Source organism: Cornus florida, unplaced genomic scaffold (assembly GCF_030987335.1).
Source record: "Cornus florida cultivar Cherokee Brave unplaced genomic scaffold, ASM3098733v1 CherokeeBrave_3.0.0_Hap2_Chr09, whole genome shotgun sequence".
NCBI lineage: Eukaryota > Viridiplantae > Streptophyta > Magnoliopsida > Cornales > Cornaceae > Cornus > Cornus florida.
In genome coordinates, this window is record NW_026775579.1 from 339,966 (window position 1) to 412,054 (window position 72,089).

Below are 72,089 nucleotides of genomic sequence, written 5' to 3' on the forward strand. Positions count from 1 at the left end.
TCAACCTCCTGTGAATCCAATTGATGAGATAGTGGCTGCAAACAAGCAAATGATGGAATCATTAAATGTGCAAATGATGGAATCATTAAACAAGCAAATCATGGAGTCCAACAAGCATCTCTTGACATCCTTGCAATCTACTCTCCAAATGGTTCACTCCCATACTCAATCCATAGCTAGGCTCGAAAATCAAATGGGACAAATAGCTAACCAAGTGAACCAACTTCTTCAAAAAGCCAAGGGTAAGCTTCCCGCTCAACCATTTGAAAATCCTAGAGGGATACATGCAATTGATGAAACCCCTCTTCCGAGTGGGCCGAGTCTTGAGCATGTTCAAGCTATCACCACCCTTCGGAGTGGTAAAGTGGTTGACAACAAGGTCGATGGAGACAAAAGTGAACAAAATCCTCCTTTGAAAAATCCAAATTCAAGCTCTTCCAATCCAAATCCAAGTTCTTCTTGTCCAAATACCATTCACGGAAATCCCATGCATGTCACCCCAAATGTGGAAACTACTTATGAGCCAAAAGCTCCATTCCCTCAACGTCTTCAAGAGTCGACACATTTTGGGAATAAGAATTGCAAAATTTTCCATGCATTGGAGATGAAATGCAAAGTTTGACAATTTTTCATCCAGGCCTTAGAAATGTTGAGCAATTTGACATTTTTTTTTTTTTCCAAAAATATTCCATCCATGCATTACATTGGAATGAATTTACAAAGTTTTAAAATTTTTCTCCAGAAATTTCATTCATCCATGCTATGTGTGATGTTGTGCAAGTTGGAAATTTTTCCATGCAATTGAAATTCATGCATGCATCATTAAAGAAAAAAAAATTTCCATGAAAAATTTCAATTTTTCCATCCATGCAACATTTCAACTTTCAAGCCAATGCATCCAGGCAAATTGCAAATTGCATCATGTATACACAGTCTATCTATGCATAGGAATTTTGCATGCATTCACAATGCATAAGAATAAAAAAATTCATGTATGCATCCATGATGAAAAATTTTGCATTCAATGGATAAGAATGGATTCATGCATGCATAAGAATGAAATTTTTTTGGATGCATCCATGCATCCATGTCGGATGAAGAATTCAACTTCCATGATGCTCAAAACCCCTCACCTTTCTGTGCTCATTTCGAGCAATCCAAAGGCCCTTTGGAGTGCTCGCAGCTGCACACCAATGTCAGCACATCATCCTAAGGCTACTGTCTCCATTTCGCACACTCGAAGTCCATTTTCGAGTGCTCGAACACTTCATGCATCACAACCCGAGACACTGCCTTCAATTCGAGTGCTCGCAGGCTCAGTTCGAGCACTCGAATCTGCAACCCTCTCCTCTCGGCAAGCTCTCCATCTAACCCCTCCCTCACAAACCCAAATCATCCTCAACCATGCACCATGCCGAGTGCATCTCAGCATCTCTCATACCAACCAAACCAACTTTTCACCCCAAACTAACTCACCCCTAAACTCCCTCTCTCTCGGCAACATACACCACCACCCATCAAACTATCCTGCATGCCATCCCTCACATTCTCTCCCTTTCGGCTCCAACACCCCAACCCTCCTTACCACCATCTCTCTCTCTTCAACCGAGCTCATCTCTCACCTCAAAACCAACCATCTCTCATCAACCCATAAACCACACCCAACCTAAACCACCACACCTCCTCCTCACCCTTCCCTGCAAACCCATTTCCATGCAATCCAACTCACCAATCCCTTCACCCTCACCTCACCACCACCCCCCCACACTCTCGGCCACCACTCAACTTCAGCATCACCAACCCAACACAAACCTAACGCCGAGCCCTCTGCCAAAGCTTCGCGCACTCGCCGAGCCCATTCGAGTGCTCGATGCTAACCCATCTCCTTCACCTTCCTCTAGAACCCAAAACCATCTCTGCAATACCCCATGCATGACCAACCTCTCTCTCTCATCAACCCACAACCTTCCAACCATTTCTCCCTCTCGGCACCAGCCAACTACCTTGCATGCCAACCATGCAACCATTCACCACAACCCAAACCAACCAACCCAACTCTCGGCTTCTCCTTCTCCTTCAACCAACATCCCACCCCAAACCAACCTCTCATGCATACTATTTGCAAAAAAAAAAAAAAAAAAAAAAAAAAAAAAAAAAAAAAAAAAAAAACATAATACTATCTATATATATATACATATATAAATAATAATAATAATAATATTCCTATATATATATAGATATAATACTAATAATAATAATACTACATCAATAAATAAATACATAAATTTTTGGGTTTTGTTTGGATTTTTATCTTGCCATATAATTCATGTGACTGTTTTTATTTCTGTTTTGATTTTTCTTAAAAGCCTATGCTTTTACTTGTGTATAGTAGTTATGTTCTGACAGGTCTTCCTGTCCAAGTTTGGGGGACACCTTTGCGCATTCACATCGATGGATATTTTTGCATTCGTCACTCCACTTGGTAATATTGTTCTTTTACCTTCTTTGCTCTTATTTTGTTTCACTTGTCTTCACACATTGAGGACAATGTGACATTCAAGTTTGGGGGTGCAATAGGACATTTTTGGTTTCACATTTTTGCTAAGCAATGATAGTATAACTTGACACGACGAAGCATATGTTTAATACCTTGTGTATAGAAGCAATTGACATTTTTGAAAATAAAAAAAAAAAAAAAAATTTGAGTTGAAATGATCATGTGGATTCAAAGTAATCTGTATAAATGTCTCAATTAGATTCTTGCTGGACTTTACACTCTTTTAAGCTTCACAATGCACAGATGCACATTGGAAACTTAACTGTGAGGCATGCAACTTAATCGACCTTGACCTTGGCCTAGTTAATCTAATTTGATGAACCTAATAGATGAATATCTTTGGCATGATTTAATTTGTCTAAAAAAAAATGAGAAGGAAAGAAAATAATGACCAGTTGACGTCCGTAGCCTTTCCAACTTGAGCTATTAAGCCTTTGGAGTGTCTTTACACTTAACACCCTAAAGCCATCTGGTTTGGGAGCTGTTGGCCTAACGCTTGCTACAGGGGTTGATTAGAAAGCTTAAAGGACTTAAACATTGCACGGTCATTCAAAAAAATTTGTAATAAACATGGTTCGTTAGAGTTCGTAGCCTTTCCAACTTGAGCTATTAAGCCCTATGGAGTGTCTCTACACTTAACACCCTAAAGCCATCTGGTTTGGGAGTTGTTGGCCCAACGCTTGCTACATAGGTTGGTTAGAAAGCTTAATGGATTTCAGCACTACACAACCATTCTATGTTTCATTTTTGAGCTTTAATAAATTGTCAGCAGGCAACAAAAGTTGTCTTGTAAATAAAATCATGCCTTAGGGACTTCATTTAAAGGGGAATTCAATGATTTGAAAACTTGTGCCTTGAAATTGGAAAAGAAAGTAAAAGCCGCATGTTGAGAATCCAATTCACTTTCACTGAAGTAGAGTTGATTTCCATTTAAGAGATGACAATTGAGTTATTTATATGGACGATGATGTTGATGCATGCATGTTGAAATGGTTTTTGTCAATTTTTGTATCAATGTTTCATATATGCATGGTAGTTTTCCCAATGACCCCGTCTCCAGCTCTTTGTCTGTTTCAAGTTGTATTTGAGCTATGTATATATTTATTTTTGCCATGGTTGATATTTTTATTTTAGCATTCCCATTTTTTTCATTCCATCAAGTTTTTCATTTTGGTTTTGCTAAGGGACTAGCAAAATGTAAGTTTGGGGGTGTGATAAACGCCGAATATTATATATTCAAGTGCCCTAAATTGCATTAGTTAAATCCATTATTTGATTTTGCTATGTAGATTATCTTCATTTGTGCATTTTTGTTTATTTTCAGGTTCATTGGCTTAAAAGAAGCAAGAATGATGTTTTGTTGAAATTTTGGATAAGAGAGGCACAATGCTGAAGCTTGGCAGCAGTGGAACCTGACTTTTGTCGCCATTTTTGACCTAGCAAACTCAAGAACTGGACTTCCCTCATAACATAAAAGATTTAGAGCTCTGAATCATCTTTCCGAATCTTCAAGCGGTTCATCATTCGGAGTTCGGAGCAGAGAGTTATGATCTTCTTATTAGAGGTGCTCAGAACTGCCTTGCAGCAATGAATTTCTGCCTTGCTCTTCAATTTTGACCAACCAGACTTGAGAATTGGATCTCCACCAAAACATAAAGTTTTTAGAGCTCTAAATCAGCTTTCCAAATCTTCAAACATTTTGTCATTCGGAGTTTGGACCGCAAAGTTATGGCTATTTTACCAAAGTAGGTCCGGGCAAATCAAAGCAAGCATGGAGTAATCTGCTCCATTTTCGAGTGCTCGAGGCCTTGCTTAGAGTGCTCGAATTTGGGGCAAAATTGCCTTCGGGAATTCTCATTTTGGCAGCCACTTGTGCATTGGTTTCCTCATTTTCTACTTACTTCTTTATGAGGTGGTTGGGGATGTTTTTGGAGGAGAGAGAGAGCTTTGTTGAAGGAGATAAGGCAAGGAAGGCCACACATATCAAGGAGACACATTTTGCAAGATAGAGGAGAGAGAAGAGAGCAAGAAAAGAAGGGGTTCTTCAAGCTCCAAGAAGGTTGCACGAAAATGGCCATGAAGATGGAGCTTCTTCCTTCTTCTAGCTTGGCAATGGGTAACTAACTCCCTATCTAGGGAGGTGATGAAGCCCTACTTTGTAAGCATGTCTTAGTTTTGGTTGAATCTTGGGAAATATGTATATATATGGCACTTTCATGGTCTAGAGCTTGTATTTGATGTAATGAACATAAACTCTTATAAATGATCATGTTGAATATATTATCTTCTCTTAGAGTGTATGTTCTCATGGTTGTATTGCTTTCATTTCCATAGTGACAATGGAAACAAGATTGTGAAAGTGTTTTTATTGGCATGTATTTGAGAATCTTGTTAAACCATAACTTAGGGCCCCCCTTTGATGGATTTATTCTTGATTCTTAGCTCCATGTGCTATCACCATAGTTATTGAGGGGTTTGATAGTCCCTAGCTTAGTGAATATGTGAAGCTACAATTTCATTTAGGTAGTCAAGCATGTATAACTTTGAGGGATTATGCTTAAATCTTGATTCTATGAAATTCTTGGAGATAGTGTAGTAATTTTGTATTGCTACATATCATTGCCATATATCTAATTTGTTTCCCAAGTTAACCACATACTAGCATGTTAATAGAGTAGGTAGTGGATTCATCTTCCTAGTCTTTTCTACTTGTATCTCACTTCTTTACATTCCTTGTAATCTACTAGTTTATGCATCTTTACATTTCTAATTTAGTGACAAACAAACAAACCCTTATTACCCCTTATCATTCTAAGAATGATTCTAGACATTTAGGTTGCCTTAGACTAGCGCAGTCCTAGTGGTTCGACTTACCCGACCAATAACCCTATTTTACAATGATTCGTGCTATTGCGAAGGTTGATGTATAATTGACCAACCGATCAGTGGTTGAGAAAACCTCTAGGATGAGTGATGGATTGCCCCTGACAAGGTCATGAGTTGGTGACAATTTAAAGAGTAGTTCATAATTAAGTAACTTTAACAAGTCGAGTTAATCAGGAGAACTAAGAATTTACTTGGAAAATATGATTCTGATCAGTTTATGTATCATGTATTGGATTTTTTTGTGTTACTTTTCCACATCAAGTTCCAAATTTTAATTTTATTCTGTCTGTTAGGTCATTCCACCAGTAGCTTGGGGGCCTCATTGTTTCTAGTATGTCAATAAAGCTCCTTATTAGATTCAATCACAGAATATCAGTGTACTTGGTTTCTCAAGTAACCTAAATCTCTTTGAAACTTGTTGTAAATTAAGACCAATCTCTCTCCTATGTTAGAATTATGTGACATAGCCTACAACCAAGTATTCTCCTTGCTTACATGTCAAGACCACAGTTGTTCCAAGCGTCATACTTTATGCAGTTAAGTTTACATGTGCATTGCATAAACTTACTTAAGTAATGTGGAGATCTCCATGTTAAAGTCATAAAACCAGAAATCGCTAAAAACTAACATATAACTCAAGTAATTACTATTTATGTGTAAAATAACTAAACTATTTATAAGTTCTACACTACATCACTTTGTGAACTAAAATAATCCAATATGGACTGCAAAAGGTAAAATTATATATATGTTTGTAAAGTCTGTATGCTTTTTGTAATAATTGCAATAATTTCTTATTTACGAATACATTGAAATTCTATTTTTTTTTATTTACATTGCACAAAATAAAAATTGATGAATACGAAATTTTGTGAAGTCTGCCAAGAGAGTAGCTTGCAAACTTTCATTATTTAGTCATCAGGCATCTAATCCCTTCAATATGCTTCTTCTTCTTCTTCTTCTTTTATTGTACTAAATAAAAATTGATGAATGCGAAATTTTGTGAAGTCTGTCAATTCATTATTTAGTCTATAACCACACAATATTCATTCTCCAATTTTGGAGTAGGTTCGTGATTGTGTTAAAAATTCAATTACATAAAAGTAAAAATTGTTGACAACTAAATACCTCATAATCCCTTTCAAAATCCTCTTTAAATTAACATGTGACTGTGTTTTTTTGGATGCTTTTTTTATATGATAAAATTTAACTTTTAACTTTAAATAAAATATAAATAATATGATCTTTTAAGCTTGTAACTTTTAACTTTTATGCTTCTAAATTTACTTAAAGTCTTATTATGATCTCTGTTTTTATAAGTGCAACATCTCATTATGAACTCATAATCTAGGAACATCAAATGGGAAGGATTAAGCATGTGGCCAAGCGCATTGAAAAAAAGGGAAAAATTGCAACAAAAGCCAAAGAAGATGAACCAAAAAAAAAAAGATGTGGCATCTAAACGCGATAGAAAAAGAATTGATATAGATAGTGAAAGTAATTGTAATGATGCTTCATACTCTCTTTCTGCCAGTTCTCCATCTCAATCATCAAGTAGTAGCAATGAGATTGAAGGTGGAGGTCATTTAAAGCGTAGAAAGGTTAATTGTCAATCGAGACAGAGTGAGAGTGTGAAAAACACTGTAGGAAGTTCAAAACTGAAGCAGAAGGGACGAACTGTAAGCCATCATGGACCTTGCTTCTGCAAATTTAGGTATATTTTCAAAACCCTGAATGACAATGAGATCAAATTATTATAAATTTCATGTATTCTGTTATTATTTTAAAAAATTTCTTTTTGTAATGATAAATTATGTTGTTTTCATATATTTTTTATTGAAGTTATTGATTTGATTAATACAAAAATTTGATTAGAAAGAAATAAAATAAGAAAATATTGAGACTAAGGTACTGAATATATATTGATTAGAAAGAAATATAATAACTCAATATATATATATATATATATATGTATATATACAAGAATGCTTTGAGACTAAGGTACTGAATATATATTAGCATATAAGTATGTATATATAACATCACTATCTTGAATTGACTTAGATTTATGAGTGACTATTAGTTTTTCAGCACTATGTGAATACCTTAATTAGATGGTGAAGGTGTTGAGTGTGGCGATTAATAAAAAATTTTGCCAAATTTTTTCTTTTGACGGTGACGATGAAAGTGGTGAGTGTGACAATTAACAGTAAACTTTGCCCAAAAATTTTCAAAGATATGTTAAATAATCTATAACTAAGTGTATGTTTTTTTTAATATTTGGAAGAAAAAAAACGATGTCGCTCTTTTCATTATTTCACTTTAGAGGATTCGCACCAATTTAAAAAGGCACATGAAAAATTGTTTGTGCTGGACTTATTTTATGGACTGTGATGTTATCAAGTAATGTTATGAAGATCCTTGGTACTGATTTTAACTTTTCTGTTTTTTTACTAAACTTGATTTAATTATATTTTTTGTTTAAAGTGATGTATTGCACCAATGTTCTTACCTTAGTGATATATATGTTGATGTATGGAAAACAAAGTCGCAATGTAATTAATCAATAAAGTTTAGAAAATTTTAAATGGTATTAAAATTTTTAATTATTCATTGTGTTTATAATTTCAGGAAATATTATCAGGAGAAGTGCAAAGCAGAAAACCCTTCCAAGAATTGGAGAAAAGTTGATTATGCACAAATCAGTAAAGATGCCGGAGAAGTTTGGAATAAAATGAGTGAAACTGAAAAACAACCTTTCAAGGATGAGTGGGAAAAGGAAGAAGCGGAAAGGGAAAAAAATGCACCAAAACAAGCCCCCAAACAAAAGGTATTATGTCATTTTGCTTTCCCTTCCGTCCTATTATTGTTTCATTATTTGAGGCACGATCCCTTGTTTATAGTATTTTTGTTTTGTAATTGATCATTTAATTGAACTTTTATCCATAGAAAAATCAGAATCATTGGCACAGATGCTCGATCGATCAATTTGTCAAATGTGTATCCCAACTTGGTGCTAAGAAGATCAAAGCGATTGAAGAAATTGGCTTTGGGAAGTTGCTAAACTTGAAATGCACACGTCTGGATCGTAACCTCTTTCGTTATATATTCAGTAACTTCGACTACCACACCGGTCTTCTTAGAGTCGGCCATAATGAATATATCTCTATATCAGCACATGATGTCAATTTCATATTTGGCTTGCCTTGTGGGGAGACGGACGTGCCAGAAGGTTCTGATGTTGAAGTAGAATGGATAAATAACTGTGGATTTCGTAGTCCGGGAGGGATGCACATAAATGCTTTGCAAGACAAGGTTACACAACTTGATGTTGGTGACGATTTTAAGTGAGCATTTGTTTTATTTGCATGTGCAACAGTCCTAAGGCCAAATGGTCGGAGTAATGCCCACCTAAGGGGGTTTGAATCTGTGAACAAAGTCAATTCAATTAGGACTTACAACTGGTGTGGTTATACTTATAAACATTTGGTTGAACCCCTTAAAAAGCCGGGAAAAGAAAGACAGAGTTGGACAGGGTGTTTAATTTTTCTGCAGGTATAATATTTTTTTTTAACTGAATGTTACCTTTTAAAATACTTAGTATATTGGATAAAGAAAAGCCTTTCCTCAAACCTCTATATCTCAGGGCAAGTGTATATATGTTAATTATTTGATGTCATTAAATTCAGTTACTATATCTCATCCGAGTTGATGTGAAATGGCCCGGCAAAGGGGATGTCCAATCTGTGAGTTTTTGGACAAATGAGAATGTAAAGAAACGCCTTCAATGGGAGGAAAATATGGGAGGCTTTGGACATGGTCAGGTAATTTAAATTTTTTTCGTACTTGTAGTTTTTAATTTTTAATTAATTAAAGCATCATAGTTGTATTCATTTTTATAACCGAGTGTAAAACACTTGTGATAGACTCGTCCCATAACCAATTCTACAAGTGGTCATAAAGTCCCTATCAGTGATTATTATTTGTCACCCTCACATTCTACATCTCGTATGACCAATCCAACTGCCGATACAAGTTCGGACTCAGAATACGAGGTAAATATACATTCCATTAATAAATGGATATTTTTATGAAGTTTACATTACATTATGTTATTTTTGTATATTTGTTCTTATTGTCATAAGATCGCAACTTCTTAACCTATTATCTGATGTGTGCAGCACTTCTTTCAAGAATTGAAGATGCAACTTCAAAATACTAACCAAAATTTCAGGAGACTTCAATCCATTAGGGAAAGGCGACGGGAGAAACGAAAGAAAGGTACTGTGAAGGGTAACACCAGTTCAGGTCGCACGAGTATTGGAGAAGAAAGTGGTGAGCATTTGAATATGCAGCCGCAAAGCAACTCATCCGATCCCCATTTGGTGGTTCATGAAATAAGTGGTGAAGGAGTAAATATTGATGAAAATGACATTATTGAATTTGACGATGAATGTGGAGTTGATGACAATTCTAACCAAGTTGAAAAGTGCTTTAATCATGTAGAAGAATCAAATGTCGAAGCCAATATCTCAAATACTGACCAATCCATGGCTTATACTGGGACGGGTAATCTGGAGGCTGCAGGGGAGGGTGTTGAAGATGGCTTAAATGTTGTGCAAGAGGCACAAAAGGATATCAATTTCTCAAACATCCCTATAGGTATAATTCTTTAAATGCTCAACCATCTTTTCATTTCTCCTATTATGATTTCCTTAAATTAGTAATTGATATTGATTATACATGACAGGAGTTGATGATTATGTCCCCAAAGAAATTGTTAGTGGTCGTCGACGAGGTAGGTCACGATATGCACACTCTCCCTGGGACCAAACAGAGTCTAAGAAAAAAATTAGACTTAGTACTGATGACAAAATGTTGTTGAAATATGTCAGAGCCCCTGACCGTGACAAAACGTAAGTAATGGATATGACAGATTCTAGGCATGCCCTTTTTTATGCTTAATCTTATGTTCAATGTTTTTTAAATACTTATTTTATTCTGTTATGTTAGTGAAACTTTGGTAAGTATTAATGCTGCACAACTAAATCGGGCTGATGTTCTTACGATGTTCGGTGATGAGTGGGTGGCAAATGTTGTGAGTGGATTACATGAATATTAACCCCATTCATATTTTTAGTCCATGTTAAATTTGGTTGTTTTTTTTTTTTTTTTTTTTTTTTTTTTTTTTTTTTTTTTTTTTTTTTTTTTTGTCCTTAACATATGATTTTCCTTTCTTATAGGTAATTGATTGTTATTCGACGCTTCTAAACAAAAAACAGGATGAGAAGAAAATGAAGTACTATTTTTCCAGTTTTGCGGTAAGTTGCATCAGGGATGAGAATGTGGAGTTTGTAAGTAATAAGGAGGAGCGCAGGAAACGCTTGGTGAGCGCCTGGGACAAATACTGCAGAAAATTAAAAACAAAGACCAGCGACTTTCATAAATCTGAGTTGGTATGTTATTTTCTTTAACAATCCATGTCTTCTGCCTATGGTTTCTGGTTGTGACAATATTCCACTACTAATATATGTCATGTGTTTAACAGTTCTATTTCCCTGCATGCGTCAGTAATCATTGGTTCTTGTTTGTCATTCACCGTCCAGATAAGCTTATTCATTACATATGTAGCAGAAGACTTGGTTTTAGGCACACAAATTATGGTTTATTGGTGGTATACAACTCTTTTATTCTAATTCATTTCATTTTTTAATTTGATATGTCATATTGTTAGTAATTTTGTTTTTGTATTGCAGAAAGATTTTCTTGACATTGCACTAGGAGAAAAATTGGATTTTTATGATATCATAAAGCATCAAGTTTTACCTGTGCAGCCTGACCCGTATGTTTGACTTTATACTTTTGAAATCTTTTTGTTATTTAACTTATTACTTGTATGTTTGACATGAACTTCCTCAGTAGCTCTCTTATACAATTTTTAATTATTGTTCAGACATTCATGTGGACTTTTTCTTATGAGGTTCATGGAGTTATGGGATGGCAGAAGAATGTTGGGAAGCTTCAATGTTAGTATAATGTCATTGTGAAATATTTTTCTATTTTACAGTGGTTTAAACATAATATATATTTTTTCCTAACAGTATGTTACTTCTATGTAACGGTACAGACGGACTCTACTGTGATCCGTATAGAAATGGCACTGCAACTTTTGACCGATCCTTTAGACGAATGTAGGCAAGAGATTTTGAACAACAGTGCCAAGCATGGGAGAAAAGTTAAATTTGCACCAGGTTGCAAGCTTTAATTTTAGGTGGTGATGAAACTGGTGCTATGTTAAGGTTTAATTTTTGTCAATGGAATGCCTTTTGTAATAAAAGTTACTCCGTTTTATTTTTGTCATACCTTGTAACGATTCAGGCTTGTATGGGGCTGTTATGTGAATGTTTTGTACATGTTAGTTTTGTATAAATTTGGGTACAAGGTAGTTTTGTAAAAAGTTGGGCTCTGTATTCATATACTGAATCTGGTTAATCTTTAAACTACTTTTCATATCTCAACATGTTTATTTGGTTGATTCATTTAGGAAATCTAAACTTATCAGAGCATATATTTTATTATTTTTATATGCTTTGCAAGTAAATGGTTGCACCCACTATGGTGTTTTTGAGTAGTTCACAGTTAATATTGGCGTATCAAATTAAATAAATAAATACCTACTAGTGAGGTCTGAAACACACTCTACCCTCTGCCATGCTTGAAACCAAGGCCAAGACACATTCTCACTGCCTCCAATCTTGCGTCAATGGGGCTAAAAAGGGATTACAATAATGTGTGGTTTTATCCTAGGTAACGAAGGTTGGAAGAGGCTCGAGCTAGAGAAGAAGAGATTGAGGATGTTGATGATAGGGATGAAGACGACCATGAAAGTGATGACGATGATGAAAATGAGGAAGTTCCAGTTGAAAATCGTACCAATCGTGCTCTCTTGTTGGAAATTCTCAAAGGGACTCGTCAAAACCAAGCCACTCTTGAGAAACAACAAACTCAACTTGACAAAATGCACATGGCAATCGCTCATCTTAATGACGATTTTACAGAATTTCGAAACCAATATGGACCTTCTTCTCCTTTAGACAATTTTTCTCCATTTCAAACCCTCTTTTGTGTGCACTTATTAGCTTTATTTGCTTTAGAGAAGCATTTTTCTGTGTTTTATAAACTATGCCTTTATCTGTCATATGGTACTCGTGTTCACAGTCTCTTTCTGTTATCTATAAATTGTCATATTTGCTTATCTTTTGCCCTTTAATTCATTCTTCTCTGATATTTCCTGAAATGGCAAGTTATTTTTCTTTATCTATTAATTTAGTCTCCCATTTTTTTTGAGATGACAAAGGGGGAGAAAGATGTGTTATCATGCTAATGTGCTATTCTATTGCTTTTTTAAGTATCTTGATAGATGCATATTGATTCATACATATCATTCTCATCTCATCTCTCAAAGAACATAAAATTAGCTCATTAGGTTTTTAAACACATTCATATGAGCCTTACATCATACTGGAATTCATTTTAAGCCTCCTACTGAAAGTAGAGAAGGCTTTACAAAAATTAGAGAAGGCTCAAGGGAAAGTAGAGAAGGCTCTACGAAAGTAGAGAAGGCTCTAGATTTCTAGAGAAGGCTCAGAAAATTAGAGCAGGCTCCATTTCAATTAGAGACGGCTCTAAAAGCTTTTTTCAACGAAATGAAGTTTCCATCCAAAGAGCAGGCTCCCAAAAAGGAGAGCCGGCTCTCAAGGCTAGGGAGCCGCCTCCTCTTGTTTACAAGAGCCGGCTCCTTCTAGGGTTTGGCTAATTTATATAGTTTTGTATGTGATATTACTTATATAGCAGGGTGTGAATACTTAATTATGAAGGTGAAAATTGTATTTTTTTAAAAAAAAAAATTTAATTTTTTTTATGCTTTCTTATTAATACACACACACGCGCCCACACACACACATATTATTTTCTCTATATTCACTTCAAATCAGAAAAACAGTATGGTGAATTCAGATAATTTCATATGTGCTATTACTTAAATAACAGGATGTGAATACTTAGTTGAGATGGTGAATGTACTTAGAGGAGATTTGCCGGTTCAACCAAATATCTATATATAATAGAGGAGTTGTAGATATACTTAGTCATATCAAACAAGCAGTGCATTTAATTATACATTTACAGCTAATGTTGTGAGTTATTACACAATTTCGTGTTCAACTAATCCTAACCTACCACATTAATTGGCTATGCATATTGACTATATATCCACCATAAGTTCTTCCCTTTCTGGTAAACCAATGGTTAACCTTCCCCCAAAAGGTAACCAGCATACACAAAACAAGTAGTCTAAAAATGAAAATAGAAGAACTCCCACCGCCGTTGCTCAGTGAGGTGGTTAGTAGAGTGGCAACAAATAATTTTCAAGACCTACTACAACTTCAACAATGGTAAGGATTTAATTGTACATTATTGTTTTATGTTTATAATATTTTTTTCATTCACGAAATTTTTTGTTAAAAGTGTTTAAATATGTGCAGTTCTCATAAGCTAGCTATGGTGTGTTTGGAGCCACATATGTTACGACTTCTCAGTTTTAAATCCTTGTACGAAATACAAACGGGGGGTACCAGTGATACTTACTATTTGCGATGCGTGTTCATGCAAAAGTGTTGATGATGGCAATTTGGAGGCTATGTTTGTCTCCGGAGTGGTACGTTGCTTGCACTCACTTTACTAAATTGTGAAAGTAATTTAATCGGGTTTATTTTTAAGAACTTTATGTTGGATGTAGGAGCTATTTTTCTTCCATCAAAATCGGGCAGATGGGCTAAGTATTCTAACCAAAGGTGCATATCTTCAGCATACTGGTTGTAAGTTTGCTTTAGCCATTACATTAATATATGGCAATGATGCTGATAAAGTAAATGGTATTCTACAACTTTTGAATATGAACACAGACATAACAAATAAACTGATCATAAAACATCGGAGGGAATAAATGATTTCAATAGTGAAAAGAGGGTGGTCAAATGGGTTATTTCATAACATTCCTGCTTGTTGTGAGGAAGATTATGGACCACCGAACTATGAAGGTGACATGGTTCACGTCAAATGGTGGATGGTCGAGCGAATAAATGAGGAAAAAATAAAATGTAATCTTTGCCATTGCGATCTCCACATATTGATGGTGTCTGGCATCATTGGAGAAAAAGTCATAGTCAACTGATGACAACCGTTGATGTCGTTTTCTGTATGTAATGTGATATATGTGTATGTATGTAATGTGATGTATGTAGTGTGATATTGTATTTAACTTTTGAAGTAACAAAATGGAACTTTTGGGATGGATAATCTAATTAGCACTGTCTAACATAAAATTGCCATATGCAAGAGGCAATTAAGTATCGCAATCATTGGAGAAAATAGCCAGATGCCATTCACGGAACCATGTCACCTTGAAATTAATGGTTTCAACCTGTCCCAAATCACAAACAAAATGGACTAAACAATATATGTACACATACATATTTCAATTGACATAAGTAGGCCTGAATAAAAATTCATTTCATTTTCCATATATACAAAACCCAAAAAACAAAAGTGAATAAGTTATCCATACATTTACAAATCTTTACTCAAAAATGAATATATTTTTTATGCCACCATATTCTGTTATCATCCATCAACCATAATATACCTATACACCATCAATTTGTCAAGAATTTCTTAACTCAAAACAAATTTTGCTGAGCTGGAGGATTGATCTCGAATGTTGTCTCCTCCGACATTGGCATCAAATTACGATCACCACTGGTGTGATCAACATCCTTAAAATGGATCATACAAAAACAATATTTGTACATACGTTAATTAATGCAAAGTTAAAATATACATGTTTAGAATATATTGCAGAAGCATAAATTTTATAAGAGATAAACTTACAAGATAATCTGAGAATCGGCATTCATGATACGAAACAAATGGAGTCCCCTGCCATTATATTCTCAATGTTCATTAACTAATGGATTTCAAAAATATGAAATAATGTTCATTAATTTTTATATACCTAGTTCAGAATAAAAGTTTGTTTATACCTGTTTAGTTGGTGGAGTCCTGGGATGACTGAAGTTAGTGGTAGGGCAATATGTCATTTGGTCGATATTTGTTTTCGAATGTAAACGTGCACATGGGTGATGATCTTCGTAAATCCAAGTGGCGTCGCTAGGAATGTCACAACCCTTATTTCAATATAAACATTCTTAATTAAGAGATTATCATACTGAAAATTATAATAATATATAAAAAATAAAAAATCAATGTTTTCATTTAAGAAAAGGAGAAAACTCACATTCGGACGTACATATGTAATAGGTGGCACGGTACTACTGCCACCTACACCTGCACTAACACTGTTGTTGCCATTTGATTTCTACAAAATAATAGATTTATTCATTGTAAAAACAAAATTATGACGTTGCTAATATCAAAATATTAATGACATATACTGGAAAATTAAATTATCAAATAATAAAAAATAAATTAAATTAACATTTCGTTTCGCATAGTTTTTTTTTCTCTGCATGTATTGTTCAAACTTATTCTTCCTCCTGCGCCTTGGTCCCTTACCACCTGTTTCTTTATTCTTTATACCCTTGGCATTACTTCCGGTCACGGCTTGCCCAATGATACTTTCATTATGTTCATAATTATTACTTCTTTCAGTTGAAAAGGCTGAATTGGTTGCCTCTTGTTCAACATCGAAACATTGCCTTTCAACATTAATGTGTTTCCTTTTCCATTTCATCCTCTTTAGCATCAAATTATTGAATACCTCTTCTTTCTGGGATGCAAATGAGCTGATTTCTGTAAAAAAACGACATAACATCCTATACCTTCTGCGTACTTCAAGTTTAGGATCAGCAATAACTTCACATCCACGGATGTCTTGTACGCTGTTATCCCTAGCTTTTCTCGTCCACCTTTTTAGTATATACATAGAAGGTAATTCTTTGAAATACTGAGTGTCGTCTTTCAGTACTTTAAGTACATGGCTACACAAAATACCTTCCATTACATATTTCCCGCACGAACAACTTAGAAAGCCATCATCCCACCTTGTCACAGTCCGATCCACACTGCCATCATGAACAGATACTCTAGAAACACGTAATCCATTTTCATCAAAACTTGTTCCTTCCACGGTAGCAACCACACAAGCTTCTATGAATTGGTCCTGGAAAAGTTCAAAAATCTTCAATGTGTACATATTGCCCACTTGTTTTAGAATGGGACAATTTTGTTTAAGTCTAGGTAGTTTACTGAGTAAACCATACTCAGCTTGATATTCCTTGTACCGTTTGTCTGACAATAGCCTATCAAGGTGCATGAAGAAATCTGGAATACTCATTTTCCTGGTTAAGTACTCTTTCAAGCAGCTATTTAAACTTTCACTCAGCTGCGTTGTCCGCATTCCAGCGGTAAACCAATGTTTAACAAATGGATAACCCCATTTTTCTCTTAAACCAAACAAATTGTTCAACCATGTGTTACCAACAACATTGTAGTCCCTTAACATTACATCCCATTGTATACAAAAATCATCCCCATCATCATAATAGTACATGAATTGACTCAGCACACTTTTAATCCCTTCATCATTCCTAAAAATGGTGCCTACATGCTTCTGTGCACTTGCCATGATGTGCCACGTGCAAAGTAAATGTCTTGTCCTCGGCATAACTTGTGCCAACGCCTTTGCCATTGCACCATATTGGTCAGTAAGAATCGTTTATGGTGCTTTACCTAACATCACATTCAAGAATATATCAAAAAGACATGTAAATGAATAGGCAATCTTATCATACATCATCACTAAAATTTTTAACAGTATTGACAACTTCTGCTACTAAGTTTTGAGAAATATTGATTTCGGCAACGATTGGAATGCTTGTTCTCACATCATTAATACTTAAGTCATTATCCATTGGGATAACTTCAGTATGAATGCTACAATAAGCAAAAGGTCCATCAAAACGTTAAAGTCAGTTTCTATAACTTATGACAAAAAAAATATATACTAAATATTTACCGAACTAATGAAAAGGCCTAAAAAATCGTACAATTATTCAAGATTTCAGATACACTAGAATGCTTAACCAAAGTCAATTTCAAGTAAAAAAAATATCATAATTTAAACAAACTGATGACAAATGAAAGAATTAAAAAAATTTAACTTTAGGTATGAAATTAGTTTTGCAAAGGTGTGAAATTAGTTTGCAGAACTGTGTTAATTGCTTATTTTGATGGTGAAGGTGATCAGTGTCCCTACTTATTAAACTTTACAATGTTCTTTTCCTCATAAATATCACATAATAACCTGTGAAATGCGTAATTGCCTCATACATGAGAACACAAAATATTTGGATAACACATTGGTACCTAATGAAGCCGACTCAGTTAAAAAAAAAAACAATTATGGAAGATTTTACATTCACTAGAATAGTTATTGAATATTATAGAAGAAAATCCTACAATTATCCAGGATTTCAAATGTCCTAGAATGCTTAACCAATGCCAATTTCAAGTAAAAAAAATCATAATTTACACTAACGGATGACAAATGAAAGAATAAAAAAATGTTAAATTTAGGTGTGAAATTAGTTTTGCAGAACTGTGTAAATAGTTTATTTTGATGGTGAACGTGATCAGTGTCCCTACTTATCAAACTTCACAATGTATTTTTTCTCAGAAATGTAACATAATAACCTGTGAAATGTGTAATTGCTGCATACATGAGAAGACAAAATATTTGGATAACACATTGGTACCTAATGAAGCCAACTCAGTTAAAAAAACAATTATGTAAGATTTTACATTCACTAGAATGGTTATTGAAGATTATAGAAGAAAATCCTATAATTATCCAAGATTTCAAATACGCTAGAATGCTTAACCAATGCCAATTTCAAATAAAAAAAATCATAATTTACACTAACGGATGACAAATGAAAGAATTCAAAATTGTTAAATTTAGGTGTGAAATTAGTTTTACAGATGTGTGAAATTAGTTTTACAGATGTGTGAAATTAGTTTTTTAGAACTGTGTGAATAGCTTAATTTTATGGTGAAGGTGATCAGTGTCCCTACTTATTAAACTTCACAATGTATTTTTTCTCATAAATGTGACATAATAACCTGTGAAATGTGTAATTGCCGCATACATGAGAAGACAAAATATTTGGATAACACATTGGTATCTAATGAAGCCAACTCAGTTAAAAAAAAACAATTAGGGAAGATTTTACATTCACTAGAATGGTTATTGAAGATTATAGAAGAAAATTCGACAATTAACCAAGATTTCAAATACTCTAGAATGCTTAACTAATGTCAATTTCAAGTAAAAAAAAAATCATAATTTACACTAACGGATGACAAATGAAAGAATTTAAAAATGTTAAATTTAGGTGTGAAATTAGTTTGGCAAAGGTGTGAAATTAGTTTTTTAGAACTATGTGAATAGCTTATTTTGATGGTGAAGGTGATCAGTGTCCTTACTTATTAAACTTCACAATGTATTTTTTCTCATAAATGTGACATAATAACCTGTGAAATGTGTAATTGCTACATACATGAGAAGACAAAATATTTGGATAACACATTGGTATCTAATGAAGCCAACTCAGTTAAAAAAAAATAATTATGGAAGATTTTACATTCACTAGAATGGTTATTGAAGATTATAGAAGAAAATCCTATAATTATCCAAGATTTCAAGTACGCTATAATGCTTAACCAATGTCAATTTCAAGTAAAAAAAATATCATAATTTACACTAACGGATGACAAATGAAAGAATTAAAAAATGTTAAATTTAGGTGTGAAATTAGTTTTGCAGAGGTGTGAAATTAGTTTAGTAGAACTATGTGAATAGCTTATGTTGATGGTGAAGGTGATCAGTGTACCTACTTATTAAACTTCACAATGTTTTTTCCCTCATAAATATCACATAATAACCTGTGAAATGCGTAATTACCGCAAACATGAGAAGACAATATTTGGATAACACATTGGTACCTAATGAAGCCAACTCAGTTAAAAAAACAATTATGAAAGATTTTACATTCACTAAAATGGTTATCGAAGATTATAGAAGAAAATCCTACAATTATCCAAGATTTCAAATATGCTAGAATGCTTAACCAATGTTAATTTCAAGTAAAAAAATATCATAATTTACACTAACAGATGACAAATGAAAGAATTAAAAAATGTTAAATTTAGGTGTGAAATTAGTTTTGCATAGGTGTGAAATTAGTTTTTCAGAACTGTGTAAATAGCTTATTTTGATGGTGAAGGTGATCAGTGTCCCTACTTATTAAACTTCACAATGTATTTTTTCACATAAATGTGACATAATAACATGTGAAATGTGTAATTGCCGCATACATGAGATGACAAAATATTTGGATAACACATTGGTATCTAATGAAGCCAACTCAGTTAAAAAAAAAAACAATTATGGAAGATTTTACATTCACTAGAATGGTTATTGAAGATTATAGAAGAAAATCCTACAATTAACCAAGATTTCAAATACGCTAGAATGCTTAACTAATGTCAATTTCAAGTAAAAAAAATCATAATTTACACTAACGGATGACAAATGAAAGAATTAAAAAATGTTTAATTTAGGTGTGAAATTAGTTTTGCAGAGCTGTGTAAATAGTTTATTTTGATGGTGAAGGTGATCAGTGTCCCTACTTATTAAACTTCACAATGTATTTTTTCTCAGAAATGTAATATAATAACCTGTGAAATGTGTCATTGCCGCATACATGAGAAGACAAAATATTTGGATAACACATTGGTACCTAATGAAGCTAACTCAGTTAAAAAAAAAAACAATTATGCAAGATTTTACATTCACTAGAATGGTTATTGAAGATTATAGAAGAAAATCCTACAATTATCGAAGATTTTAAATAAGCTAGAATGCTTAACTAATGTCAATTTCAAGTAAAAAAATATCAAAATTTACACTAACAGATGACAAATGAAAGAATTAAAAAATGTTAAATTTAGGTGTGAAATTAGTTTTGCAGAGGTGTGAAATTAGTTTTGCAAAACTGTGTGAATAGCTTATTTTGATGGTAAAGGTGATCAGTGTCCTTACTTATTAGACTTTACAATGTTTTTTTCCTCATAAATATCACATAATAACCTGTGAAATACGTAATTGTCGCATACATGAGAAGACAAAATATTTGGATAATACATTGGTACGTAATAAATCCAACTCAGTTAAAAAAAAAAAAAAAACAATTACGGAAGATTTTACATTCACTAGAATGGTTATTAAAGATTATTGAAGAAAATCTTACAATTATCCAAGATTTCAAATACGCTAGAATGCTTAACCAATGTCAATTTCAAGTAAAAAAAAAATCATAATTTACACTAACGGATGACAAATGAAAGAATTAAAAAATGTTAAATTTAGGTGTGATATTAGTTTTGCAGAAGTGTGAAATTAGTTTAGTAGAACTGTGTAAATAGCTTATTTTGATGGTGAAGGTAATCAGTGTCCCTACTTATTAAATTTTACAATGTATTTTTTCTCATAAATATCACATAATAACCTGTGAAATGTGTAATTGCCGCATACATGAGAAGAAAAAATATTTGGATAACAAATTGGTACCTAATGAAGCCAACTCAGTTAAAAAAAATAATTATGTAAGATTTTACATTCACTAGAATGGTTATTGAAGATTATAGAAAAAAATTCTACAATTATCCAACATTTCAAATATGCTAGAATGTTTAACCAATGTCAATTTCAAGTAGAAAAATATCAGAATTTACACTAACAGATGACAAATGAAAGAATTAAAAAATGTTAAATTTAGGTGTCAAATTAGTTTTATAGAGGTGTGAAATTAGTTTTACAGAACTGTGTCAATAGCTTATTTTGATGGTGAAGGTGATCAGTGTTTTCACAATGTTTTTTTCCTCATAAATATCACATAATAACTTGTGAAATGCGTAATTGCCGCATACATGAGAAGACAAAATATTTGGATAACACATTGGTACCTAATGAAGCCAACTCAGTTAAAAAAAAAATAATTATGGAAGATTTTACATTCACTAGAATGGTTATTGAAGATTATAGAAGAAAATCCTACAATTATCCAAGATTTCAAGTACACTATAATGCTTAACCAATGCCAATTTCAAGTAAAAAAATATCATAATTTACACTAACGGATGACAAATGAAAGAATTAAAAAATGTTAAATTTAGGTGTGAAATTAGTTTTGTAGAGGTGTGAAATTAGTTTAGTAGAACTGTGTGAATAGCTTATTTTGATAGTGAAGGTGATCAATGTTCCTACTTATTAAACTTCACAATGTTTTTTTCCTCATAAATATCACATAATAACCTGTGAAATGCGTAATTGCCGCATACATGAGAAGACAATATTTGGATAATACATTGGTACCTAATGAAGCCAACTCAGTTAAAAAAAAAAACAATTATGTAAGATTTTACATTCACTAGAATGGTTATCGAAGATTATAGAAGAAAATTCTACAATTATCAAAGATTTCAAATACGCTAGAATGCTTAACCAATGTTTATTTCAAGTAGAAAAATATCATAATTTACACTAACAGATAACAAATGAAAGAATTAAAAAATGTTAAATTTAGGTGTGAAATTAGTTTTGCATAGGTGTGAAATTAGTTTTTCAGAACTGTGTAAATAGCTTATTTTGATGGTGAAGGTGATCAGTGTCCCTACTTATTAAACTTCATAATGTTTTTTTCCTCATAAATATCACATAATAACCTGTGAAATATGTAATTGCCGCATACATGAGAAGACAAAATATTTGGATAACACATTGGTACCAAATGAAGCCAACTCAGTTAAAAAAAACAATTATGGAAGATTTTACATTCACTAGAATGGTTATTGAAGATTATAGAAGTAAATCCTACAATTATCCAAGATTTCAAATATACTGGAATGCTTAACCAATGTCAATTTCAATTAAAAAAATATCATAATTTACACTAATGGATGACTAATGAAAGTATTAAAAAATGTTAAAATTAGGTGTGAAATTAGTTTTACAGAGGTGTGAAATTAGTTTTGCAGAACTGTGTGAATAACTTAATTTGAAGGTGAAGGTGATCAGTGTCCCTATTTATTAAAATTATGGAAGATTTTACATTCACTAGAATGCTTATTTATGATTATAGAAGAAAACCCTACAATTATCTAAGATTTCAGATTCACTATAATGCTTAACCAATGTCAATTTCAACTAAAAAATATCATAGTTTACACTAACAGATGACAAATAAAATAATCATAAATTCTTAAGTTTATGTGTGACATAAGTTAGTTCGTACTGTGTGAATAGCTTATTTTGATGGTGAAGGTGATCAGAATTCCTATTTGTTAAACTTCGCAATTTTTTTCTCTCATAAATATCAAATATTAACCTCTGAAATGTCTAATTGCTGCATGCATTTAATACCAATTTTTTTTGATAACACATTCATACCTACTGAAGCCAATTCAGTTCTAAAAATCAATTATGGAAGATTTTACATTCATTACAATGACAGATCGATGACAAATGAAAGAATCATAAATTTTCTAAATCTACATTATTGCGTTCAAAACAAAAATTTCACTGTAAATGAACAATATATTAAATGCACAATATTAATAAGACTTACCAACAATCAAGCATTAATTAAGTCAATTGTAAATACCACATCAGGTCCATTGTAGATTTCCTTTCTGTAGATGAATAGTTGACATTGCATTGAGAAATCAGCACACTGCAATCTGGGTTTTGATTCAAAAAAGATTATAAAAAAGTAAGAATAGAGGAGAGAGGAATTAGGGTTTCCAATAAAAAAGAAATTCAAAAGCAATATGTTTTTTTGATGGAACAAAGAGAGAGGAATAAGGGTTTGGATTAAAATGAAAAAGGAAGGAGGGAAATAACAAAAGCAAAAGGGAAGAAGGGGAAAGTGAGCGGGGGCGGCAGCTTATTTCAACTTTCTTTTTTTTCTTTTTTTTTTTTGAGCCCGAAATGGCACTTCTTCTTAGACCCGTTCCTCACGAGCCGCACGTGACAGTCTTGAGCATAAGCCATTTGCCTTCTTCTTTCCTGTTTGTTAGTCTCTCTCCTCAGTTCTCTCTCTCTAGTCCCTTACATATTACGGTAACACGTATATTTTATATTTATATGTCTTTCTCTCTCTTTCATTTGACAATATATAATATACAGCTCACTCAACCGTGAGAGACAGCCCAGGGCCAGAAACGTCACAATCATCGACACTGTATTTACGAAACTACCCTTCTTTCAACACCACACCAGCAGCTCCGGTGGGCCCACCACCACCACCACAGATTTGGGCCCACTCCAAAAACCCACCCGTTTTCTGATCCATCAAACCATCTCGGTATGTCCCTTCTGCATTACGCGTAGAAATTCAACGCCCTCCATCATCATAGACTCTCTCTCTCTAAAAAACTCGTTCTTGTCTTTGTTGATCTCCCCTCTACCCCAGTCACATTGATTCTCTGAAAACCCATTGATCCACACCACACCAGTTTAACAGAGACCCAACCCTCTTTCCAAGCTGAGTTTCTCTCAAGGAGGGAATCAAATTACCAGAAAAAGGACTCTACTGATATAACTACTATACATTTTCTCATATTATATTACGTTACATATATATCGCTTTTGGTCATTCTTTTATGTGGGGTTGGTTCTTCTTGTGATGGGCTTTTAAGAGTGTTTGCTAAAGAAGAGAAAAGGCTGTGCTTTTCTTCTTCTTGATGGGTTTCGAGTGATTCGTGTGATACTGAGACGTGGGTCTCTCTCTCTTAATTATTTTGGAGGGTTTGTTTGTGTCTGTGAGAGTGAGTGATTAATTGTATTGGGGTTTGATGGATACCAAAGGACGACTCGTTGCGGGTTCACACAACAGAAATGAGTTTGTTCTAATCAATGCTGATGAGATTGGACGAGTAAGTGCCCTCAAAATCTCAATTTGTACATATATATTTTTTGTAGCTATCATCTCTTTAACTCTGAACTACTTTTTAACTCCATTTTTTAGGTTTTGGAGCTATTGGAGGAATGAATGACCTCAAAATGTGATTTTTAAGTTTTTCTTGTCTTCATTTGTGGATTTTGAACAGACCCATCCGCTCATTTTCAGTTTCTCTGATGCTTGTTTGATTTTAATATAGAAAGTCCTTATTTTGGGATATTTTTGGTGGGTTTATTTGTTTGATTTTATCACCTTATTGAGCAGTGATAAATCTAAACTTAATCATGGGTTTAAGTTAATGATGCATATTTCCTTTTAATTTAGGATGCTCTTTTATGAAATTTCTCACTCGTTCGTGCTCCTTCTTCTCAGTCAGTTATCTATCTACCCAAACAGAACAGAGCAAACCGATTTCTCTTAATTATTTGTTTGCTTAATGTGCCCTAGATTCACTATGGACGGCTTTCGCAAAAATGGTGCCTTTTGTGTTCTTAGTTTCTGTATTTCAGATCCAGTCAAAATCACCATTGCTTCAGTCTTGAGTTGGGTTTTTTTATTTTATTTTTTATTTATTTTTTTTTATAATCTTAAAACTTTTTGTGATTTAATGCTGATTTATATATGGCCAATTGTTTGTGTATGACAGGTTACATCTGTAAAGGAATTGAGTGGGCAGATTTGCCAGATTTGTGGAGATGAGATCGAAATTACAGCGGATGGGGAGCCTTTTGTTGCCTGCAACGAATGCGCATTCCCTGTTTGCAGACCTTGCTATGAGTATGAAAGAAGAGAGGGCAATCAGGCTTGCCCTCAATGCAAAACTAGATACAAGCGCATCAAAGGTAATGCTCTTGCCAACGTCATGTTGACTTGGTTACTCACCAGTACACTATTCAATTTTGGTAAGATTATAAAAGAATATCCACCCAAATATTTAGGGAGTCCCAGAGTTGAAGGTGATGAAGAAGAGGATGAATTTGATGATTTGGACAATGAATTTGACCAGAGGGAACCTCAACATATCATGGAGGCGGTGCTCACTTCTCGCCTTAATACTGGCCGTGGCGCCCAAGTCAGTGCTTCCAGGGTTACTACGCCATCGGAGATGGATTCCTCTTCCATCAGTCCAGATATCCCTCTTCTGACCTATGGCGAAGAGGTGAATGTAAATCGATTAAGATTCCCTTAGTTTTTGCTCTTTCTTTGTTGAGGTTTGGGATCAATATATGACAAATTTTGATGGTTGTATATTCTCTGATGAAGGATGCTGGCATTTCTTCCGACAAGCATGCTCTTATAATTCCTCCGTTCATGGGTTGCGGGAAGCGAGTGCATCCTGTGCCATATCCTGATTCCTCAATGTCATGTAAGTTTACTGATTCTGCAGAGTAAATATTTTGTGAACATTTTACATGTTTTTTCACATAGTGAACTTGATGGTGTTGATTTTGCAGTGCCACCTAGGCCAATGGATCCTAAGAAAGACTTAGCAGTATATGGGTATGGTAGTGTTGCATGGAAGGACCGAATGGAGGAGTGGAAAAAAAGGCAGGGTGATAAACTTCAAATGGTTAAGCACCAAGGAGAAAATGGTGGTGGGAACAATGATGGAGATGTTTTGGATGATCCCGATTTACCTACGTAGGTCATTTCTTTCTTTCTATATATATATGTTCTTTTACTAGTACCATATCGTTGGTGTTTTAACTTCTTGTAACTTGTGGTTATTAACTTACCTACATTAGTGGGGTTGGCACATGCCAAGTATGCGAACTACGTTGGTACAAGTTATTGTGGAAGGTGGTGGTACAAGTTAATGCCAAGTTAGCCTATTATATATATGCTCTGTATAAGTTGCTGTGGGTTGGGCCCGTTGAGGTTGGGGTGGGGAGTCATGGAAATGTCTTAGTGGTCGAGTGAAATAGATACCGGGCATGATGTTAAAAAGTACTAGTAGTACGTGACGTTGGCATGAATGCATGACGAGTTACCAAAAGTGAAATGTATATTGGTACTCACAATAAAAATATGCTACACAATCATGTTGATTGTGTAGCAACTATTGCTCTTGCGATTACCAATACAAATTTCATTCTTGTCATGCACTTATGCCCATTACACGTACTGTTTTATTAGCATCATATTTGCATGACTCCCCACCCCACCCCCCACAACTTACACAAAGCATGTGTATATGTGTGCAGAACCTTATATACATCGTAACAAACTTGAAGGAGCTGTCTTGTGTAATCCTGAAATTCGAATTGCAGTATACCCTGTTTGCATGCCTACAAGCCATAGATTAATGGACCAACAAAGCGTTGAGTTGAGTGGTTTGTCCTCTTTCTTTCCAAAAGGGGGTTGAGAGTCCAAGTCTACTAAGAGACACAGCTGGGCATGTGTTATTTTGCTCATGCTTATCTATTAAAAACAAAACCAGTTGCAGTTGTCTAGTCTAGAAGCCATCTAACAAACAAATTATTTATGAAAAGAAATGGATATCCTCTTCCATTATTTATGCACTGCCTTTTCTTTGACTGATGAACCTTCTCATTCTTTTTTATAGGATGGATGAAGGCAGGCAGCCGCTTTCGAGGAAGTTACCAATTCCTTCAAGCAAAATAAACCCGTACAGATTGATCATTCTTCTCCGACTTGTGATTCTTGGATTCTTTTTTCACTATAGGATTCTCCATCCAGTCCATGATGCTTATGGATTGTGGCTTACATCAATTGTTTGTGAAATATGGTTTGCTGTATCATGGATCTTCGATCAGTTTCCTAAATGGTTCCCAATTGAGCGAGAAACATACCTAGATAGACTATCACTGAGGTACATGGGCTCCTCCCCCCCTCCCTCTCCCTCTATGTGTATGTCTGTCATTCTGTTGTCTCTCTCTCACGCACATACAAACAGTGAAACAGATAATATGTTCTAAAGCTAGTGCACATAATATTCTATCAGGTATGAGAAAGAAGGGAAGTCATCTGAGTTGGCTAGCATTGACATATTTGTAAGTACAGTTGATCCTTTGAAAGAGCCTCCACTTATCACTGCAAACACGGTCCTCTCGATCCTCGCCGTGGATTATCCAGTCGACAAGGTTTCATGCTATGTCTCAGATGATGGTGCTGCCATGCTGACTTTTGAAGCCCTCTCTGAGACATCTGAGTTTGCAAGGAAGTGGGTCCCATTCTGCAAGAAGTTTAACATTGAGCCCCGGGCACCAGAATGGTATTTTGCTCAGAAGGTTGACTATCTGAAAGACAAAGTACATCCGACGTTTGTGAGGGATCGTCGTTCAATGAAGGTTTGCAACTTGGTCTTTTCTTTTTTTGACCATATCTGTTTGAGCCCTACAGTTTTGCATGTTGTTTGAACTGCCATGAAATTAACGATGTTGTAAAAATTGCACAGTTAACAATAAAAATAAATTATGGACTTGACATGTGGAGAAATCATATTTTTTTTAGTATTACACAAAGTAGATGATATATTGGTTTTTTTTTTTTTAACTTTTTTTTTTTTATAAATCTTCAATTAATTATAAAACCTCATATTCTTTAGAATAATTTTAAATTAGTATGTATATCTCTCTACTATAATGAGTGGTATTCATTTGCTGTCATGGTGTTGCTACAGAGGGAATATGAAGAGTTTAAAGTGCGGATAAATGGATTAGTTGCTATGGCACAAAAGGTTCCTGAGGAAGGTTGGACAATGCAGGATGGGACTCCATGGCCAGGGAACAATGTCAGGGATCATCCTGGAATGATCCAGGTGTGGAGCGTACTCTGAGTGCTTCAATATATATTTGGGCTGATTGACATATTTTAGGACTCACCCATATTAATGTTCAGATATTGAAAATTTTGACGAATAGAACTTTGCATCTGCCTTTAACAGGTATTTCTAGGTCATAATGGTGTCCGTGACATTGAAGGAAATGAATTACCTCGTCTCATATATGTTTCTCGTGAGAAGAGACTTGGGTTTGATCACCACAAAAAGGCTGGAGCCATGAATGCTCTGGTAGCTTTCGCTCTCTCTCCAAACTTTTGATAAATCATTCTTTCTCCTCCTCCCCGCCCCCGCAAATTATTATTATTATTATTTTAATTTTCCTAGTTGGTACTCTCACGCCCCAATTATATGTGTGTGTGTGTGTGTGTGTGTATGTATATGTATGTCAAGTCAATTTTGCTATTTTTTGATAATTTTGACTGATGTTTCTAGGTGCGGTTCTCGGCAGTCATCTCAAATGCTCCTTACCTACTCAATGTTGCAAATTATTATTATTATTATTATTATTTTAATTTTCCTAGTTGGTACTCTCACGCCCCAATCATATGTGTGTGTGTGTGTGTGTGTGTGTATGTATATGTATGTCAAGTCAATTTTGCTATTTTTTGATAATTTTGACTGATGTTTCTAGGTGCGGGTCTCGGCAGTCATCTCAAATGCTCCTTACCTACTCAATGTTGATTGTGATCACTATATAAACAATAGTAAGGCACTTCGGGAAGCTATGTGCTTCATGATGGATCTCACCTCGGGGAAAAAAATATGCTATGTGCAGTTTCCCCAAAGGTTTGATGGGATTGACCGTCATGATAGATACTCAAATCGCAATGTTGTATTCTTTGATGTATGTATATAACTTCTTGGCAGTTTGATATTATCCATGCATACATAATATACAAGAATGGGCACACATATTTTTTTATATTGATTTTTATATTATACTATTAATATTCTTTCAGCAAAACTAAATTCTTTTCCGAACTGAAAACAGATCAATATGAAAGGACTGGATGGGATCCAAGGACCGATTTATGTTGGAACTGGATGTGTCTTCAGGAGGCAAGCACTCTATGGATTTGATGCCCCCATAAAAAAGAAACCCCCAGGGAAGACATGCAATTGTTGGCCTAAGTGGTGCTGCTGCTTTTGTGGGTCTAGAAATAAAAATAGGAAAGGGAAGTCAAAGGAGAAAAAGAAGACGACAAAGAGGAGGGAGGCTTCAACACAGATACATGCACTTGAAAATATTGAGGAAGGTATCGAAGGTGAGGAGCAAATTTAAAGCGGCTATCAATATTACATTTTTCAACATGTTATGAAGTTTGCAAATATACCAAGTAATTCATGAATGAGATATTCCCCCGAATTCCTGAATAAATCCTCCAACAAATCATGCTTATTTCTTACCCCTAAAATGCAATATCCTTATGATAACCCAGGAAAAAAAAAAAAAAAAAAATTTATTTATGATTCTTAATATATGATAATTATTTCTTGATTTATTTATGATAGTCATCCTACTATTAGTTTCACCAAAAAATCCCAAATTTGTCACTTTCGGGGTTTGTAGTTTTTATTGTTCATGCTTAAATGCTAGGAAGCACGGATACTCCAAAATGGGCGAAGAATCCGTGTCCGACACGGACACGCGTCGGACACGCCAAAAAACGTGTCTGAACTTTTTTAATTTTTTTGAATTTTCGGACACGGCAAAGATACTCCGCGGACACGGCATGGACACTCCGCGGACATGGACACGGACAGGGACACGGCATGGACACTTATGGAAATTTTTTTTTTTTTTTTTTGAATGCTGATATGTTCTTTTTTTTTTTGTTTTGTACTACCCTTTTGGTATTGTAAATGGTAAAAGTCCTAGGTCAAATGATGGATGGGAAGAGATGATAGTACACTGACTTGTTTTTGTATCTTTTTTGGGGACTAGCCTTTAGGATTTTGTGAATGTTAATAGTCCTTGCTGTCTATGCTTTTGTATTTGGAGTAAAGTTGCAATGATGATCAAATGATACTAGTTATTATTTTAATGTCTTATTTTTTATTTAGTTTTATAATTCTGCAATATTGTTCTTTTATAGTTTATTAGTTATGAGTTATGATTTGTGTTTTTTTTTCATTGTGAGGTTGATGAAAAATAGTAACACTCAGTAATTTTTAAAGTACTACATCATATATATATATATACTATTCACCGTGTCTGTGTCCTAATTTTTTTGGATTTGCCGTGTCGGTGTCGTGTCGTATCCGTGTCCCGTATCCGTGTCCGTGCTTCTTAGCTTAAATGTTTTTATTTTGGTAAAGCATTCTTAAATTTTGTTATGTTACCATATATTTTGCTAAAGAGTAATCTGCATTGCAGGAATAGATAATGAAAGGTCATCTCTCATGCCCCAGATAAAGTTTGAGAAAAAATATGGGCAGTCGCCAGTTTTCATTGCTTCAACACTTCTCGAAGAAGGTGGAGTTCCACCGGGAGCAACTTCTGCATCGCTATTGAAAGAAGCCATTCATGTTATCAGTTGTGGTTACGAAGATAAAACGGAATGGGGGAAAGAGGTATGCTGCTAAATGCTTCAAGTTCTAGAGTCTTTGAGCTTTCTTTCAAGTGGGATATACAATTTTATCTCCTCTTCATTTCTATTATGTTCCAGGTCGGATGGATATATGGTTCTGTTACTGAGGATATATTAACTGGGTTCAAGATGCACTGCCATGGCTGGCGATCAGTGTACTGTATGCCCAAAAGGCCTGCATTTAAGGGATCGGCCCCCATAAATCTTTCGGATCGTCTGCACCAAGTTCTCCGGTGGGCCTTGGGATCTGTTGAGATTTTCTTGAGCAGGCACTGTCCAATATGGTATGGATATGGGTGTGGTTTGAAACCGCTGGAGCGATTTTCGTATATAAACTCAGTTGTTTATCCATTGACATCCCTTCCTTTGGTTGTTTATTGTACCCTGCCAGCTGTATGTCTCCTTACTGGGGAGTTCATTGTCCCCGAGGTAAGCCCCAGCTGTATCAGATTTTGAATAGTATCCTTTTTACTCATGATGACCATTTTAAGAATGAAAACAGTGCATTTTGAATAGTATCCTTTTTACTCATGAGTTGAAATAATTAACAAAGCATCAATTATCTGATGTTTTATTAACATTTCGAATTTTCATTATTATTATTATTTTTGAGTGATACGAGTAACTTTTATATATTTATTTATTTTGTTTTATGGATCTTAAATATCAAACTTGTTTCCATTTTGACTTCAACTGCTGTGTAATAAAATGGAAATTTAAAAAAATTATGCATCCTAATTCCTATTGGTTCAAACTCTTCTTTACTGGGTAAAGGATGCCTAGGCGCAGATGGCTCCCATCCGTTATGAAATTGAGTATCAAACGTCAAGAGACTTTGTTGATTTAAAAACTTGGAAACATGATTGTTGCTGTAGCTGTGGTGTAAATAGATCTCTGCCAGTGGCCTGGCTTTGGGCCCATCTCTACAGAGGTGCTCGGAGATAGACTGTACCCATAGATTAGTAGACACATAAACGGCTCTCGGAAAGATAAAAATGTGTTCAAAAATCTAATCTTGCATTGGCTTGTAAGGTTTTCAGGTAATAAGTTTCTTAAATTTTTTGCAGATTAGCAACTATGCCAGTATAGTCTTCATGGCCCTCTTCATATCAATTGCTGCAACAAGTGTCTTGGAGATGCAGTGGGGAGGTGTTGGCATAGACGACTGGTGGAGAAATGAACAGTTCTGGGTGATTGGTGGTGTCTCATCGCACCTTTTTGCCCTCTTCCAAGGCCTTCTTAAAGTTTTGGCAGGAGTCAACACAGCTTTCACTGTAACGTCCAAAGGAGGAGATGATGGGGAGTTTTCCGAGCTGTACCTCTTTAAGTGGACGTCTTTGCTAATCCCTCCCATGACTCTGTTGATTATAAACATAATTGGGGTCATGGTTGGTGTATCAGATGCCATCAATAACGGATACGAAACATGGGGCCCACTATTTGGCAAGCTATTCTTCGCTTTCTGGGTCATCGTCCATCTTTATCCCTTCCTGAAAGGACTAATGGGGAAACAGGATAGTGTTCCTACCATAATTGTGGTATGGTCAATTCTTCTGGCTTCAATTTTCTCACTTTTATGGGTTCGAATCAACCCATTCTTGTCAAGAGGTGGTATTGTATTAGAAGTTTGTGGTCTAGATTGTGATTAAGATACATATTAGAAATTTTTGATGGTTTGAGTTATATGTAGAAAGATTGTTTGGGAGTTACAGAGGAGGGCTGCATCTTGAGGTGAAGCTGAAGACTACTTGAAAATGCTACGATCATTGATAAAAGTCAATTAGTATAAATGAGTTGGAAGGGAATTCTTGATTGGTTGTGTAAATAAAAAAAAGGAGTGGGACTTGACATATTGATATTTGTTTTGCAAATTCTCGTTGATTTTTTTGGTACATTTGGTTTTTGGGTTTTGTTTGGAAGGGATGGAATTTAGAGAATCTGTCTGTAATCCCCACAAGACCAAAAAGTTAGTTTTCTTCAGAATTTATATAATACCACCCTTCTCAATAAGGGATATCAAGCAAGGAAGTCTTCGTTTCTTTTTTTCCAATCCTTCTTTCATTAATTTTTTTCCCTCAATAACTTGGATTGAATTCCTTAGTGGTCAGATTTCGTCCAGTAGTCTAATGTTGATGAGATAGATCAATGTGCCTAACAACCCCAAACAATGCAAAAGTGGGATTTCAAAAGCATTGGATCTCTAGACTTGTTGACAAGAGATGCTTGTATACCAATTACAAGGATCACTTGGTCTTACATAACACATAGGCTTTCACATAGTGGTTATTGCATTCTCCTGCATTTAAAGTCTCTTGATGAGCTTCCTGAGTTTACCCTACAAGTTGAGTAAGTATCCGCAACTGCTGGTCCAATCTCCACCCGTGATGGAGTACATAACCCTCTCCAGCTCGCTTGGAGGATCCAAGTCGGAATAAATTGCCTTTTAGCATTATTCTCACTGCTTTTCCATAATTAAGTTCATGGTAAGTTTGTGTTAGATAATACTTCTTCAGTCCCACCACTTTAGATGTTCACTTTTGAAATTCTAACTTTTAAAGGGATTTGACCTTTAATACTTTTTTATGGGTAAATTGCATTGACACCCCCTGAGGTTACTGTCAATGTCACTCAGATGCGGATCAACCATTTTTTTAGCAATGACACTCGTATGGTTTCAAATGTCATATTTGCCCCTAATTATTTAATTCAATTAATTTACAAAATATCAGCCCTGTTAATTGACAAAATTACCCTCATCATTAAGTCTTTTTCTCTATCATAATCTCTAACTTTTTTTTTTTGTTTTTTTGGTTCATTTTAGTATCTAGCCGCCGACATTTCCTCTCTCTCATTCTCCTCATTCTTACTATGTTTATTTTATTCTCCTCATTCTTACTGGTGGTCGATGGAGGGAAACATAACTAGCGGTGAAGGAGATGGCGGCTAGGGCAAGTTAATTTGTAGAATTTTGGGGAAAAATGTTGCGGTTTAGTGGTTGTGGCGGTGTTGGATTTGTGATTGAGATGAGAAAGGGAATGAAAGTGGATGTGCCAGTAGAAAAGAGAATTGGTGGGAATGGTGAGATAAAAACAGCCATCGTTGTTTTTAATTTTTTTTCCGTTCTCTTGTGGCTGTGCCTGGTGGTGGTGGGGTTGTCTGGGTTGGACATGTCTACTTTTTTTTTTTTTTTTTGGTCCTATTGTGGTGGGTCTAGGATTGCCGTGGCTGTTTTTACTTTTTTTTTCTACTTTGGTGGTGGTGGTGGTTGTTGTTGTGTTGTTTGGGTGTGTTTGTGGTGGTACGTGTGTAGGTTATCAGGGTGTTTCAAAAGTTAAATTTTTACTTTTTCTATTGTGGTGGTGGTAGTAGACCTGTCAATTGAGCAGATCCTGATCCGGATCCGATCCAAATCCTATCCGATTAGTTGGATATGGATTGAACAAAAAATTCGCTAACCCAATTACGATCCGAATCCGATAATCCGTTAGCCTAACAAATCAGATATGGATTATGCTGATCCGATCCGAACATAATTATATATATATATATCTCAAGGTAACGCAAAAAACCAAATATATATATATATATATATATATATATATATATATATGTATATATATAATATTATATGTACAATAGTGTGATGTTCTCATCCACATACTAATAAATATTCTAATATATATACGAATAATATCACTCTTTATTCATTAACAAAGAGTAAATAATTTTTTCTTTTCTTTCCTTTCATATTTTACTTATCTTTTATTTTATATCTTTTTCTTATAATCATTATTTTTTTAAATTTCTTTTGACATTAATTTATATTTCTTTTTCTTTTTTCTTTTTTATTTTTTTATTTATAAAAAAAAAATTTACATTTTTATCGGATCGGGTCGGATTATCGGATCGAATATCCGTTTATTAACAAATTGGATTTGGATCGACTTACAAAATATCTGTCGGATTATCAGATCGGATCGACTAAAATTCTTATTGGATTCGGATCGGATCAGGCTTGATCCGATCTAAATATGATCCGTTTACAGGTCTAGGTGGTGGTGGTTCTGGTAGCGTCTAGGTGTGTTGGTGGTGTTGCCTTAGTGTGGTGGTGTTTGGGTATGTTGTGGTGGTTATGGTGATGTTTGGATGTGATTATGGTGGTGTACAGTTATCTGGCTATTTCAAAAAAAAAAAAATTTAAAAAATTCTTTTTTCTTTTTATGTTGTGGTGGTGGTTATGGTGGTATAAGTATTGTTATATATAAACTATATCTATATGTATAGAAGAGATGAAGAGGTTAGCTTGGACAATAAAAATTAGTTAGGATGTTAAATTTGTAATTTCATGATTTAAATAGAGTTGTTGACAAGTTAAAGAGTTAAAAGGTAATTTTATATGGTCTTAGAGGTCTGGAGGAGGTGTTAATGCATATTTTTGAAACCTCAGGGGGTGTCAATGTAAGAAAAGCCATTGATTCTCTACTGAGTGGCGTTGACCAAAACCTTAGGGACGTCAGTGCAATTTACCATTTTTTATTGCATTGGAATGAATAAATTTTTAAATTTACCTTTTGTTTTGAATTAGTGGGGTCCATAATGATGTTTATCCTTTCGATAAATTGGGATGCTGAAAGACTTTTTTATCCCTATTTGGCCAAAATTACTAACTTTGTTAAAAAAATTGGGAATGTTACAAAACATAGTATATTGATTTTTGAAATAGGACAACTATTGCAAGACAACTAAAAAAAGAAAGATAGACTACTTATATTGGACGGAGGAAGTAAGTTTTTTGTTCACGATAATAGTAAGTTCATTCTAATTAAACAGAATCAAGATGACGAATTGTAAATCCATAGGCATCACTGAATTGGTATTTCGATGATAAAAAAACAAGAAAAAAGAAGAAGTACAACTTAAGTTATTTCTTTTCCTTTAGCAAGCCAAACACTATTGGATATATGGTAATGAAAGGAGTGAGAGAGGCTGTATAATAATAGAAGGTGATAGGGAAATTTGAATCTGATAGGAAGTTGGAAAGACATGGAAGTTCAGAGGTTTGGATAAACTATAAGTGGTAGGGATAATGACAACTACTCTTCCCGAAAACAGTCAAGAGAACCTTTTCTTTATGTGAACACTGTTAGGGAAATGGATATTTTCATAAATTAGAAGAGGGCTTTTCATCAAATGATCTTGATCCATCTCTAGAAGCTACTTTAATGCAAAAAGAAAATGATGATATATTCATTTGATTTAGTAAACTTAATTAGAGATTTATGAAAACATCAAATCCATCCACAAAAGGAATGTTCTCCCTTATGAAGATCCCTTCAGCTCCTTCTTCCTTATTAGGTCACCATAATCACCATGGTAGTCTTGCTAGGAATAACTTATATAACGTCCATGAAGACCTTGGAAGCATAGCTTGTGGGAACCTCCATTAGATGAGAACTGTGATACCCCCCAATTTTAGAATAAGGGTTGATTAGGTCCGGGCACAAAACCGGAGAATATCAAAACAATTAGGTATTTAAAATGAACACATAATACAAAAGCATAAATAAAGAATAAATAAAAAAGCTGAAAAGAAAACTAAAATTATAATCTAATAATTAAATCCTCATAATAAACTTCAATAAATAATAAATCTCTCTGATACCAATAATCCTCCAAAATACAACTCAGGAATCTATACCATGTGGACCCCTAATAAAATCCTAACTGAAATAACAATAATAATTGTCTAAGTCTGAATGCTGAAAATAAAAGATAGAATCCTATGTAAATGACTGGAAGAGTGATGATAACTGGTTTCTGCTCTGCACGAATAAGATTTACACCTGGTATTGATGATGACCTGAAAAATAAATAGTGGGTTAGGCCCATGAAAAGTCATTTCTACTAGATCCCAAATAGAGACCCGATAAACGAATATATCCTAGTCAAACTCATGCAATAGCAACGTAGTCGGTATATATATACACGCATGAAATACTCTCACTAGATTATAGGGTAGACTTAACTGGATAGTAGGCATCATGCAAACCGCACACAAGGTAGTCATGAGTACCATCATCTACCAGGGCACACACATCCTCTATATCTAGCTATCCCAGAGCGATATACGCCTCCTAACCATCGATCCCGAGATCTTAAGCTCGTATCATGGTACATAAATATATATAAAGTCATATCCTAACAATGCCATATAAAATACCGAAACCATATCTATACAATAGCACGGTTACATATAATAAATAAAAGTCATATTCTGACAATGGCACATCATCCATATCCTAACAATGGAATGCTAGCTCACCCTTAATATACAACCATATCTTGACAATGGTGTATAATGGAACCATATGTTGACAATGGTCCTTAAACAATCAAACAGGTAATAGATTAAATATATATATATATATATATATATATATCATATAATACAGCCACAACATGATTATAATCATAAATAGATCAATTGTAATTGTTAATACAATATAAGCAATAATAAACATCATGTAAACAACTTATAAGTCATTTAAAATTTGTTATGTCTTAAATCATAATATATTAGTGTATATTATGCATTCTGTGATTTTACCAAGTTCATATAAATAATTTAAATTCATTAAAATAGGCCAAAACCTCATCTGAAAACCCAAAACACAAATCCCAGTCCTAGGCTAAACTGAGTCGGCTCATTCTTGAATGAGTCGACTCCTTTAGCAACTGAGCCGACTCCTTTTCACTTGAGTCAACTCATCCCTACCACGAGTCTTCTGCTTCATTTTCCAGCCTCTATAACTAAGCTGGACTCTATTGTTAAAGGTCTTAAGCTTCAGTTCTAAGTCCCAAACGTCTCCAATAATTTATTTAAAGTAATTAGACATGTTTAGATCAAGGTGAAACAACAATTCATGCATTAAATCACAGGAATATATGTTGGTCGTATGCTGTACCAAGTATGTTTGCCTATTTAATGTTAAAAACAGGTATAATAGAGCTTACAAGGGCTTATTCTATTAGCATTATGGTGTACAATGGCTTAAATCATCACATAGGGGTAGTATTATCTTTTACTATTTTGTGATACAATTACACAAGGGTTTGAGATAGTATATTGCAGCTATCTAGCCTGTTCAGGCTTATTTTTTATGCAAATTGAGGTTCAACACTTGAAAATTAGCCACAAGGTTTTGTAGGGGCATTATAGTTTTTTACAATGATATTATATGTTTATATATATGTTCAGATACATGCATTGTATTGAACAACTGTGGTTTAGCCTTCATTGTGACTTATACAGTCTCAGGATCTGTTTTAAGCTATAATTGACAAGTGGCTGTTATAAGGACAATTTGGTCTTTCTACATTGATCTCAGATGAATGACATGTTGCTGTGGTCCTAGTGTGAGAGTGTATACACTACTATTGTATTTCTTAGAGGCTAAGTTTAGATAAGAATGCTATTACAGCTTTATCTTAGTGAGGTGTAATTTTTGGTACACTAGAGGACAAAACAGTTGAGGTGGCAAGGGTGTATTGGTCCATTCACATGAAGAATGTTAGAACATTCTTTATGCAATCATTGGCTAAAGGTGATAGGTGGATATCCTTATTGAAGAAGGACTAGTGTAGTGAGCTTCACTATATATATGTTGTGATAGAAGTTTTAGGCTTTAAGCCTTGTTAAAAATCCATAAAAGCAACCTGCATTATACTATACTCGAGAGCCTCCTTTGAGCAAACATTTCTAAGACTTTTGGTGATGATCTGAGCTTGCAATCTTCAAAGAAATGTCATTGGATTGATCCTTGTTACTGTACTCACTATGGAGGTTGATTTGTTGTCAAAGATTGCTGGTGCAAGGATGGTTTGAAGGTTGAGTTTAAGCCTAAGGTTACTGTGGTGCCAATTGAAGGTTGTTGTTTAGTGGTCGTTTTAGGAGATGATTCTTTTTCTTGCAGTAAGAGATTGGACTCATCCATGGTTTGGGATACGCTTTCTGTGAGATTGTCCTTTTGAGAGACATTTCATTTTATTTTTGATTTTATGGCATTGCTATTTATATAGTCACCCTTGCATGTGTATATGCCTTATTGTTTTTGCGCATGCCTTAGAGACATGTTTAGGATGTGTGACTACGTGTTGGTTTATGTGATGATAGAAATGATGCATTTCTCACATGTTATATTTGCTTATTATGCTAGTATTATTAGTGATGTATAGCATGCTGTTGTTTATTTGGATCCCTATGAGATATGTGATCTATTTGGTTGTCGTATGTGGCCTATATGATATACTTGTAGAGTATTATTTGGGTCATGTGTTATGCTTTATGAGTATGTGCAACGTGAGTTTCGAGTACATACATTGGTGCATTGTAGTTGCATACATGGTGTGCATTTATTTTAGGATTTGTGACATGGTCACTATATTTGTGGTTTGTTTTATGAGGAGGCACATGGGACCATTGTTTTTTTTTTTTTTTTTTTTTTTCGGTGTTTCATTGATAGGTTTCATCATGACATGAGTTCATGGCATTATAGCATGGGTTGTTACCTACGGGCGTGTGACTCAAAAATAACTATATTGCATTGGGTTGTTACCTGCGGGCATGTGACTCAAAAATAACTATTCATTCACGATGTTCATACCATTTTGTCATTCATGCATTGATGCATGGGGTTTTGTGACCTTGGTTGTTGGGATGGTGATGTGTGAACAACATGGTGGACTTGTGTTTTGAGGATTTGGTTATTCATGATACGGATTTTGATTCAACATGGTGATTTTTGTGTGTTGCCTTTTGGTGGATTTGTTTCAGGATGGTGTGGGAATGTATAATTTTGTGATCATTGATGACTTCTTTAGAGAGTTTGACTTTGGAGCTATTTTGGGAGACTTGTTGACACTTTTGTTTTCTGATTCGTTTGGTTTGTCGCATTGGTGATAGGTGATTGTTTTGTGGTGACATCTTTCTTTGATTCTCTTGTAGAGAGATTTTTATTAAAGGATAGGTTCGAGGTGTGATACTCAGTTTGGAGACTTGATGTATTAAGGGGACCTTGTATATAAGATATCGGTGTATTGTCTTGTGGTAAGGATTATTGTGACTTAGAAAATATTGATGTTTTTCTGATTTTGTGGAATTCGATCCATTTTGGTTTTAGGGCACAGACTTTTCAGGCTTTGGATTCGTGTTTGAGAGTTTTTTGATAGAAGTGTTTTAAGGAGTCCTTGATTTGGTTGAGTGAATTGATCTATGTATTTAGTGATTCATGAGTTGTTGGTTTTCTTCGTATTGAGGATTTGAGGTCTTAAGCGTGATGGTGCTTATAACATTGTTGTTAGAGTTTTGGGATTGTCTAAGATGGTCTGGCCAGAAGTCTTTGGACCATACCCCAACTCTCACAGGATGTCTAGTTACCACAATGCTTTGGCAATGATTATTTTGTGACATTGATGTCATTTGTATCAAGAGATTTCATGGGTAGACTTGGTGGGGGCATGTTATGAATTAGCGTTTTATATTGTCATGCTACTGTACGAAATTGTGTGTTATGGGTGAGTGCTAGTTGCCGTCAATGCTACCTTACTGAGGATTATGTGTGGGTGGGCTCTAGACACTGTCAATGCTACCATGCATTTGAGTACATTATGGGCGGGTTCTAGTCACTATTCATTCTACCATGTTGCCCTTAGCTAGGTATCAAAATTCGATGTGTTGCTGTTTGGAGTTCTTTTGGTGATTGTCATTGGATTGTGTGTTGATTCGTTTGGAGACGTATTTCACGGTTTTGTAGTTCCCTGTTCTTTTGTTTGATCTTGAGGTTTTGGGAGTTGTCCTTTAGTACTTGATGATGTGTTTCTGAATGTGACCTTGCGTTTGGTCCTTGTTTTGTTCTCTATAGGATGTGTCTGATTTCAGAGATGAAATCTCTTTAAGGAGGGTAAGTTGTGATGACTGTGTCATCTTTTCCTTTTTTCCAGCATTTATTTATTTTTATTTCGTTTCTTGTCACCTTAAAGGGTTTTGTAGTACCCGAGGTAGGGTTTAATGTCCAGGATATGATTTCCGGTACTTCATGCATTCACTTTAATTTATTTTATTGTTAGTGCATAGTTTAATTATGTAACAAAGCATGCTAGTTTATTTTCATTTCTTGGGGGTATAATTGCATTGTTTCTTTGGGAGACATTTTCGTTTTTAGGGTTCTTTGTGTGATTATCTTTTTGAGATATTTTTGGTTAGGGACCTTTTTGCAATTATTTTTGTGAGATATTTAGAAGAAGGACCTTTTTGCAATTTTTGAAAAGTGTGACAAGTGTCACCTTTTCCTTGGATCATTTGTTGACTTTTAGTTAAAGACACTTGGAAGGCTTAGATTGTGATAAGTGTAGGGTGGAGATTGAATCTTGTGAGGGTGCATAGGATTGTGACAAGTGGAGGGGTGAGATTTGTGTGTGTGTGTGTGTGAGGTAGTGTTAATATAGTTTTATTGTTTTACAACTCATTTAGTTAATGGAAAACCTAGTAATTTCATTGTCTTCTTCACTTCCTCTCACCTAACCACCATTGAAGACATTAAACCCTAGCCTTGGAACCTTGAATTCAACCATCTTCCACTACCTTTTTGGCCTAGCCTTTGAAAGACAAAAGCTTCCCTTCACCTTCCTTTACAACACCTTGTTCTTGGATTCCATTTTGTTCTCATTTTTCCTTGGATTATAGAGATTCAATTCTCTAATGAGGTAGGGAGTATTTTATGTTTATATTCTTATTGTTTTATTATGTATTTGAGGTTAATATATATTATATGCATGTTATATGAATTGTTGGGTTGCATATAGATGAATATTTTATGTAATTAACCTAGGGTTTCATATTGTTCAAGGCTTGTATATGATATACCTATTGCAAAGATGTTATTTCATTTGGTGGAAAATTGATTTCTAGTTGACCGCCTCCTTTCTAAGTGATAGAAAAATGGACTTTATAATGCGAGAGGTCGCTTCGCAAGGTCAAAATATTCGAATGTGGTTTCGGAAGCTTTAAAAAGTTAAATTTACATTTTTAAAACCACTACTACAACTAATGAAGCATAGCGAGTAGGGATCGTCCGTAGGGATTAAACACGTAGTCGGAATTCAACTTTGAATCTAGTGGATCGCAAGATTACAAGGAGAGATTGGTTGATTAAACTAAGATGCAATGAAATTAAAATGCAATTAAAAACAACTAAATTGAGATAGGTTTTGATTGGTAGGAAAAGAGGTCTTGGGGTGTTGGAATCACCGCTGAGCTCATTCACCAAATCACACACTTTTAACTAATTGGGGAAAACATTCTTATGAACAAAATGCAACTACCAATTGCGATATTAAGCATGGACCATCAAATTCAAGTATGAATTGTCTTTTTAACCAACAAATAAACTAAGTGTAGAACAACCCATCAATTCTAAGCATGACCCATCAAAGTAGTCAACAATTGTAGAAAACATCAATCTAGAGAATTATGGAAATTGCAACAATAAGCCATGGAATATTAAATCAAGCATAGATTGTGTACCTACTTACAAGCATGAATTAAATTGTAGAACAACCCATCAAGCATAAGCATAATCCATCAAATTAGTTGACAAATCCATTCAATGAAAACCATACATAGTCATCACTAGGTTCTCTATCAACCATACATAGACATGCAATTAACATAGAAAAACTAGTGTAGAGATTAATTCTCAAATAATCACACATAAGACAACATGCAATCACAAAGAGAATCACTAAGAAGAATTAAAGCATATGAATCATAGAGATATAATCCTCAATTAATTACACATAGACATGCAACTAATCTAGAGAATTAATAGGAAGAAATAAACCATAGAAATCATAGAGATAAACCAAGATTCATTTTATACACAAGGTTATAGCGCTAATCATAAGATAAATTCCCCAAGAAGTCAAGAGAAAGGGTTTAGTTTACAAGCTTGGGGTTCATCCAAACACCAAGCCTAGTCAATCATGGAGAAGGTGGATGTGGTCATGGAACCCTCAAAGGATATCTCCAAACATGGCTCCATCTTCTTCTTTGATGAATTCTAGAGAGAGACTGTGTAGATCTTCAAGTGTGCTCTTGGTGCCTCCACTCTCCTCTTTTCCCAAAACCCTAATCTCTAACTTTTCTGGAGAGAGACTATCAAATTATTACAATGTAAATTCAAACAATAAATTCAAGACCTCTACAAAAATGTTCAATTTAATTTTAATACAAGCCTTTTTGTGTAGGCAACAAGTCATAAAATAGCCATTTTATTGGTCTAATCCCGCAACCAAAAGTTAGGTGGAATTTGGACGCGCTCAGGTTTTAAACAGCTCATTGCCAGCAGGTTTTCGATCGATCGAAGGAGACTTCGATGGATCGAAGATAACTTTAATCGATCGAAGATGATGTGGCTAGAAAATATCTTCTATTGGCCTTATCCTTTGCTAAGCTGGCATGTTGACGTGGCTTAGATGGATCGACAAGGCTTTGATCAATTGTGGTTGAATCTTCGATTGATCGAAGGTACTCTAATGCACTTTTTCTAACTTTTTTTAAGATTCTCTTCTTGACTCCAAAAAGGGGCTAATAGGCTTTTTTTTTAGCTTGTTTGAACCTTATTAACCTAAAATAGACAAAAACAAGGATTAGAACTAAAACGAGAAAGTAAGATAGATGAATGAACTAACATACCCTAGCTTAGGTGCTAAAATGTGCAACATTTGAGCACTTATCACTAATAATTTCTTATAGTTGTAACTATAAAGTTCCGATATGATTCTTGCCAATGATTTCCTAGTGACTTAGTACTATGTTGTTATTGAATCAAGGATTTGAAACTTACTATCTATTAACATGAATGGATTTCTTAAGTTGACAACATTGTATTAGGGTATTTTCATTCACATTGTGGACTTATCATTGCAAATGCAATGGTAGTTGAAGACTTAGGGCATGGATTGTATGGTTTCCAAACTTGGTCGTGCAAAGAAAGTGGTTAAGTGCATTATATACTTATGTATACATTGTGATATTACTTGTTGATTTTGGAAACTTAGGGCATTTTGTTTATGACATGGCTAGAGCACGGCTCTAGTGCTGGAGATATGAGTTCTCCCTAATATAGTGCACACTAGGGTAGTTACCGGCGGGCTAGTAACCCAAAATAGCTATTTCGTGTGACGATCCAAATTTCCACAAACCCGGATAAGTCAATGTGACCCGAAAGTTGATCCGATAATGGATCCAGAATGTGAAAGCGAAAACAAAACATAAAGTCGGTGAAAAGAGAACAAATGTGGAAGCAAAATGGTGAAAATAGACCAAGTATGCCACCAAGGGAAAAATGGTCATTTCACATGCAAACAAAGTCTCAAGAGATGTATGTCATCCTTAAGACACAAACATAGCTTCCCATGAAGCCATGGAACTTAAAAGAGAACAAAATGCGGAAGTGAAGTTTTAAAAACGGACAAGTTTAGCCCTAGGGGCAAAATCATAATTTCCAGAAAGATACCAGTACTACTGAGCACACCAATGGAATAGACTAAAAAATCGCTTGATTCGGAATCCGGAGAAAGAAGCTATGGCCTAACGACGAAAAATGAACAATAAAAGCCCTAGGGGCAAACTGGTAATTTTTTAGAAAGATCTAAGTGCAACCGAGCATACCGTTGGATAGACTACGAGAAATTAATAAAGTTAAAAAAAAAAAAAATTCACTTGAATCGGAGTCCGGATGAAGGAGAAAAGCCAAAAACAAAATCGGTGTCGTGGCGGGCCAACAAGTGTCAGGCCATGCACCCCCGCGCCCGCGCGACGCCTATGTGCGGGTTCGCGCACCCACCAGCGCCCCAACTAGCGCCCACCATGGCACTCAGCTGACAACAACCCAACAACACTGATTTTTCGGATTGAAATGCAATTTTGGACCCTTAGATGACATTTTTTTGGAAAAACAAGAAGAAGAAACTCCCCTGAAAATAACTTTTCTAATCAAATCGTGTCGAAAGAAAATTTTATTTTTGAGTTGAAATGCCCAAAATACCCCTGAGTTCAGTTTTGACAAAAAATGCAAAAAATGAAGTTTGCTTCAAGTGTTCAAATGACCAAATATGAAGTTGTGGACTAAAACGATTGTGCGCACAAATGTAATAAGTGTTTTGAAGTGTGTGGGAATGGTCCATGACCCCCAATTATGCCCAATGCAAAATCCGACCTATCAAACCTAAAAAATGTCTTAAAATAGGAAATTTGAAGCCTACCATCAAGTATAACATGCAACCATGATATTTTGAGCAAAGTAAACATTCTCGCAAACGTAATATACATAATAAAATGCATCCCAATGGTTCATAACCTCAAAATACACTATATGCAAAATATGACGTGCTTGAACCACAAAATCATGAAAAATATCCTTTTTAAGTACTTTGTGAAGTCAATTATCATAGATGCATTCAAAAGACCGTTTGGCCCTTGGCTACATGTCACATATGATATAAGAACACTACAAAGAATGATAAAACACACTTCCTACCATCCAAGCTCAAAATGACATGCTAAAGCTTTTCATTTTTCAAATTTTCACATATTTAAGTATAAGTTCAAGTTGCATGAAAGTAAAGCATAAGGTCATTGGCTCTTGGCCCCATCACATATATGTCAAATACATCACAAAAGGTATACTTACGTACACATTACATATTTAGAACCAAATATACAAGTTTTGACATTTTAAACTAAAAATAGCATTTCATGCTAACATTTGTATGAATAAAATACTTCAAGTCTACAAATCATCCAAGGCATAATGCAAATCCCGAATCTTGATTCTTGTACCTGAAAAATGTTCCCACCACGTGGGTGAGTAACATAAAGCTACTCGTAGGGAATGAACATACGTATAACCTAAAGTTTTGTAAGTATTTACAAGTTGATATAAATCAATCCATGTAGTTCATGCCATCTAATGTCTATGTCCAAGCTGAGACTAAGGGATCATCATAAGTTATATTAGAACATCGACAACATAAACCACAATAAATAAGCAATTAAACAACATGAAACTTCAAATACCAAGTAATGAAATAAAAATCCACAAAGTAAACAACTTGGAATTGAAATGCAAAATCAAACAAGCGGAAACTTGGACATCATGCTGGAATAAAACCGACACCAAGCATCATTTGGGTTACTAGCCCGTGGGTGATTTCCCCTTAAGTGCGCACTAAAAATAGAGGGCTCTCATATCCCTCGTACTAGAGCCGAGCCCTAGCCATAATTATATTTACGACATCCCCAAGCTTTCAAAATCAACAAGTAGTGCACAACAAGTATATACATATATACTAAATGCACATAATCAAATACCACACACAATAAAAATGTGGAAACACACAAGACGTGCCCTAGGTTTTCAACTACCATGGCATGTAACATAATAGGTCTTGAAAGCATCAAAGGTGCAATTAAATCATAATTTCATTCAATAGAAGCTAATTAAATAAAAATTAATTAATTCCCCTAGATTGCAAAATATCACCAAATGACATGAAATTAACATATAATGACCAACATACCATGAATAACTCAAATATCAAGTCAAAAGTCTAATTAAGTCATCAAAACACTTCGTTAATTTTTAATTAACTTAATAAATAAAAAATCTCTAAATTTCAAAAGTCATCCAAAAATTTCAAAAATAATATATGATAAATAACAAGTCATGGGCTCTCCAAATATCATATTACTAATTAAATCTAAGCATGCTTCAACTATAAAATTAAATCATCATTTAATTAAAATAAAAATTATTTCTAGATCTAAACTTTAAACATGCATATAAATTATATAAACCTCAAAAACATGTAAAACACTAAGATTATAAACATTAAACACCCCCTACCTCACTTTGAGATGAAATCTCAAATCTCACCAAAATGAAACTCCACAAAATGCGATGAAACTTCGGGGTTTTGAATGGGACAATAAGGAGAACAAGAAATCCTCAAGAGATAAGACCCAAATCCAAGCTTGAACTCCCAGCCCAAAAAATCAAAGTGTTACAAATGGAAAACCGATCGGATAGAAATGATCGCGTTGTCGAGGAGATCAAAAAAGTCTAAATCGCGAAGATGAAAATCAAAGAAGAAATAGATGAAAAGAGGAGAGAGAAGGGGCAGCTCTAAGGTCCTTCAATGGAGGCTATGGCTACTACTTTTACATGGAAGAAAAAGTGAAATGACTTTCTCTCTCATCCACTAACCCTAAATAGGTAAAAAAGGTGACCCAAACAGTCCGAACAGGCCCCGTCCGGGTCCAAAAAGTGAAATCAGTGAATACATGCTCAAATGCAGATGGTCCATGAACAAAAATGTTTTGAAATGGAATTCTAAGGTCAACGGAAGAAACGGGGTCGAAAACCGAGTCCCGAGCGAGGAGATATGCCCTAGACAAGATTGACGACTAACGAGGTTCAAAAATTCAAAATAAATGGAATAAAAATCCAAAAAAAATTCCAGACATGCCAGAGTCAATAAAAAGTGAAAATAAACCCCTCATGAAAGTTTAATCCCAAAATGAGAATTTTTTTTGAAAACTTTCCATAATTACACAAATGCCCCCCCCACTGAATAACTGAAAAAGTGAATTTCTTAGAAAGCTCAAAATGAAGTGCCATTCAAAAGATACATTTAAAAAAACCTTAAATACAAAATTTTATCAAAAGATAATTACGAAAAACACCCCAAGTAAAGAAAACCATTTTCAAGAATCTTTGCATTTATACCCCTACGGGCAAAAGTAAACATCTAGCATACTTTTCTACAAAAGTAAATATGTATATCACATAGAAATCAAGCATAATGAATGCATGCAAGGCCAAAATCAAATCTGAGCACAACCCGATAGGTTATGCAAAATGAAAAGATAGTGAAAAATTTATCCGTAAAATTTATGGGAATGGAAAAGAAGGAGAATGACCGGGTCATTACATTTCATTTAGTTGATAATCGGCACAATGTCCAAGTATATTCATATTGTTTGATTTCGCATTTTATTTCAAGTTGGCAATACTACGTAGTTGTAACTTGTTGTTTGGCATTAGAGGTTCCAATATTGTTTAAATGCGTTCCTTACTGTGGATTACGTTTAAAATGCTTCGAAATTAGTTTTAGGATGATTCCTTAGCTTTACCTTGAAACTAGACATTAGGGGGCATGATCTACATGTATTGTCTATATTACACTTGCAAAATCATAGACACTTTAGATTATATGCATATGCATTGTCCTACGGAGTAATTCAATTTATTCACACCCGTTGATTATATATTTTTCAGGTAAAGAAGCTCTCTTTATGGATGACCACTTTCTTTAGCTTGTTGTGGATTTGGTGTCATGGACACCTTTATTTTGTCTACATGTAAAGTGTTTAGCATGTCTTTTGGTGTAGTATTGTAGCTTGGATGATTATAGAATTGAATACTCATTTTTGGACTCATTTATGGACTTGTATCCATTTTTCACTTTTCAGATGTATTTCAAATGTAATCATGTTGTCTTGTATATTTTTAGATTTTGAACTAGATGATGTACCTTTTTTCTTTAGAAATGTAAACCTGTAATTTACCTTTGAGAATGTATGCTTTCCTTGCAAATTTCACACTTTTGTATGATGTACACACTCATTTGGATCACTATGTTCATTTCTATGTTTTGAGAGCTTGTACATCATTGTCGGATGCTTAGAAACCTTTTTCGGGTCATTGAAAATGCATGGATTAGAGTTGGACCGAGACCATTTTCATAGTCTGTAGCAGGCCTTTTTTTTTTTTTTTTTTTTTTTTTCTTGCTATCTGGTGCATCGGTTGGCTGACAACATCTATTTGCGCCACTGACAAGCCATTTTTGGCTTTGGCAGTGTGTTTGCTAGCAGCGAAGGTCATTTTGGTCGGCTGACAAGGGCTGTCAGCCAGCTGATGATGGTGTTTCAGCTGGCTGATGATGTAGGTTTAGCCTGCTGATCCTCCTTGGAACACACCTCTTTTTCAGTTCTTGGAACAACTTTGTTGCACTGACTTTGAACAACCATATCTCTTTTATTTCCAACCCAAATGGGGTCATTCTTAAGCCTATATTTTAGGATTTTGAGTTAGCTTTCCAATGGTACCAATTTCATTCTCAGATTCAAACTGCAGTGGGAGTTATCCATATTTTAGTGAGAGAGTGTCAGATTTTACTTAAGCCGGGAATGGGTAAATTGTGGGATTCATGACCAAAGTCCTTATAACATCTGGAATTGTTGTGCAATCATTAGAATGGGTTGTATAGACCCCATTTGACTTGTTTAGAGTCAGATTTCTCTTTTTATTTATGAAATGACCATTTTACCCTTTGATTGACGGATTTTGCCTGTTTTGTTTTTAGCTTCTGCTTTTGCCTTTGAGATGAGTATTGTGACATCTTATAAGGTTCTCTTATCCTCCTAGAGGTGTTGTTTACCTCCAGTGACCTCTTCTTTTGTTTTCCCTTCTGCATTTCAGACTTGTTATTGGGTTAGGGCTTCGGGGTACTCGCTAACGCTCAAGATTCTTGAAATTCGGGCCATTACATCAGAGTTGTAAGGTAGAACATCATTTTTTATTGCCACCTTTTAAACTCTACCCCATTCAATTTTTTGGGCTTCTCCCTATGACTGACGGGAATATTAAACATAGTTGTACTCGTACTTGTCATTCGTTTGTTATATTTGAAATATACAGACCACAAGTCAATTTACAGCAATATAACAACAACAATAATATTTAAATAATCAATACTATAGTAAAATCATAATATGTCTTAAGATTGTTGTCCAAAATGGTTAAGTATACCATATACTATAGTATTATTATTTTCAATATTATATAAATATATGATGTATATATATAATTATTATTATAAAAAACAATAATAATATATATAATTTTATAATAAAATATAGTTATATATAATTAAATAAAACTATATAAAAATAAAAGAACATGAATATAGGTCGAGGCTAGAATTTGATTCTATATCCTTAAGACAGATTTACCCCGTTATAGTGTTTACGGACTCAGTGGCGTCTATCTCCTAGGATGCAATGACCTTTCTTTCTTCGGTAGTAGCACTAAAACTGAATAAATGGGTGAACCAGCTTGGTGTAGCACTTTCTCCTATAGACTGGACTGGCACTCATACTATGCTCTGTGTATGCAAGTATGCAGAAGGAGAGAAGGAGGAAGAGAGGAAAATTCAGAAGAAGAGAAGTATTCTAAATTTTGGTGTGTATTGCAAATGATCCCAAGGGGGGTTTATATAGGCAACAATGTGCTTTTTGGGTGGGTGCAACCATGGGTCATGTGATGGCCCTGGTTTTTTAAGCCAGCGCGTCCTGTGATGAACCGAACGTAGATCCGGTAACGAATCTAGAATGCGGAATCAAAAGATAAAATGACGGTCTTTAGAGATACAACACGTCTCTAAGACACCAATATAACCCTCAATGAGGTCATGAAACCCAAAGAAAATAAATGCGGAAGCGACGTTTCAAAAATGGACAAGAATGAACCTAGGGGCAAAAAGGTCATTTACAAAAGGAAAGTGGGTGCCACCGTGCACACCATTGGAAAGAAAACAAAAAATTAATAAACTTAGACTCAAGAATTACTTTATTCGGAGTCCGGACGAAGAAGATATGGCTAACGGAAGAAAAAGGGATAAAAAGGTCAAAATAGTCAACCCAAGACCATCTAACCGGTTACAAGGCTTTCCTAACTGGTTTGAAGGCAAAACAGAATGACCACAACACTGCACCAAGTCATCTAACCAGTTACGAGATTGAGTCCACCCGTACACTTGTACTACAGGTCAGCAAAAAGCTGACAGCAGGGTTTTTTTTTCGAAAAAAATGGGTTTTTGAGGGCCAAGTTGAGGTTTTCTAGAAAAACACGAAGAAGAAACTCCCCCTAAATTGAGTTTTCTACTCGACCATGCAAAAGAAAACAAAAAGAAACTTACTATGAAATACCCAGAATGCCCTCTCAAGAAATCAGGTCAAGAGGGTTAAAAAGCTTCTAAAATGTAAGACTGAAAATTGAATTTCGCAAGGGATTTCTGGTACAAGATGACATTTTCTGGAAATAAATGAAGAAGAAACCCCCTCTAAAATCATGTTTTCTAAGTAACCATGTCAAGGAAGGAATTTATTTCTCAAAGAAAAACCCCAAAGTTCCCTCAAACCAAATTATACAATAAAAATGCAAAATGAGTCCATAGGAGGATAAAATCACCAAGGAAGAGGTTTTTCTTGAAAGCAATCATGCACGCAGATGTAACTTACCTATTAGGATGTGCTACAATGATCCATGGCTTAAAAATACTGCCGATGCAAAATATGACCTATCAAAGCTCAAATGCGAGAAAAATGCACTTTTTAAAGACAACCATTCAACAACCGGACTTAAATGCTTTCAAAAGGCCGTTTGGCCTTTGGCCACACTTCATGAATAATTAATAAGACCCTATGGAAGAACAAAAATAGAATTTCCACAGTCGATGCAAACATGGTGAAGCAATGACTTACCACTTTTCAATATTCACATAATATTCCATGAAGTCAAAATTTACATAGGATACAAAATAATTGTCATTAGCCTCCGGCCTCATCTCATACATGTCAAATACATTGTAAAGAGGGTACTTATATACACATTACATGTTTAGAATAAAATATACACATTATGATATATAAGTTTACAAGTGGCATTTCAAGCCAACCTTTACAAAAATTGAAACCTTTAAGTCTACAAACCATCCAAACATAATGTGAATCTTGAACTTTGATCCTTATACCTGAAAAATGTCCCCAGTAACTTTGGGGTGAGTAACATAAAGTTACTTACAGGAGATGAGCATACAAGGGCCTAACTTTTTATAATGTTATTACATTAACATGAAACAATTCAAAAGGATCATGCCATCTAACGTCTATGTCTTAGTGAGACTCAGGGATCATTCTAAGCATATTTATGCAATATTTATGCAATTACAATATTTATAATTGTAGAATTTCTAGCATAAACTTTAAAGCATCTAACTTCAAAGCATTTCTAGCATAAACTACAATATTTATGCAATTAAACAATATAGAAGCATACTATACAACGCAACAAGATATAGGTTCTCAAAAGCATTAACTTGAAATCTAAGAAATGAAATCAACTAAAGTGGTTCATGCCACCTAGAGTCTACGTTCCAAATGAGTCTAAGGAATCATCGTAGGCTACATTAGAACAATAAAATACAATTCACAATATCAATGCAATTTAACCAACATTGGAACTTCTAATACAACGCATAAAAAATGATTTCTCAAAGTTAACATATTGAAACTTAAAATGGAAAGTCAAATAAAGAATAACAAGTTACATCATCATCTAGTTATCAACTTGAAATGAAATGCGAAATCGAACGAGGTGGATACTCGGACTTCACGCCGGATCAGACCGACAGTGTGGTTACTTTAGGGTTACTAGTCCACGGGTAACCTCCCTATGTGCGTACTAGACTGTAGGGGGACAATCCCCCGTATTAGAACCATGCCCTAGCCGTAGTCATACAATGACATCCCAAGTTTCCAAAATCAACAAGTTGTGTAACAACGCAACAAGATATAGGTTCTCAAAAGTATTAACTTGAAATCTAAGATATGAAATCAACTAAAGTGGTTCATGCCACCTAGAGTCTACGTTCCAAATGAGTCTAAGGAATCATCCTAGGCTACATTAGAACAATAAAACACAATTCACAATATCAATGCAATTTAACCAACATTGGAACTTCTAATACAACGCATAAAACATGATTTCTCAAAGTTAACATATTGAAACTTAAAATGGAAAGTCGAATAAAGAACAACAAGTTACATCATCATCTAGCTATTAACTTGAAATGAAATACGAAATCGAACAAGGTGGATACTTGGACATCATGCCGGATCAGACCGACAATGTGGTTACTTTAGGGTTACTAGTCCGCGGGTAACCTCCCTATGTGCGCACTAGACTTTAGGGGAACAATCCCCCGTATTAAAACCATGCCCTAGCCGTAGTCATACAATGACGTCCCAAGTTTCCAAAATCAACAAGTTGTGTAACAATGTATATATTAACATGTATAAACAAGATAATCAATTATCTACCATGCAAATTTGGAAACACATACAATACATGTTCCAAGTCCACAACTACTATGGCATGAAAGATGTCAAATACATAGTATGCAACTCATTACACAAGATAACAATATATTCAATAAGGGAAACATGTTCTCATGAATATAAATATAACAACTATGTTATTCAATGCTCAATACGTAACTAAGTGAATATACAACAAGTCCAAGTCCATGATTTAAACATAGAAACAACTTCTAGAACACAATTAAATCTATGGAGCGATTAGATAGAATTTAATTAAAAAAAATAATTAAATTCTCTATATTTCAAATCAATTCCATATAATCTCAAATTAATATATGTTATACAACATAGCATGGTCATTATATATATCAAATCAAAAGTGCAAAATGAGCAAGGTATCATCATATAGAATTTAATTAATTAAATCTCTAAATTTCAAAAGTTATTCAAATGATCCCAAATTAATATATAACAAGGATTAAGTCATGACCATGCCATATATCAAGTCTAAAATGGAATACAAGTAAGGTACAATTAAGTAGAATTTAAATCAAATTATATTTATTAGATCTCTAGATTTGAAAACTCATTTAAATCATCCAAAATTAATATACAACAAAGATCAAGTCATGGCCATGCCATATATCAAGTCTAAAGTGAGTTATATGCAAATTACAATTAATCATTAATTTCTCAAATTAATAAAAGTCTTGCATACAACTTATATATCACTACAAAAGCAATTAATTCATTTAGATAATAAACTAGAACACCCCCTACCTCCATATGAGATGAAATCTCAAATCCCCATCGCAAGAAAAGTGCTCTGAATCTGGTGATACTCCTAGGTTATGTCGGGGACAATGAGGGAAGCAATTTTAACCTTTGAGGTACCATGAAAATTCAAACCCGAGCTTGAAACTCGAACTCAAAAATGGTTAAAAACGGGTTCTAATAAGGGGGAAAGGAAGATCTCACCAATGCCTACAATAAATGCTAAGGCCTTATGGCATTTACCACGAGGGAAGAGGCCGAAAAAATAAGAAGAAGGGTGGCAGCCCAAGGCTGCCTTGGATTGTCGGTCAAGGAGGGAGGAAGAAGATGAAATGTTAAATTTTCATTTCATAACCCCCTATTTATAGAAAAACCCTAAAAGTGTCATGACCAGGTCCTACTAGGTCCGAAAAAGTGGAATTTGAGCATACGCGCTCAAATGGCAAAAATTCATGAACAAAAAAGAATTAAAATGAGAAAAGAAGAATAACAGAAGAAACGGCATCAAAAATTGAGTCCCGAGCAGAGAGATATGCCCTAAACAAGTTTGGCGCTAACCGGGGCTGAAAACCCTAAAACTGGGGAAAAACGTCCAAAAGGAAATTCTAAGAGTACACGACTCGGCAAAAAGTGAAAATGAATCCCGTATGAGGATCTAGGCTCAAAAGAAGGTATTTTTTCAATAACTTTCGTTAATTGCACAATGGCCCTCAAAAAAGGGTTAACTGCAGTAGTGATCCAAAATGAAAATATCTTCCAAATATATTTTCTTAAAAACCCTTAAAATAAAATATCTTCATAAGATATTTATGAAAAACACCCCAAGAAACAAAAATGTTTCTGAAGAACTTTACATCTATGCCCTTATGGACACCGGGAGAAACCAGAGTACATTTCTACAAAAGTAAAGGTAGGTATTTTGTGGAAACCACTTAGAATGAAGGTACGTGAAGTTGGAAATCAACTCCGAGCATGAAAAGTGAGGTTGTGCCGAAAAGTGACAAAAAGGGAAAAAGACGAAAAGTGAATAGTGTCCAAAATTTGAAAATGTGGAAATGACTCGGTCCTTAAAGAAAGTTGTCAATCCAAAAGAAAGAGTCTCGAAAACCATTTCTGAGCACTCGAGATGACACTAAATGATGAGAAACTAAACTCAGAAAAGAAAATTCAACGGAAAAAATTTATCCGTAAAATGTAAAGAAAAAGGAAAAGAAGGAAAATGACCGGGTCATTACAACCTACCCTCTTTAAAGAAATTTTGTCCTCGAAATTAGGAACATCTGAGGAGAACCGAACTGAGACTGAACGCAAGGTCAAACCAAAGGACAGATCATAAAGTGCTAAAGGACAACTTTGAAAGCCTGAAGATCATTTGAAGGAACGCGAAAACTAAGAACTGAGTGACACCTCCCAACGAATCGGCATATTAACCCAATGTTAATCACTGAGAGAATCCCAAGATAACGATAAGTCGAATCAAAATAGATGGCTAAGAATGATATGGCAGTATGAACAATGACCAAAACCCGCCCACACGTACTCGTCAGTAAGGTAGCATGATAGTATAAAACACTAGTTTATAACATGCCCCTAACAGATCAACCTAGAAAGAAACTTTTCAATACAAATGACATTAATGTCATAAATGATCATTACCAAAAGCACTACGGGAACCAAGCATCTACGAGAGTTGGGGTAGCTAATCCCAAAACTCTAATAACAATGTCATTGGCATCGTTACGCTTAAGGCCACAAATCCCTAACGCTGGCGTAAGTAACGACTCTCACATCTGAAAATGCTACAACAACAACAACTATCACGAATCCAAAGCCTGATAAGTTTATGCCCTCAAGCCAATGGATCTGTGACGACCTTGGATTTTTTTACCCAGTGTCTCTTGTGATGACCCGAACTGGATCCAGAATGTGGAAGAAAAAGATGAAACAACAGTCTCTAGAGATACAACGCGTCTCTAAGACACTAATGTGACACTCAATGAGGTCACGGAACCCAAAAGAAACAAATGCGGAAGAAGCGTTTCAAAAATGAACAAGAATGGACCTAGGGGCAAAATGGTAATTTATAACCTAAAAGTGGGTTCTATCGACCACACCATTGGAAAGACAATGAAAAATTAATGAACTTAGACTCAGAAATCGCTTGATTCGGAGTTCGGATGAAGAAAATATGGCTTACGAAAGAAGAAGGGGCAAAACGGTCAAAAATAGCAAACCCAAGAACATCTAACCGGTTAGGAGACCTTCCTAACCGGTTAGGAGGCCAAAATTTATGACCAAAACACTGCCCATGCACATGTAACCGGTTACGAAACCCCTCGTAACCGTTTACATGTGAAGAGGGCAGTAAAGTGCAACCCAAAAACCTAGCAGCAGGGGTTTTTCCAGGAAAAATGGAAATTTGAGGGCAATATGACATTTTCTGGAAAAACTCAAAGAAGAAACCCCCCTCAAAATTGAGTTTTCTACATGAATTGTAAGAAAAATCTAAAAATACGCACTGTGAAATACCCAAAATTCCCTCCCATGAAATCCGGTCATGGAGGTCCAAAAAGCTACTAAATTGAAAAACTGAGAGCTGTACTTTGTAAGTGATTTTTGATGCCAAGACGACATTTTCTGGAAAAACATGAAAAAGAAACCTCCCCTAAAATCATGTTTTCTATTCAACCATGTTGAAAAAAGGAAATAAAACTGAATTGAAAAGTCTAGAATACCACTAGATCAGAATATGCAACAAAAACGCAAAATGAGTCCGTTGGAGGCTCGAAACACAAACGATGAGGTCTTGCCCGAAAACGACTATGCACACAAACGCAACTTACCTATTTAGACATGCTACAATGGTTTATGGCTTAAACACATAGCCGATGCAAAATCTGACTCCCCAACGGGCAAAAAGGCAAAAATGAACTTGGAATGGAAAACATGGAATCCAAAAATACAAAATGGAGTCAATTAACCATTTGGCCCTTAGCCACACTTCATACAAGATTAATGAGATCCTATGAAAGAATGAAAATGGAATTCCCAAACCCGATGCAACCATGGTGAAGCAATGACTTGCGATTTTTCAAGATTTTCACAATATTTCATGAAGTTAAAAAGTACATAGAATACAATATAATGGTCATTGGCCTCCGGCCTCATCTCATACATATCAAATACATTGAAAGGAGTGTACTTAAGTACATATTACATACATGGAATCAAATATACATATTTTGACATATAAGTCTATAAAATGACATTTCATGCTAACATTCGCATGAAATGGAAACTTGAAAGCTACACGACATTTAAGGAATGCTAGGCGTCACGAACCAAGTCTTCGTACCTGAAATATGCCCCAATATCGTAGGGGTGAGTAACATAAAGCTATTCGTAGGAGATGAGCATGCATCGACCTAGCATTTTACAATTTTATCACCTTAAGGTGAAACATGTTAAAGGGGTTCATGCCACCTAACGTCTATATCGAAATGAGACTCAGGGAGCATCCTAAGCTACCTTAGAGTGTTTCTAGCATAAATCACATCATTTATGCCATTTAAACAATATGGAAGCACGTTATATAAAGCAATAAGATATAGGTTCTTAAAGGTATTAACTTGTAATCTCGAATACAGAAACAACTAAAGTGATCATGTCACCTAACGTCTATGTTCTAAATAAGTCTAAGGAATCATCCTAGGCCATGCTAAACAATCAAAACGCAAATTACAACTTCAATGCAGTCTAACCACATTAAAGCATATTATACAAGGCAACAAAATACAATTTCTTAAAGCTATCAGCTTGGAATCTAAAGCACGAAAATAACAAAAGTGGGTCATGCCACCTAACGTCTATGTTATAAATGAATCAATAGGATCAATCCTAAGCTTTATTAGAACGTCAAAACACGATTTTCAATATCGATGCAATTTAACCAACATTGGAACTTCCAATACAACGCATAAAGCACAATTTCGCAAAGTTAACATCCTGTAACTTAAAATGGAACGACAAATAAGAAACAACAAGTTACAACATCATCTAGTTATCAACTTGAAAATGAAATGCGAAATCAAACAAAGTGGATACTCGGATGTCACACCGGATTAGACCGACAACATAGTTACTTTAGGGTTACTAGTCCATGGGTAACCTCCCTATGTGCGCACTAGACTACATAGAGGGACTATCCCCCGTACTAGAACCACGTCCTAGCCATAGTCAAATAACGATATCCCCAAGTTTCCAAAATCAACAAGTTGTGCAACAACACATATATCAACAGGAATATGCAAGATAATTAACTATCTACCAAGCACAACCAAATTTGGAAACCTATACAATATATGCTTTAAATCCACAACTAATATGATATGATGAATGTCGAATCTTCAGTGTGCGATTCGTTACACGCTATGCATGAATGATGTTAAATATGAAGTGTGCAAATCATTACTCAAGATAACAATATATTTAATATTGAAAACATAAGCTCATGAGTTTAAATACAATAACAAGGTAGAACTTTAATTAAATCATGCTAATTTAAATCCCAAGGTTCTAAAACAACTTCAAATAGTCCCAAATTAATATATACTAGTAAACAAGTCATGACCAATACAATTATCAAGTTAAAACCTTAATTAAGCTAATGGGACCACAAAATAGATTTTAATTAATTCTTTTAATTAAAATCTCTTGATTTTCAAACTTAACCAAATGCTATCAAATTAACCTATATTGAAAAACATGCCAATAACTAATGTAATATCACATTACAAGTTTATTTCATTCAATTTAAGACCATGTAAATTAAACTTTCACTACAGTTAAATATAAATTAAAAGTTGCAATTCTCATACAATTAATCCCAATTTAATATATGTGAACAACTATACCTAGGCTTAATTTTCTAGCATGCCACAATACAATTCCAAGTTGTATATCACCATGAGGATTAAATCTTAAACAAGAATATCAAGTCGGAATTCAAATAGAGTGAATAGTGCACTCGGGGCAAATTAATTAATTAATAATTACTAATTTTCAAAACACCTCCAATCACTTTCAAATTCAACTATGTTGGAGAGCATGCTAAGACCTAATTTAATATGCTAACACATATTGATTTTAAGCTAGTTAAGGCCATATGATTTAATATTTTATACAAGATAAATATTAAATAAAATCTTTAATACTTATTCAAATTCCCTGAATTTAATATATGTTAATGACCATATTATAGAGCATTATATTACCATGCTACATGTTTAAAACAAGTCATAAGTAACCGGGAAAATCAAATCCAACACAAGAAAATTAAATAATAAAATCTCTAGATTTCATATTTAAGCATGCAATCAAGTTGTATAAACATCAATAACATGTTATATAACAAGAATTAAACCTATAACACCTCCTACCTCAATTTGAGATGAAAATCCCAAATCCCCACCGAATTGAAACGGCTCCGAATCCGACGAAACTCCTAGGTTTTGTCGGGGACAACACGATCTATATGAATCCCCAAGAAGCCCCATGAAAATCCAAACTTGACCTCAATCCCGAACTTGAAATTTGGTCAGAAATGGTTTCTAATAAAGGGTAATGGTAGAGCACGACGAGGCGAACAACAAATGTTAAGGCCGAAGACTTTTCATCAAAGAAAAGTGGATCAAAGGAGGAGAGAAAAAGTGGCAGCCATGGGAGAGGAAGAAGAAGAAGAAATCTGATTTTTTTGTTCTTAAGTCCCATATTTATATTAAGTCTCAAAAAGTGCCCCGAAAGGGCCCCGCCAGGTCCGGAAAAGTGGATTTTGAGCAAATGTGCTCAAACAGCAAAACTCTATGAACAAAAAAAAAATTAAAATGAGAAAATATGAACAACGGAAGAAACGGCATTAAAAACTGAGTCCTGAGCAGAAAGTTATGCCCCAAACAAGTTCGGCGGCAACCAAGTCCAGAAACTCTGAAACTGGAGAAAAATGACCAGAAGGAAATTCTATGAATTTACGAGTCAACGAAAAGTAAAAATGAATCCCGTATGAGGATCCAGGCTCCAGACGAGACATTTTTGCAATAACTTTCGTTAATTGCACAATGACCCCTATAAAAAGGGTTAACTGCGAAATTGCCCCAGAATGAAAATATATTCCAAAAGATATTTTCTTAGATGCCCCTGAAATAAAATATCTTCAAAAGATATTTACGAAAAACACCCCAAGAAATGAAAAAATTCTGAAGAATTGTGCATTTATGCCCCTATGGACACCGGGAGCAACTAGAGTACTTTCTTGTAAAAGTAAAGATACGTATTTCGAGAAAACCACTCAAGATGAAGGCATGTGAAGTCAAAAACCAACTCCGAGCATGAGAAGTGAGGTTGTGCCAAAAACTGACAAACGGAGATAAGACGAAATAGGGAAAATGACAGAATAGGAAAAATACGAAATAACGCATAGTATCCGAAAAACGAAAAATGCAAAAATGACTCGGTCCTCAAAGAAAGTTGTCAATTCACATGAAAGAGTCTCAGAAACCAATTCTAAGCACTTGAGATGACACTAAGCGACACGAAACAGAGCTCAGAAAAGAAAATTAAACGAAAAAAATTCATTCGTAAAATTTCAAGAAAAAGGAAAGGAAGGCAAATAATCGGGTCGTTACAGGATCGGACCCACAAAACTGAAAACCTAAGCACAGATCTGAAGTAGACCTACCGTAAGGCTACATGCAGAAGACAAAACGCTGGGTCAAAGTCCCTATAATGGACAACTAAAGTCTCAAAACACAAGTCTATTATGTAGTTCACACATTACAATCCTGACAACCAAGGTCACAAAACCCCAACATAAGTGCAGAAAAGATGAAACAGTATAAACCAAATACTCGAATAAAAGGTACTCATAAAATTAAATGACATAAATCAAATAATAACTTAGTACTAAGCACACATTACATATAAGGTAAACCAAATAAACCACCTATCACATAGGGGTCAAACAATGATGACACGCTCTACATCACTAATGGCATTAACATGTTAAACGGATACAGTACATGAAAATGTATCATCTATATCCTCACACAAACTACCACATAGTTATATATCCTAAACATGTTTCTAAGGCATGCCCGAAAACAATGGGGTTCATAAACATGTAAAAGTGATCTCACAAATGGAATTTTCACAAAATAAGAAGAAAAGAATGAAATGTCTCTCAAAAGGATAACCTCTCAGAAAATGTAACACAAAACCTAGATGAGTCCAATCTCTCACTATGAGGGAAGGAATCATTCCCCCCAACGACCACTAATGTCCTTGAGACATAGAGTCAGCAAATCTTTCCTAAGACTAGCTCATACCAAGATGGAATCCCAACATCACATGAAACAAGGCAACAACGAAATGGATAACCCCAATTCAAGATGCAAATAAGTTTGATAAGAACTCTACAGGATTCTACCAGAACCCTAACACAATGTCCCAAGCTCCAAAGACAAGGGAGTGTAATTAATTGCACCAACGCAATTAATTACACGAAACCTCTCACATCCCAACCGTAGCTTGTAAGAGATGTCCAATGTAAAACAAAAAGGATCCTAGGTTAACACACCTATCCAAATCCCATAACTATCATCCTAAGAAAATAAGACACGAGAACCTCGCCCCGAGGCTCACAAAGTAACTCCTGACTCCCCAAGGAATGACTCGAGTCAGTTCTGACTCATCGTCCTATGACACTAGAAACAAAGACCTCAATAACATCAATGACGTCAAGACCACCACGAAGTCCTAAAAGATGTCACCGACACCTTTGACACTACTATGACTATATCACGAAGAGATAAAAGAAAATAAAATGAAACAGTACCTTTGTGGCTTACGTCTCATTTCATTAGAAGGAGACTATAACCCTATTCTCACTTGAGCCCTAACGAGAAGACTCTCCGTGAGTCCAGACTGTGACGCTATATGCGTGAAAAGGAAACAAGATCAATAATAACACGAGTTATTATGATCGAATGCAACTCATACTATGAATGCATCAAATAAATAGCATGTCAATGTATGCAACATATGGTCATGCTAAAGTAATCAAAGAAAACCCTTTAAACAGTTAATCACTTAAGCAAATAAGTATACATGTCAAACAAGGATGCTTTTAAACACATAAGCATATAAGAATGGAGACATGTCATAATACCATGCGTGTTATCAAGAAACATGTAAACATGTTATAATATCGAAACATGTTAACAAATAACATATACACATATATAACATAGCAACAAAAATGTGATATGCACCCAAAACTTGTTGTCCCGAGGTATTCAAACTTGGGAGCTCTGATACCACCTGTGACGGCCATAGTTTTTTGTGATGGCCCTGGTTTTTAGGCCAATGCGTCAATGATGAACCAAAAGGATAATCCGATAACGGATCCGAATGCGGAAGCGAAAACAGAAAACAAGACTCTAAGAAGTCAAAGTAACCTTCCATGAGGTCGTGGAACTCAACAAGAACTGATGCGAAAGCAAAAGATCGAAAATATGACAAATAAGCCCCCAAGGGCAAAATAGTCTTTTTAAAAACTATAGATTCGGGTACCACCGAGCACACCGCTGGAAAGATAACAAAAAAATAATTAGGATGGACTCAAGAATCGCATGATTCGGAGTCCGAACGAAGGAGAAACGGCCTGACGAAGAAAAACAAGCACTTAAGGCTAAAAGGGTAAACTGGTAATCATTTAGGAAGATCTGGGTGCAACCGAGCACACCGTTAGAAAGACAGCGAAAAATTAGGCAAGTTCAAAAAAAAGTTCACTCGATTTGGAGTCCGAATGAGGGAGAAATGAGGGTTTGAAGTTGAGACGTCGCGGCGGCCCGACGAAGGCCATGACGCACACGGCACCCATGCACAAGCCCACCGGTGCCCATGTCGGTGCCCAATGGCTTGCACAAGCTGACAGCAAGGAAAAAAAAGAAGTGAGGTTCCAGAATTGAGGCTTGAAACAGAGGCGAAGATGAGTGTTTCTGGAAAAACACGAAGAAGAAACCCCTCCTAAAATCGAGTTTTCTACCCGACCTCATAGACGGAATCGAAAAAAAACTCATTGTGAAATCCCCAAAATGCCTTTAGATCAGAACTAGACAAGAGGGCAAAAAGCTGCTACAGGATCTGTCTACATCTGAGATAAAAATCGGGCAAGAAGATGAATTTTTCTGGAAAAACACAAAGAAGAAACCCCCCTCAAAATTGAGTTTTCTACATGATACAATGTAGAATGCCCAAAATACCCCTCCATGAAATCTGGTCATGGAGGTCCAAAAAGCTGCTAAATAAAAAAATAGAAAGCTGAACTTTGCGATGGATTTCTGATACCAAGACGATGTTTTCTGGAAAAACACGAAGAAGAAACCCCCTCTAAAATCACGTTTTCTAAGCGACCATGTTAAAAGAAGAAAATAAAACTGATGTGAAAAGTCTATAATGCCCCTAGAACAGATTATGCAACAAAATTGAAAAATGATTCCATAGGAGGCTCAAATCACAAAGGAAAGGGTTTTTCCCGGAAACGATCATGCACATAGACGTAAATTGTGATTTTGAGCATACAAAAATGGTCCGCGGCTCCCGAAAATGGTCGAGTCAAAATCTGACCCCCCAATGGCCAAAAAGGCGAAAATGAAATTGAAATAGAAAATATGGAAACCAAAATTAGGAAATGGTTTCAAATGACCGTTTGGCCCTTGGCCACACTTCATACAAGATAAATGAGACCTAGTGGAGGTGCCGGAACACACTTTGCACCACCTGATTTGAAAATGAACCCTTAAAGGCTCAGATTTTACTATTTAGCCCAAAAATGCAGTATGTAAACTAAAATGCAAAAATGAAAACTAAATGATTTTTGGCCCTTGGCCACACCTCACATATGGCAAATGAATGCTAAAGGATGAATTACATACACAATGCACACACCGGTGCGAAAATGACATATTGAAACCCAAGTTTTCATGCTTTTCTCATTAAAAGGCAAAATTCTATATTTTTGAATATATATGGATTACAAATGAAGTTTGGCCCTTGGCCACATATCATATACATAGAATGAATACCAAAAAGTGTGTTTAAGCACATAATACAAGTTTGGAATCAAATATACACATTTGACAAAATGGCTACAAATGGCATTTCAAGTTGACCTTTACAAGAATTGAAATCTTCAAGTCTACAAATCATCTCAGCATGATAAGAATCACGAACCAAGTCTTCGTACCTGATTAAATCCCCCAGTAACTTCGGGGTGAGTAAACAAGACTAACAAGTTTACTCATAGAGAATGAGCATGAATTGATTCGATTTCTTTAGAGATTTTTAGGACTAACATGATATAGTTCAAAAGGGATCATGCCACCTAACATCTATGTCAAAGATTAGACCCAGGGATCATCCTAAGCTACCATGGTGTATAAGCAACAAGAATCATGATATATATACATATACGAAATAAGTCAGAGTTGGGATAATCTAAGAACATAATAAGAAGGATGCTAGAATACAAGGATCACATTATCAAATGCAATTAACATGATTGGGAATGATACATGAAATCAAGAACAAGGCATAATATCTATGCAATTAACAAGATTAGAGCATTCCAATTAACATGATAGAAGTAATATAAGAAATCAATGACAAGGCATAGTATTTATGCAAGTAAACAAGGATGGAACATTCCATGAAACACGAAAAGAGTTATATCAAGAGCAAGGCATAATATCTATGCATTTAAACAAGGATAGAATCTTCCATACAACACGAAAAGAGTCTTAAATCTTCAAGGAATACAACACTTGAAATTTAGGAGTTAAATGACGAATGAAGCATAAAATCTATGCAATGAGATAAGATTGGAACATTTCACATACACGACAAGTTTAAATCTTCAAGGAATAACAACTTGAAATTTAAAGAGTGAAATCAACCAATGTGAAAACTTAGATATCGCCCAAATTAAAACCGTACTCTTGAGATCACTTTAGGGCTGCTAACCTATGGGTACCTTTCCCCTAGTGCGCACTATAGTTTAGAGGGACAATCCCCTGTACTAGAACCAAGTCCTAGCCATGTCAATTCTTGATTGATATCCCAAGTTCCAAAATTAACAAGTTGTGCAAGTCAAGATTGTATCAAAATACAAGAAATGCGTTAACCACATATCATACACAACTAAGATTTTGGAACACACAAGTCATGCCCTAAGTTCTCAACTATGATGGCATGTGAAATGTCAAGAAATTAAAGTGTGCATTTATATAGACCATAACAAAGAAAAATAGCACATGGAATCCATCGAAGCAAATATACCACAAGTATAAGGTACATGATATCAGTTGCAGATTAAACAACACGTGTACATAAACCATTCCAAGACAAATGAACATGTTCATTAACCACATTAATGAAACCAAGATACAAAAGTCTAGATATGTGATATCAAGGCATAATTAACTCGAGGAAGACATAAAAGGAAATTTAATCTACTTAAAGGATTAAATTATCAAGGTTACATGGCAAGTCCAAATGTTCTACGAACAAGGCATGTCAAGGATCATGTCAAGGCCAAGTTCAATGTCAAGTTCATTTCATACACGACACAACCATGTGAGTTAAGTTCCATACAAAGGAAATGAATAAATATAAGTTTCAAAACTTATCCGATTATGCTCAATGTAATACACGTGAAGGAACTTATCAAGGAAATCATGAATACAAGGGTAGAAACTTAATCAAGTGCATAGAACCATTGAATGGATTTTAATTATTTCATTTAATTAAAATCTCTAGATTTTGAAAGTCATCCAAATGACCTCAATTTAATATATGTTATACAATATGTCATAACTTTATTTAAGAACACATTACAAGTATATTTCATGCAAGTTACAGCCTTGAGTATTAAACTTTAATACAAGAAAAATAATAAATGAAAGGTTTCAAAACTTAATCAAATATTCTAGATTTAATATATGTGAAACTATAGGGCATGCATATCACGAATATCAAGTCAGAATTCCAATGGAGTGAATAGTACACTCGGAGCAATTTAATTAATCTAATTAATTAAATATTACTAGATTTCAAAACTTCTTCGATTACTCTCAAATTAATCTATGTTGGAGAGCATGCTAAGGCCTAATATAATATGCTATCACATGTTGATTTAAAGCTAGATAAGGTCACATGATTTAATATTTTATTCTAGATAAATATTAAATAAAATATTCATTACTTGTCCAAATAATCTAGATTTAATATATGTCAATGTACATATTAAGGGGTAATATTCTATCATGCCACATGATTAAACAAAGTTATGGAAAATCGGGAAAATTAAATCCTTCATAAGAAAAATAAATAATAAAATCTCTAGATTTTACATCCAAGCATATAATCAAGTTGTATAAGCATCACAAACATGTAATATAACAAGAATTTAAATTATAACACCCCCTACCTCAATTTGAGATGAAAACCTCAAATCCCCACTGAAAAAAAAGTGTTCTGAATTTGCCGAAACCGAAGGGATTTATCGGGGACAACACGATCTACATGAATCTGAAGGAAACCCCATGAAAATCATAACTTAATCTTAAACCCAAACTCAAGAAATGGACATAAATGAATTCTAATAAGGGGGAATGATAGAACACGTCGTGGGGAACAATAAATATAAAGGCCGAAGGATTTCTACCAATGAAATCAAGTGGAGGAGAAGAAGAAAGGGTGGTGTGATACCCCCGGATTTTTGGATGCGGGTTGGCCAGGCCCACGCCCGATTACCCGAGGATATCAAATCAATTAGCAATAAACGAACACAAAATAACAAATAAGAAAACAGGAATAAATAAATTACTGAAAAGAAACTAGAATGATAAACCAAAACTGGAAACCTCAGAATAAAATTTTATAAATAAATAATTAGTCTGATACACCCAACTTCTCCAATTCTAATACAACTCGGGAATCCATCTCTACTGGACCCTTAATAATAATCCAAACTGTAATGGAAGCTACTTAAAGAACATCCAGAGTAAACCATGGAGGAAAGTCCTACGTCGACGGAAGAGTGAGTAGTAGTCTCTGCTCAGCACGATCAAGTCTAAGTCTGGAATTGACAAGTATCTGAAAAATAGAGGTGGGTCAGGCCCACGAACAAGTTCTAACCTACTACAATCCAAGCAGAGACTCGATACGCATATATATTCTAACCAACTCAACAATAACTAAATAGTCCGTAGATATGTATATTCACACTACAGGACTCTCACTGGACTATGGAGAGGGCCTCAACTTGAATAGAAGGCAACATGCGAAAACGCACCCATAGGTGGGCATGAGTACCTAGACCTAACAGGGTACACCTCAATCTCTCATATCCAGCTACGCATCCTACTGCATATACGCATCCTAACCAACGAGCCTGAGACTCAAGCTCATCTCGTGGTACCATAAAAATATATTTAAAATCCATACATATCCATCCACAGGAAATCCAATAAATCGTTCAGCTTATTCAGCAACATAGACTTATACAAGAGATCCCATAAGTCGTCCAGTTTATTCAACCGCACAGACTTAAATATAAGGAGAATTATGTTTTTATAATTCACACCCTTATTCCAAAATAGGTAGGACTGAGTATTTTGAATCAGTCAGTCCCTAGTATGCCACCATCCCATACCGGTGCATACCATCCACAAAATCCATATAATTGATAGAACAGGTAAAACCGTTCAGCAATTAAAATCCATATGGTAGGAATTAGCGTTTTGAGCTAAACCATACCTAGTATGTCACCGTCCCATAACGGTGCATACAATCCTCCATATCCGTGTAAATTACAATACATAAATAATAAGCAAGTAATTTACAGTCCTAAACCAAATATTCATACCATTGCAAAAAAGTAATTAAAATTTCAGCAATTTAAATCCAAGATCTAAACCATGTATTTGCAAGAAACGGTGTAATAATTCAACAACCAGCATCCAGAGCATGCATAGATTAGTTTTAATAAATCAACAACTCTATCATGCATTTAAACCAGTTTTATAATCATGTTATAATCCAAACAATTGCTAAATTAATTTAAGCAATTTAGTTCTTTCCATCCGGTAACAGTGTACTAAGTGTTATACTCGTCTTCTGTTTCATCCTTTAACACGGAGCCATACCCTATGCCCCAAGTCCAATTTGTTAATTAAAATACTCCACCGTGCATCTAAAACCTAATTTAGAATCATGTTATAGCATCTTAAATTGTCAAATTTAACTAGACAATTAATTGCCTTCTAGTCGTTAATCGTACGCATAGTTATTAAATAGCGCACTATTAATTCCATTAACACAAAAGGGGTATTTTATGAAATTAAAGACCTTGATTACAGGTTAAACCAATTAATGAAAACCCCATTAAAATTCTAAAACTGTTCAAGAATCCCAAGTGCCAAAACAGTAGCTAAAAACATTACAGTACGCGTCAAATTCCATCAAATTGGAAAGAGCCTGCTTTTGGCAAAGTAGAGCAGGCTCCAAAATAGCCTAGAGCCGGCTCTATACAACCTTGGAGCCGGCTCTAATCAGGTGGGAGCCAGCTCTTGGCATTCCAGAGCCGGCTCTCCTTCCCCCTGTGAGCCTTCTCTCCGTTCTGCTCTGTTTCAGCTTCTCTACTCCTTCAACGGATCATTCCTATCACTCTATTGGTTTTTAAAACTAATCATAGGAGTCTAATTTACACCTAATAGCATCCCATCAGATTGTTATAACAGTAGGAATTTAATATGACATCAAAACAACAATCGACTTAACATGTCTTTATGCTCAAAACTGAAACGAGTTAAGTTCTATATAACAGTTAATCCATAGCTAGCAGTAATTAAAGCTTAGGCATACTTGTTCCTACCATAATTCCATGTTTAAAATGGTGTAACCATCCTTAGTAATCTGCTAGATTAGATTAAAGGCAATTAAACCTCTACATCTCCAAAAACGGTAACCAGATTTGCCTCTAACAATTTATGCATTGTTTTACTATAAACACCAGTGTTTTAATCCAGCTAACCAACCCTTAGAACTTTAATATGGTCTTAGAACATACTGAAAACCCCAATTATACCTTCTAACAGGATCTGAAATTTCCAAAATCCAACCTTTATAGCCCAAACGGTCGCCGAAACATCAAAAACTGGAAAAACCTTGAAGAAGCCTGCTCTTCTAAAAGAAGAGCCTGCTCTCTTTCGCTAGGAGCCGGCTCTCCTAGTCTTGGAGCCGGCTCCAAGTACCCTAAGAGCCGGCTCTTTGATTTTAAGAGTCTGCTCTTTGTTTCCAAAGAGCCTGCTCTTTAAACTTTGAGTCGTCTCTCTTCCCGTGTGTTTATCGTCTCTACGTCCGGTAAATTTCTGAGGAACTGTCTTCCAATCCTAAGGTTCTTAGATGTTTAAACTAAGTTTCCACATGTTCCAAAATCTATTGAATTCTTTGTTCAATTACCAAACTCAATTTAATACATGGATTTTGCAACAAGAATTTAATACGAGCAGTTTAAGCATTCTTGAGCATCAACTGTTGCAGCAAATCAAACTTACAACCTAAATTAATTCTAATGTTTCCCAACATGTTATAGAACTAATTAGAATCCTTACTCATCAGATTACAGGAATTAAACAGAAGTTACACAAGGAAGACAATTAAAACAACCAGTACACATATTACAACTACAATCAGTTTTTAAAACAACAGAGGTACAAGAAATCCAGTTTAATTTTAATCCTTAACAGTTCCCTGGAGTTGTGTTAGACATGCAAAAAACACGAATCAATGGGATAGAGTTAGGATTAGAACTTGCCTTACACCAACGTCGTCCTAAAGTCCCCGGCCAACCCTCTATTTCTTCCCTCTCTGTTGCTTCCCAGACTTCTCCCAAATTACTTTTGCCTTTTCTATATCATGAATACAACCCTCAGCCCTAGGCAGAACATAACTGGTATATTTATAGACCACCAATTCTAGGTTCCATTAAACCCTAAATGATTTATTCGGCCCATAGACCAACCTATAGTATACCAAGGTCAGCTGCATAATTGAAGGTGATAATAACACTAAAACCCTAACCTAATCCTACCATAGTGGAAATTAAATAGAACAAATACAAATTCACAATTTAATTAATTCAAATAATTTACATAAAACAATTAAATCCATTTAATTCAAATCACAAATAATAAATGCAAATCAATAATCAATTATTGTAATTAAACCCATCAATACCTAGCCATGTAAGCACCTCCAACATAATTAAAATAAATACTGAAAATAATAAAATAAATAATAAAATTCTGATTATATTCTTTTTACGTTTTAGGGGTATTACAGGTGGCAGCCAAGGAGCTCCTATGGCTGCCGGCCAAGAGAGTGGAGAAGATGAGTGAAAATCTGATTTTTCACTTTAGGGCATCATATTTATAGTAAGTCTCAAAAACTGCCCTGAAAGGGCCCTGTAGGGTCCGAAAAAGTGAATTTTGAGAAAACGAGCTCAAATAGAAAAACTCCATGAATGAAAAAGATTCAAAATGAGAAAATATGAACAACGGAAGAAACGGCGTTAAAAACTGAGTCCCGAGCAGAAAGTTATGCCCCGAACAAGTTCAGCGGCAACCGGGTCCAAAAACTCTAAAACTGGAAAAAAACAACTAGAAGGAAATTCTATGAATTTATGAGTCAACAAAAATTGAAAATGAATCCCGTATGAGGATCCAGGCTCCAGACGAGATATTTTGCAATAACTTTCGTTAATTGCACAATGGCCCCTACAAAAAGGGTTAATTACGAAACTGCCCTAGAATGAGAGTATCTTTCAAAATATATTTTCTTAGATGCCTCTGAAATAAAATATCTTCAAAAGATATTTACAAAAAACACCCCAAGAAAAGAAAATAATTCCAAAGAATTGTGCATCCATACCCCTATGGACACCGGGAGCAACTAGAGTACTTTCTTGCAAAAGTAAAGATACGTATTTCGAGGAAACCACTGAAGATGAAGACACGTGAAGTCAAAAACCAACTCTGAGCATGAAAAGTGAGGTTGTGCCAAAAACTGGCAAACGGGGAAAAGACAGAATAGGGAAAAGGACGAAATAGGGAAAAGGACAAAAGTGAATAGTATCCCAAAAAGTGAAAATGCGGAAATGACTCGGTCCTCAAAGGAAGTTGTCAATCCACACGAAAGAGTCTCAGAAGCCAATTCTGAGCACTCGAGATGACACTAAACAACAAGAAACAGATCTCAGAAAAGAGAATTAAACGGAAAAAATTTATCCGTAAAATTTCAAGAAAATGAAAGTAAGGTAAATGACCGGGTCATTACATTTTTTAAGCCAGTGCATCCTGTGATGAACTGAAAGAAGATTCGATAAAGAATCCAAAATGCGAAAGTAAAAGATAAAACAATGGTCTCTAGAGATACAACACATCTCTAAGATACCAATATAACCTTTAATGAGGTCATGGAACCCAAAGAAAATAAATGCAGAAGTGATATTTCAAAAATGGACAAGAATGAACCTAAGGGCAAAAAGGTCATTTCCAAAATGAAAGTGGGTGCCACCATGCACACCATTGGAAAGAAAATGAAAAATTAATAAACTTAGGCTTAAGAATCACTTGATTCAGAGTCCAGATGAAGAAGATATGGTAATGGAAGAAAAAGGGGTAAAAAGGTCAAAATAGTTAACCCAAGACCATCTAACTGGTTACAAGGCTTTCCTAACCGGTTAGAAAGCAAAACGGAATGACCACAACACTGCCCCAAGTCATCTAACCGGTTATGAGATTGAGTCCACCCGTACACTTGTACTATAGGTCAGTAAAAAGTTGACAGCAGGGGTTTTTTTCCAGAAAAAATGGGTTTTTGAGGGACAAGATGAGGTTTTCTAGAAAAACACGAGAAGAAACCCCCCCTAAAATCGAGTTTTCTACCCGGCCACACAAAACAAACAAAAAAAATTATA

The 72,089-nt window shown here is 34.9% G+C and overlaps 2 protein-coding genes across 5 annotated transcripts; one reads left to right on the top strand and one right to left on the bottom strand.

Annotated features, from left to right (window-relative positions):
- Positions 1-15,180: 15,180 nt before the first annotated feature.
- On the bottom strand, positions 15,181-17,210 carry LOC132273855 (protein FAR1-RELATED SEQUENCE 1-like). Its single transcript, XM_059774940.1, has 5 exons — positions 15,999-17,210; positions 15,798-15,878; positions 15,544-15,687; positions 15,392-15,439; positions 15,181-15,276 (listed from the first exon to the last, which is right to left on the bottom strand). The coding sequence occupies exons 1-5, from the start codon at positions 17,208-17,210 to the stop codon at positions 15,181-15,183; spliced, it is 1,581 nt and encodes a 526-aa protein (XP_059630923.1).
- A 6,742-nt stretch (positions 17,211-23,952) lies between these two features.
- On the top strand, positions 23,953-32,963 carry LOC132273401 (cellulose synthase A catalytic subunit 2 [UDP-forming]-like). 4 transcript variants are annotated; one of them, XM_059774358.1, is made up of 16 exons: positions 24,439-24,517; positions 24,610-24,646; positions 24,991-25,085; positions 25,190-25,385; positions 25,482-25,702; positions 25,807-25,909; positions 25,998-26,184; positions 27,110-27,376; positions 27,509-27,854; positions 28,187-28,324; positions 28,451-28,576; positions 28,980-29,192; positions 29,340-29,613; positions 30,726-30,922; positions 31,018-31,368; positions 32,007-32,963. In XM_059774358.1, the coding sequence occupies exons 5-16, from the start codon at positions 25,568-25,570 to the stop codon at positions 32,586-32,588; spliced, it is 2,919 nt and encodes a 972-aa protein (XP_059630341.1). In that variant the 5' UTR covers positions 24,439-24,517; positions 24,610-24,646; positions 24,991-25,085; positions 25,190-25,385; positions 25,482-25,567; the 3' UTR covers positions 32,589-32,963. The 4 variants fall into 4 exon arrangements, with proteins under 4 accessions (XP_059630339.1, XP_059630341.1, XP_059630342.1 ...); XM_059774359.1 differs by lacking the exon at positions 24,991-25,085; XM_059774356.1 differs by lacking the exons at positions 24,610-24,646; positions 24,991-25,085 and having other exon boundaries at positions 23,953-24,517.
- Positions 32,964-72,089: the final 39,126 nt, after the last annotated feature.

Coding starts and splice junctions, on each gene's coding strand:
- LOC132273855 (XM_059774940.1), bottom strand. CDS start 17,210: ATGGCAAAGGCGTTGGCACAAGTTATGCCGAGGACAAGACATTTACTT. Junction 15,688..15,797: donor TTACATATGTACGTCCGAAT/GTGAGTTTTCTC, acceptor TATTGAAATAAG/GGTTGTGACATTCCTAGCGA. Junction 15,277..15,391: donor GCCGATTCTCAGATTATCTT/GTAAGTTTATCT, acceptor ATCCATTTTAAG/GATGTTGATCACACCAGTGG.
- LOC132273401 (XM_059774356.1), top strand. CDS start 24,437: ATGGATACCAAAGGACGACTCGTTGCGGGTTCACACAACAGAAATGAG. Junction 24,518..25,189: donor ATGCTGATGAGATTGGACGA/GTAAGTGCCCTC, acceptor TGTGTATGACAG/GTTACATCTGTAAAGGAATT. Junction 26,185..27,109: donor GATGATCCCGATTTACCTAC/GTAGGTCATTTC, acceptor TCTTTTTTATAG/GATGGATGAAGGCAGGCAGC.